A 72089-nucleotide genomic window follows, 5' to 3' on the forward strand; every position below is an offset into this window, starting at 1 on the left:
AAATTTTATTTTGTACTCTTAAGCCACTTTGTTCACGGCATGCTTTTTAAAACATCAATACCCACTTCTAAACTGAACCACCAGCACTTTGTAAAAGCATATCAATTCACATACCATCTATATTCTCAAAATTACAGTTTAAGTATCCAATTAACCCTGCCTGACATCATACATTGTGCAATTATCCGATTACCAAGTTTAACTTAATCCCTTTAAACTAATATCTGCACTGGAGAAGAGAACCCAGGTAGAATGAAATTACTGAGGACTGACATCCTACTCTAAATCACCGGTGTTTTACATACATTCCAAGACAGAAATACAAAATAGTACATTTGTTATTGTGCCCCTATGTTTATAGCTGCTTTTAAAAAGCATAAAAAACTAAATATGTAATGATACAACAAAAAGGCCAAAGTTCTTTTGTAGTTATTCTCTGTTTGTTTGTTTATTTATTTATTTATTTTGGTACTTTATGGTTTGCGGCACCATAATTAAATCTACAAGAAATGGCTTTTTAGGGATTTGCGGCTACGTGAATGTGAAGAACTTCAGAACAAGTGCACTGCTAAAGTATAATAAGATTCCAGCAAAACTGAGTCGTCAAAAAAAGAGACATCTCTGCGATATCATTAGACAAGAACTCGTATTGAAATGGCTGCAGGATATTCATGTTTGACATCCTGCATGTGAGTCACTACATGGCTCATTTTACATTTTAAAATACCCTAAAATAGCTGTTGCGCTCTTCTTTGTACCATGTGGGTGGATTCAAATTTAAGGTTGCATTGTTAAGGCAAAATCATTTAAACGATTTGAATGCCTCATTAGAACAGCTGCAAAGGAGACTGTTACACAAGCCTAATTAAAGCGACAAGATGGCTTGTGTGGTGACGTCAGGCCAGGAAATGCAGGACACGGAATGCTGAGTAAATGTGCTGGTGTGCCGGTTTATTTTATAACAAAGATTTAAACAAAACAGAAACACTGAACAAACAAAACATCACGTTGACCAAAATAAATAGACAAACAAACCATGGATGAAGCAAAACAACTTGGAGGAGAAGCAATTGTTATATTTTATATTTTAAATTCTTTCTCCTGTCTCTCCCGTTCTCCACTGCAAACGCCCAACCCCGTGTGAAATACCGACACTTTTATTCAGCTGTGCTGAGACTTGATTGCTATTCAATCATTCAATTGGCAGCAGTAATGCTGCCCTCAGCGCGAGACGCTCCAACAGTGGCGGTGACGCTGCATTCCACTGCCACATTCTCCTCACCTCTCCCCCTTCTCTGTAGCCGCCGTTCCCTTTTCTTGGGCTTCGGACTCACAATTTTCAGCATCACAACTGCTGTGGGTGGAGGTGGTCTCCCAACCTCTCCCCCCTTCTCTGTAGCTGGCGGCTCCCTTCTCTTGGGCTCTGGCCCCAGAATTTCCGGCAGCACAACTGCTGCTGCTGGATACAACAAAGCCCCGAGTGATGACAAGCATGCATCCCCAGGAGGTAGACGATGCAGACTCGGCCATCTGCTCTAGGCAATGCAGGCTTTGCAGGCTTGGGCAGGAGTTGATCCTTGGAAGGCGATGGCGGGAGCTGATACTCGAGAGGTAGCTTCAGCTCCTTTGGTGGTTGTGGCAGGAGCAACAGGTAGTCTCCCTCTGGTGGTGGAGGCTAGAGCTGCAGGTAGTCATTAGAAATAATCTTGATAGTCAGTATCTTTAATTATCATGTATCTCAGTTAATCATCGTTTAATGCAAAGTACAGTTCAAAGTATACTACACAATGCATACACATGCTAGGGTCCCACAGCTCACATAGCAGAAGCCACAGGGCTCCATAAAGTAGGGAGGAAAATAGTCTTGGGATAGATGAATAAAGTACTTGGCTTGATAGTGGGGTTGATGACCATATTATATAAACATTGTAACCTAGTAGATTTTTGCAGGCAGTTTTTTGCAGCTAGAATAATTTATTTCTTCATTATTAGTATGTATGGGACTGAGGTTAAATGTGCACAGATTATTTAAAAGTACCACACTAAAGACCCCTTTTTAAAAATTACTTTTACAGTAAATGTACAGGCTTTCATTTTTTTCGTGTACTTATATGATGCTGTGAAAGCAAGAACACAAATGACAGATCTCAAGGAGGTTTTAAATAATGTAATGCTAGGCTACCTAGAATAGAGCTAAGCCAGATTCTTAACTTTATTAGTACTGACTTGTGAAAGAAGAGTTTATTACTAGTTAAGGTCTTTAGAAATGGTCATATTCTGTAGAGTGAGCCAGAGATTTTAATTGGTCTTTGTCTTCCCTGGTGAATCAAATGTTGCTTATGGAAAGTGACCAATCTTATTACTATTGATTCCACACTGGGAGAATTGCTGAATATTACACTTCTGTGCCTCGCTAAGTAGGTTTAGATTTGCTAACAAAACTTGTAATGCTTGTAAAACAATAGGTGTTATTTAAAAAATATATAGATTTCAGATATTCACATGGACAGCCTTCTAAGCACACTTGTACATGCTGCAATGGGATCTTGTCCAGACAATAAGTTGAGAACACAAATGTTTATTGTAAGGGCACTCTAGTTAAATGTCCCTTATTTTATGCTTGCTTTAAGTACTGTAATAATAATTAAAAAAAAGCTTCTTGGGGGAATTTGGCTGGGGCACAATTTTAGGAGACCTCTGTACCATATTGCTTTGCATTGTATTGGTACAAATAGATCAACTCCACAGTATCCCCAGAAATAGTTCTTGACCACAACTGGAATCAAAATGTGCTGCACACTGATCCACTTGGTGTGGATGACTGTATGTGAAAGGATGCTCAGCAAACCATGGCGGTAGTGTTTATGAACAGCAATCCCTGCACCTTGACCTGGTATTAGAGGTAGAACATGAAAAGGTACTGCTATCACCCAGCATAGAACTTTAGTGATGATGTCAAGGCACTCAGGTGTGACTCAAAGCAAAGTAAGACGGAGGGAGAAAATGAAGAATGCTTGATTAGGTTTAAACTTTGGCAGATCGAGAAAAAAAAAAAATGTTATTTCATTTTATCCTGAAAAGGTTGCTTTTATAAACATAGCAAAGCTGTCAATACAGAACCATGAAAAATAGAGGTCTGACATTGTACCTTCAAGGTCTGGAAAACAAATGGGAACACAAAATATTTGAGACAGTTACTTTTTTATTTATTTATTTTTCTTTTCTGGGTGGTCCATCAGTTTTAACTTGCAATAACCATAAAAACTGACATAGAAAAAAAGAGTGTGTCTAACCCCAACAACATACAACTCTGAATCTGTTCAAATAGCACAAAGTGACATTTGGTTTACTCTAACGCTTTTTGTCGCATTAACAAGTTAACACTAAGAAACAAACAAACAATAAAGCATAATTTTATTTTTTATTTTCCCCACTATTTCTGATGATTCACCACGTTTGTTCTAAACCCCACCAGTTCTTAGCTCTTTGAACTTTGAGGATCACTGCTTTCCACGGAGACTGAGGAAGCATGCCTCCACATTCCACAGAGGAGACCTCACTCCAGCTTTCAGCCAGGGGAATCAAAAACTGAAACTGATAGATAGTTTGGGGTTAAAAAAAAAAAAAAAAAAATATCACCCAAAGCAATTGCAAACATGACAAAAAAAAGTAAGAGAATAATTGTAATGCCACCAATATATAATTCTTGATCATTATAAGCAGAGCTAGCATGAACTTTAATTCAGATTTAAGGAGTCAGAACACCAAAGCACTAAAATATGAGGACACAGCACCAAACATATTCCAAGAACTGGTTGTTCTGAATGCAGTTTGTTGAAATGACAGATATTTGCTAAGCAGAAGAGTATGAAGATTACATGGCAATGCTGTTATAAACTATTTGACATACTTTGTGAGAGGCATCCTAACTTTGTGGTATTACAGTGTTTTTTAAATGTAATGCAACCTTTCTCCAGCCCTCTATAGTACACAATCAAATACTCATTTCCCCTTTTCTCAGCACTTATGTTTTTTACACAGACAACCCTAAAATGTCAAACGTCATTAAGTACTGTTTTACTAGAAATGTACAGAAGAACATTAGCAACACCAAATCCCTTTAAAAATGAAATAAGGCCAGTTTCAAATTGTACAATATTTTGACTCACATTCAAAAAGCAAAGTTTGCCATGTCCTATTATTCATCTCCCACTCTGAGTTCTATACAGACACACACTGAACATGTTTTTAAAAGCGGAGTTAGCTAACTGCACAGTTTGTCTGTCTCATACTCCACATTATGGGGAAGTCTGGCAGTGAATGCCTGCAGGGAGTCTCGGATCCTCACCACCTCGTTGGCTGACAGCTTGAGTCGGTGCCGCAGCAGGCAGGAGAAGAGATCTAGGTGCTGCTTGCCAGGCGGGGAGAGCATGTTCACGCGGTCTCGGATCTCCACCAGCTGGAGAAGAGCTGAGTGCTGGGAGCCCTGTGTGTAGGGGTAGTCCAGCTGCAGGATCAGGTCCTGGATTGCCTCAGGGTCAAAGTGTGTGCTGTAGCCATAGGCTTGGACACAATTGACCTTCATGTATCCTAGGTTCCTAGAGGGATCGACAAGTTCCAGAGGCTCATAGTATGTGGTCTCGTTATCTTGAGAGTCAGTGGCCTTGATCCGGCTCCTAAGGTAGATGTGGATCGTTTCAAAGAAGCTCTTCTGCTTGTTGCCCAATGTCAAGGTCCAGTTGGTGCATTGTGGGACCCCATCAAGTGTAGTCCTTTCCCAATCTGGGAAATTGTTCTCATGAACGGGCAAGAGCCAGCTCTCCGAGTGGCTGCCCCCAAACGGGTTAATGTAGATGGAGAGGACAGGCTCCAGGGTGCTGTTCCTGGTCAGGCAGATCTGCACTGTCAGCCCCAGCAGCATGTGGATCAGGTTGGACCTGTACTTGTTGCTCTTGAGGGTGAGGAGCATGCGCTTGCGCCAGGAAGGGTCAAACCAGCTGTTGAGGCGCATGTCATTGCTGATGAAGATGGCGTGCATCTCAATGCGGCTGTCACGCTTCTGCAGAAGGTACTTCAACTCCAGGTCCTGGAAGTCAGTTTCCAGGCCCAGGTAGTGCTCCAGGGAGTCGGCCACCAATGGGCGGCAGGTGCCCTGACTCAGCACGTAACCTGCATTGCAGCTACTGCAGTGGACAGGACTGTTCTGGGCACAGGTCAGACAGTTGGTGCTGTCCCCTACCTGGCATGGGAGTGCCCGCTGGCAGGTGTCCAGCTCCATTGGGCAGGTGCAGCTATGGATTTCCTCATTGAAAGTGCCTGATAGGTTGTTTTCACTGCAGTACAGAAGGGACTGAATCTGCTTCAACCAGTAAGCTATAGGTCTGTGGAAGAAACAGAAAGGCCAAGGTCATTTTGAGGTTTTAATAAATTCATGCAACCAGTGGAGGAAATGAGAAGTTTTATATTTTTATTGGATTAGCACAAGAAATTGACCCTTAGCCTGCAAATCTAAAGGCCACCTTGCGTGCTGGTTCCCAGTCTACTTATCAGAATCAGTGACATTGAGGATGGATAAGGAAGATATAAATGAGACCTTTGATGATATGACTTGAACTTTGGTTGCATGGATTGGTTAACCTTAGATCTTGTGACATTTAGCATATTTAGAAAAACATGTAACAATAACCTCCTTCCTCCAACACCAGCACTTGTACTTCTAACCTACACAAACATTGTTCAATTGTATACAACACCACCAGTCAGACTACCATGCTGCATAAACCAATTTAAAAAGACTGGCGTTTTTTATATATATCATCTGAGGGTGGACAAGCACTGGAAGGCCCCCTGCACCAAAAACATGATAATATTAGAACTTGCAACTCATGTTCACAGATATGCTCTTAATCCCAATGAACTTCAGAAATATTCTATAACAGTTAGCTACAGTATACAGCCTTCATACAATGGAAATAACAAAGTATAGGATTTGTTTGTGTGCTTTTATCAATAAGTGTTTGCCCTGAAACAAAGGCAAAGACCAAATTAGGGATCTTCGCAATCTCCCAGACGCAGATTAATTTCTTTAGTCATACTATCAGCCAAGAAATAATAAAAACCACAGTTCTTATTTTGCTATAGTGACTTTCTCCAGTCTAAAAACAACCAGAAGAAGTCTAATTCATGCGGATTCAGGCACAGTAAGTTATTGGTGCCTTTTCAGCAAGCACAAACGTTAGGAAAAAATTCAAATCCAAAGTCATTTTGTTTTCAAAGCAATCATGGTGAGATATACTTATTCATTCCATTTCTGAAGAGTAAGGATGGAGAGGACACAACTCAAGAAGATGAAATGACCAATGCAGAACTTGAAAAAAAGACGCTTGCTGCTGCTGAAGTGTGCCTTTTCCGACTCCGCGCTGTAGGGTTCTGAAGAGTGCCTGTATTACAGTAAAATATACATATATAGCTAATTTAAATAAAATATTCATTTAAAGCTTAAAATTGTACCATAACAGAACCTGACTGAATGGGTAATAGATTTAATAACAATGACCCCTAATCATTCCATATTGTTAGAGGACAAATTGCACAAGCTATAAGGTGACCTAATCGTGTGAAAATAGATTTGTTCTACTGCTATTAGGTCATCCCATGGAAACCTGACTCTATCCCACAATAATGACAAGCTCAGAGGACACTTAAACTGTACTGCAGAGAAAACACAGAAAAATATTACAGAAACTTATTAGATAGAAATTAGACTGCAGATTGGTTTAAAACTTGAAACTACTGAGGTAAGAAAAGTCAAGTCAACAAACAACATCGATGAAGGCATTTGCCAAAACCTGTGTATAACAATTGAATGCTGTTTGTACCGGTATATGTGTAGATTTACCAGCTTAGAAGTCAATATAGAAAATAACTAAGGAGATGATAGTTAATGCTACAGCATTTGAGGTGAATTCAGAAATAAAGTAACCTCAGGGAGCTTAAACGCAAAATAAATAAATAAATAAATAAATAAATAAACAAACAAATACATTAAAGTATTGTAATACACTTGGGTAAATTAACGCATGTATTATTTATTTTTCTTAAACTCCAGCCTTATGAATATTATTGTTGTTGTTGTTGTAATAATAATAATAATAATAATAATAATAATAATAATAATAATAATAATAATAATAATAATGTATTTGTTTTGAACATGACTTTATCCAAGGCATCTAGTTGGTACATCATGTATTATACGTATTTTTTTTTTTTTTAATTTAGAGTGACCAATTACTACTTTTTATTTATTTTCCTCCAGTTTGAAATGTCCAATTATGTTTTTTCTCTTCACTGCAACAAGTCCCCATGCAGCACAGACATTCTGTGGGCGTACAATTGTCCTCCGATCTCACAAGCATAAAGCCAGAATCGCTTTTACACTGATCAATCCAGTTGAAGTGGGCAGGCTACCAATCCCGGAAGACAGAGATCAGCTCTGCCTCTTATCCACTCTGAATATGCTCGGCGTCTCGACAGTAGGGTTCGCTGTTGCGTGATGAGGAGAATACGTCCCCTGCTGGTTTCCCATCCCCCACCCTGGGAGTGACAAATCCAATGTGACGCCAACCTCGGGATCCCGAGCAAAGTTCGGCCTCTCTGCACAGCCCTAGCACCGTCCAAGCTGTGTGACTCATCCTGTGCTCCCCGTGACACCGCTTTAACTGGATTAGCCATTCGGGGATCCCTTATTATAAGTACATTATATGAACTGGAATGTGTCTGAGAGCCAGTTTACTTTCTAAACTTCCTAAACAAATATAGCAAACTGCAATGCTATATTTGAGCATTTAACCCATTTTATACATAGATTCTCCTTCATAATGCCATTCTAGTAGTTGTGACTCGTACCCACCTTTCACGGGGCAGCCTGTACTGAGGCTGCTTCTCACAGCGTTTGCTGAGGTTAAACAGTTTCTGGATCATCTTCTGGGCCTTGTCGTGGAGCTGCTTCATGCTGCCCTCTAGCTGCTCGTACAGGCGCTGCAGACTGGAGTCCTTGGACCACAGGTGGAATATGGTGGATGTGTTCAATAGATGGTCGAGTGGAAGAGTCTTCACAAAGGACTTAAACTCATCTAAAAGGACATACCATGCTTGAAATGCTAGAAATGTTTTTCTTAATCTTATCTAAGATCAGGTACGTTGTATCAGCGCTTTTGAATGTATAGACTATGGGATAACAAATAAAGTATGGACAGGTCGCTGAGCCACACAGGTGGAAGTGGAGGAGCTGGTTGGCTGATTGTCCACTGATACCCAGTTAAATGGTATCTATATGATTTATGACTTCATAAAACCAAGGTAATGCCAGACAATCTAATTCTGTTCTCTTAGTAAAATGTTGTTTCCATCATATGGTAGAATGTCCAAAAATATTATATCACACATTTGTTTATTACATACTGTAATTCAAGAATTTTACAAGATGGCCTGGACATACTTTTTGGTTGTCACTCATTTATATATATATATTTTCACATTTGTATAAAGTAAGATGAATACCGGTATGCTTAAAGAGTTGCCATGCAATGTCGCTAACTGAACTAGTCAAATATATGCAAATATACAGTACGTTATCACTGTACATGCTGTCCACAATGCTACAGAGCATTGCATTGGATGTTTTTCACACATGCACTATGAGGGCTCACCTGAATCCTGAAACTCCAGATTGTAGTTGGTCCATGCCTTAATGACATGAAGCAGCTTCTCTTCTATGGCCTGGATATCTATGGACGGGCAGTTGCATTCTGGGAAGCTGGAGGTACACTGGCACCAGCAGTCATTGTCCTTACAGATAAAATCTCCCTTTGAGTTGCAGGTGATGTATCCCAAGGCTGCTCTGACAAAGCGCTCATGCAAGTAATTTGGTAGGATAACCTGCAGACCTTTCCATAAAAAACAGACACTATATTAATACATAAAAAATCATTAATAATAATAATAATAATAATAATAATAATAATAATAATAATAGCAATCACTTGCATAAGTGTTAGGTCAGGCACATGTGTAAGACTAGATTACATCTGAACTTTGGCAACAAATCAATATATTGAAGGACATTAAAATACAGTACACTAGGGATCTGACTTATAAGCAGCATTTAAGAAGCATCAATATGACAATATGATGCAATCAGTCATTTATATTGGAGAAAGCAATTTTAAACAAGGGAATCTCAATAGCGAATTTAAACTGTGAGAAACTGTGGGGTCAATCAGTCAAATATCACTGGACAGATTTTCCAGCACTGAACCAGGAGAAAGCACAGAGGGAGGAAGGCAGACCAGCTCTTATATTCAGTGTGCTGCAAGCACAGATAAAAAAATAACATAATAGCACCTGAAAACACTATATTTGTATGGTCAATGCACAAAATAAAAGTTCACTTCCATTTGATTTTAAACCAGTTATTTTATTATATTTATTCAATGTGATTCTGCAGTCGATTACTATAAACCTTATCACAATACTTCACAGGAACAAGCAGTTTAAGAACAACTAATAGCAGGCTTTGTTTTAATAACAGAAACACTGGGACATACACTCCCAGAGTCACATGCTTGCCACTTGTACTTTTAAAATACATTGTCGCTACAATATTTGAATGTCTTTACTGCCTCTTTTACAAATGAGAGTGCGTGGTTCTTTCTGCAACTCTCATCACTGTTTCAGTGAAAACATGCTGTCAGGGTAATCTGAGACAGTGTTGTATCTTATATTTGGATAGGACTATTTTTATCTGTTCATGCTAAACATCAAGCTTTTAAAATACTGCTCTTTCACTATTTAGCTGCTAACAGGGCTTGTGTTAACGCAGAATTTTTCCAACACTCCTTTCTTGAAGTAACGAGTCTCATTTGTCCCCTTCAGAAATAGTCATTGATAGGGAAATTCTTTTTGACCTCTGCTGTATTATACTGCAGAAGAAACCATTATAAATGGCTTCCTGTAATATTGCATCTGTTTATGTTAATATCTCAATAGCTACATGAGGGCATACTGTACAGTCGGGTGTCCTACTAAAGCAAGGACTGTTTTCAGTTGTTTAGTGAAATTTCACTTAGATAGAATTTGAATGGTGGTATCTATCATATTGTGAATTTATCATAACAACACTGTTAGAGAGGGAGCAATCGTAAGGCGTTGTGAAAAAAATCCAAAAACTAAATTGCAGAAAGCACACACACACACACACACACACACACACACACACACACACACACACACACACACACACACACACACACACACACACACACACACACACACACACACACACACACACACACACACACACACACACACACACACACACACACACACACACACACACAAGCTCCGCTTCTGCAGGGCACAGAGGGTGATATGGTATATGGGCAAGACTAGGTCATGTAGACTTTATAGGTCAACAGTACAAACTTGTGCTTGATCATCAAATCAGCTCAGTGCAAGTGGCATAAGAATAGGAGCCCTTTGGCTATTATACTGGATGTGTATAGCATAGATAAAGCAGCAACGAGAGAGCAAGCCAGCAGGATTCAAATAACGCATAACAATTCATTTTAAGGTGATACAAGCATATAATAGTTTGTGCATGGTGCTATTCAGGCCTTAAATTAAAAATCCAGGCTGCTGATGACAGGTAGACCTGTTAGTGAACTGCAAAACAGCTGGGAGTACAGTATATTGCAGCACTCTGCAATTAATTTACAACTGGGATGAAAAGCAATACGACAGAGGCAGGTCGCTTGTAATGGACTGGCCCTCTAACTGGTGCATTTTGAACAGATTTTTAAGAAACACATATTTTGCAGTAAACTGTGCAAATGTTACGCATTTTTTCCAAGGAGCTCAAATTAGTCATTCTTTTTCTAACCCTAAAAACATATTACAGCATGTTGACTATCCTGTGCAGTTAAAGTTGTTACACTGAACTCACTTGAAAAATAATAACTATTACTCTACAATTGAGATATGATCATATCCCTCTGCTGTGTAATTAAGTGTGACATGCAAACATGGACAAATGTTGGAAAGAGACGTACAGTTGGTCTGTCCTCATGTACCAACGCCTCCATTGTGTTTCACTATCAATTAGGCTGAAGGCAGCAAGCTGAAGTGGCAGTAACCTGAGTAATGTTGATGAGGAAGGAAGCTTCTCCGGCAGCAGCAAGGAGAATTGCCATTTGGCATTTCAAGGCCTGCTAAGTGAGTCAGATGGGAGCAGCCACAGTGACTCGACCCGACTCAAGACAAGTTGTGAGGTATGTCACCCTAGTCTGATGAGCAGTGATGCAATAACATGAAAAGTGAGAATCTTAACTACAATGGCAGATTCAGGAGCTGTGTGTAGAGTGTTAAATCAGTTTGTATTTATTTTATTTTACAGTTTTTTTTTTTTTTTTTTTAGATTTTTTTAAAGTTAAAATACATCTAGGTAGCCCAACATACATACAATCTAATTTTCAGGTTCACAGCCTGAACCACACATTGAGTTAGAGGCTGGGTTGAAATTGAAATTTAGGGTCCCCTTACCCTACACCTAAATGATGCAGCAGAAATATTCTACAGAACAAAGCAACACAATTCCTCTGTATTTCTTTTGATGTTTTAGTTGCCTTCCAATGTCAGCTTGCATGGTGAATCTTTATTATGTGCAGAGGCGGATTATGTGACCAGAGACTGATGAGCAGCTGAGCAGTGGGAGTGATGTGTTGTGGATTGGTAGGGGTTGGGGTGGTGCTAACAAACAGTAGTGCAAGGTGACTTCTCTCCCACACATTACTTATTACTGCATCAACAGGGCTTGCCACAATAAACAAACAGGACTTTAGTGCATATTGTACAATGTTAATTTAATACAATTAGCAACCCTGTGTGTAAAGCTCAGTTTACTAAGCCTTTTACTATGCTTCAGAGCAGTTTCAAATATGGAATATTTCTATAACATATTCTATACACATCAAAAGTAAAAACTTCCTAAATGAAAACAATTGCTTACAAATAATTACTAACTTTAATACAATGTATATAATACAATGTCTATCTTTTGGAACATTTTGTAAACAGTGTTATGCAGTATTTACTCTGAGGATTTGAAAGGAACAACGTCAGTAGGAAGTTCTCCCTTCGACTACAACAAAGCTAGTGTTGTGATGATGTCTAGTGACTGAAAGTCAAGCAGGTTAAGTAATATATACAAAATCTGTGTAGGCAGAGTGCTTAATAATATTCCACGACATTCTGTAATAGCCTGGTTTGCTTTTTCTACTATGCACTGGAGCTGTACCCTGTTAAATGTGTCCTCATCCTAACTTACATATTGCATGTTCCAAATTCTAGCTGAGAACAATGATGTTTGGGCAGCGATGTAAAGCTTTTTTATTGTTTGCAATGTTCTGAATTATTAATATGTGCAAATTCAGAAAACTACACCCATTTCAACAGACATACGTCATGGTTAAATGGGTAAAGGCTGGAGCTACAGCACTTTCCTTAATGATCAGTTATGCAGGCTCAATTTCATTGCTTATAGGTACCCATCCTTTATACTTGGGTGGTTCATATATGCATATTATTTTTCCTACAGATTACAGACTGCCGCCCTTTCCTTCATCTCAAAATTTGCATCTCTTATGATTTAATCAGAGCTGGAGTTCGTCTTCTCCTCCAATGTCATTTCATCTTTTTGAATCCAATGACATGTTAAGTTCCCTTAAGTAAAATGGTTTCTTTTTGAAAAATCTGTTCCAGTTAATAATACACACCAGTCTCTATTCAGTTCTGATGACTTTTCTGCTTTATGATCAAAAATGCCCATCAATTCATATCTGTAGTCATATGCAAGACTACTATCGTAAGCAATGAAAACAACAATGAATTTCCTTTTGCTACTATAATAATATTAAAGATCACCAAGTCATACGAAGAAAACCAATTAAAACAATTGTACATATTCCATTGATGCAAATATTCCATTTTTTTCCTGATGTAAATATTACATTTCACTGTATATGCTCACAGTGTTTAAGACTGCCTTCACCACTTTTGTTGTGTTACCTTCTAGAGGTATAAAAATAGTTGGGCTTTCAAGGTGGAAGCACTGCAGAGTATTTTTTATGTTACCATGTCAGCAGAATTATTGAAAACATCCTCTTTCCCCTACCACACATCTATAAAAACTTTAAACTACATATCTCCTTCAAACCTTTGTTGTGGTGTAAGCAGAATTCCTTACAATATTAAACGTTTTAAGGAAATTAACTTCACACCAAAGGGCAAGTTGAGCCTGTGTCACCAGGAGTGGATATTTCAGTTATTCATGCTTGTAAAAGTAATAACCAAATATATGTATCCCTTACTCGTCCTCTCTGGATCAGCTGACTGCGTTTAACTCCTCTGCATGACTTTTTTCTATTGCTTTGCCTTAAGGAATGACTGTGCTCTGTATTCAGGATGAACTTGTAGGACGCAGACACTTTATCAAATGTAAGGCTTGATATAAAGTCTTAAGACTTTAATCTGAAACAGGGCTGCAAGGCAAATTACTACAGAATTTTTAAATATGCAAAGCTCAGCCGACGTTCCAGTTGTGTCACGCTCAGTAAGTAGAGACAGAAGGAAACTGAATATTATTTCATTGTTCCCTTTCAACAGTTGAAAGGGAACTCTCTTTAATGCATCCCCCTACCACCATACCTTGTAAATGGATTTTGTTTTCAGAACTTTGAACCAAAACAGAACTGACAGAGTCCAGGTTGTCGTAGTTACTGCATCCCAGAGGGCCGGTTCTGGTTTCTGTTACCTAGGAAACAGTAATGAAATTGTTACAGTCAAACATAAAAAAGCCAAATAAAAACAATTTATTTATTTATTTTTCTTCTGTGTAACACCGTGAGTGATACGTCCAATGCGTTAGCAAATACAAATCCAGACAAATCTGCATTTACAAGTTGAGTGGTTTGATAAGAGGGTCATGATAAACAAATAAACATAACAAGGCACTGCTGTGCATCAAAGGGTCACCAGCCATGCCATTTCTATTACTTATGGTGGCTATTGGGATGTTTTCTGGTAGGATAAGCTTGCAATATATACTCTCCAGCCTGAGGCAGATTTGTTTAAAATTGAAGATAGCTTGCCCCCTGGGGCAGCTCTGACACAGTGTTTTATGCAGAGCTGTGTTATAGGTGCTGATCTTTCAGATCTACGATCAAGGATGGGGATGGAACCCTGCCAAGGCCTTTAACAGCTTAAGAAAGATTGCACTAGAAACAGGTTCAGGTTGTCGCCTTTTTTCCATGCATACAAAGTACAGAACTCTTGAGATTTCAAACTAACTGTGTGATTTCTAAAGCCAGTGAGCTTCAAGAGATCAACATTCATGAAACTGATATAAAGCAGAAGGACAATGGCAGGATAAGCCCATATGTTGTGAGTATAAGGTGTGGAACTGGGTATATCATAAGGACAAGACATGAAACAAATCTATTTTAAAAAATATCCTAAATACTTTAGGAGATATATGGGAATCAGCCTACTCCAGACCATTACACATTCTGCACTAAATATAGCAATAAACATGTGTAGCTAATGTGTGGTAATTAACAGGTACTTGGAGATAGGGTAAGTTATGTAATATGGGTATTTTTCACACTATGAATTAGCACTACATAAACCTAGACAAAAAGAAAAATATGGATTATTGAACATTTACCATAATATGTAAAAACACATGGAAAAGTGAAAAAAAAAAACTTATGTGATAACAACACTACTGCTAATGAATTAATACCACTACATTGCATTTCAGTAACACACACACACACACACAAACACACACACATATATAAATATAAATAAAACATTTTAGGAGTATCATGTAAAAAAGGTGACTATGACCTATATCCAGAGCATGTAGAACAATTTTACATAACAAGTAAGCCATCATGACTCAGACGTCACAGCAGATCAAGAGCTTGTGTTACTCTCATACAACGGTGGTGTATGTATAGATGCCTCCACTTACAGCCACATCTTGGGTAAATGTCCACAAATGGATCTGCAAATGGAAAATGAATTTGGCTTTTGGAAACCAATCATAATCACCAATAATGAGAGCTGTTGAGAGAGACTCCATCCTCTTGTTTTGATAGGCTTACACAACCTCAATTGAATGTCTGAAAGCATTGGATCAGCCCAGACCAGTATCTGTAACCTCCAGGGAACCAATCATCAGAAGCCAGGCATAAAACCTCAACACAACTGAAATCTTGCAGAAAGTCCCTTTTATGAACATGCAGGTGGCACCGTTTCACAGATCTGAGAACTGGCTATTACTTTCCCAGTTGTTGTAGGGCCATACATGAAAAGAGAAGAAAATGTACAATTCAGTAATGAACCATGCATGACATGAACAAGAAAACAAACAAACAGGTTACCTGAATCAAGTTGTGATGTTTAGCAGTTCTGAAATAAGTGACTACACTAATAGGTATACCCTCACTGCATTTCCCATTGCAAATCAGTAGTGACTCAAGACTAAAATGAATATTGTAATCCTCTTGGGTAACTTACCACAAGCAGTGCACCATGCAGTTCAGAATTGTGTTGATGAAAAGGTAAGACCACAAGGCCAGCATTCAGAAAGACCCGCATTGCTATTTTCTGATCCTTGACCTCCATTGCCTTCGCAGCAGCTAATTACTTTGAGCATTTCAACTATTATGTTTTCTTCATTACCAAAGTTCTACCTTTTTAACAAGCATGTCTGTGGCTCACCTTTTTGTTTCTTACATACAACTAATTTAAAATAAATAGTTAGTATGGATAATGCTTACAAAAGCAAATAATGAACATACAACAGATAGTGCAGAATAAGCAGAAGAATGTAGTTAAAGACATGATCTGTGTGTGGTACACAATGATGCCTGCTACAGGGTTTAAAGAAGCATGCTGCTCACAAAATCCCTCATCCCACCAGAACTGACCATTAACTAACAATTATTCAAAAAAAAATCTGATTCAGATTTGCTTACTTGAGGAGAAATAGCTTTTTAATATAGATCCCTGAGTGATAATTAGTTAATTAATCTGCAGGACTAAGACACAAGCACAGAAATTTGTATCAGCATTTCACATCCCTTGCACAACTTTCCATAAATAAACCACTCATCCCCAGAGAAAATGAAAAGCAATTGCTGAGGTGATGGATTATAATTATGTAGGAATTGCAGTTGGACTCACTGGGGCAAGTATCTCTGTTATAAGCAGCAATTTTAATAGCATTATTACCAAGAGGCGTTGGCCCTATGCACCTTAATAATGCGAAGATTTATCAAAGGATGTGGATTGAAAAAGATAAATATGATATCTTCACATTTAAAGATATTTAAACATTAGGCTATACATCCAATGAGGTGCAAGGGATTAGATTATGTGACAAAACACAAGAGATTATTATTCTCTGACATAGCGAAAGATAAAACTAAATCTATGCTTGTAGTTGCTGTGTGTAAAAATGTATGGATTCAATTTTACTGTAGAATGGCTCCCATGCACACACACACACACACACGCATGCCCGCACTCACACACAGACACACACATGCACATGCACACACACACACACACACATGCCCGCACTCACACAGACACATGCACATGCACACACACACACACACACACACACACACACACACACACACACACACACACACACACGTTAAGTACGTTTGAATAGCATCATGAGTTTTGTTTTTCACTGGCACAATGCAAGCAAGCTAAGCAACTTTGCATCCAGTGCTGACAATTGTTCATCCTCCACAAGTGCCAACTTTGTTACTGCGATTAGTGAACAGAAAAAAAGAAAAAATGTTGCTAGCGCTAACAGAAAAAACTTAATGCAACCAACTCCGGACAGGCAAACCTGTGGAGGCGACAATGTAATTTGCTGTTCTCGGTGCCTGTAAAATGAGATAAAATAGGGCAGCACCAATAAGTAACACATTTACAGACAATTTCCAAGGCTGGTTCTTTACACCAAGGCTTTGCTTAGGCATGAGCAATATGTTTGCAGTGCATCAATAAATACATAACATTCTTTCAGGCTCCCCTGTTACTCCACAGTTCAAATTAGAGTACAGTACATGAATATGAAATCAAGAATCATGGATACAACTCAATGCAATATACAAGTGCACTTCACTTATAACGGATCCTCTTAGAACAGAGTTCTGTTTACAACATACTAAGGAGGCAGGTCCCTGCCTAACAACATGAGTTTGGAGTAATGGAGAATTACTCTGGTTAAAATTGACTTATTCATAATGTATATACTGTTTAATATGTACAGTTTAATACACAGTTTAAAATACAGTATAGTTTTTTTATTAGGTACAGTTAGGAAATGTTGAGGACGGACATTTTTTGGTCAAAACATGTTCGACATCGGGCAGGAAAAACAGTTGCTGTTTACTTTTATTCTATGTTTTTGTTGTCATAGCTGTTGTGCAGTTTGAAACATAAACAATTTGAATTAAATTCAGCGAAAATATAAATTTGTAAAATGGTAAAACTTATTGCATTGTACGGCCCACAGGGGCGTGTTTTGTATAAATGATAAACTCCCATTCTTTGGCAGTTAAGCTTTCTTGAATTGTTTATAGTTAAGGTACTTATGTTAACAGTTACATACAGCATTTCGAATTACGTTTACTGCGTACTTCATTTATAAAGTACTAATTTCGTTTGTCCCTTGGTGTCCGTTATAAGTCTAGTGCACCTGTACAAGGTGTATTATGAATTTCATTATGAGTTCTTAAAATGTCGTCTGCTCTTTTCAGCTCGGCTTCTCCATTAAGGTTTCACTCCTGGACAGTGTTGTGATGAGAAACAAGAAGAAGCACTGAGAAACCTGGCCTTAAATCCTGAATCTCTAAAGAAATATTCACCAGTGTGCACTGTTCTAAAAAAGCTATTCTCACTGAATTTATTATAAAGCTGCTCACAAACCAAAACATAATTGACGGTAATGGATGAGCTTTTCATGTGATAACGAGTTCATTAATTTGTCGAACACCATTCTTGCCAGAGGCTATACAGTGATGAGAGATGTACCACGGCCTATTATTCAAGTTCAATTTTCCATAAATAACCCGAAGTCACAAGGTCCCTTGGAAGCCAAAAAGCAATTGTTACTGTAATTGATTTTAATTGCAATGTTATTACAGGGGAGCCCTTTGGGACAGGTTACACTTTTATATGCCACAATTTTAATTACACTAATAACAAGCAAAATGCAGAGCATTACAGACGCCACATTTCATAACAGGAGAATAAATGATCACGGTCTGCAGTGATCTTGAAAAATAAAATATCAGCAAAAAACCAGGAAGTCTTGTCTTAACTGCCCCCCCCCCTTCTCCCCAAAACAGTTTCTAAAATGTAAGACCAAGTAAAATCTGCAGCCTATCAATATTCAGTATCAAGAACACCTACATTATCTCACCAATTTAAGTTTTGTTTCACAGCTGATGTTGTTCATTTTAGACACCTGTGTCTCTTGTGTATCAAATTACCTTTCAAGGTAACCTTGTTTGCTTGAACTGCTATCTTCATAAAATGTGTCTAGTGAGTAAAACAAAAGTAACTTGCATGAAATGGGCTACATTTTAAACAGACAATTCCTGATTCATGGGGGGAAACATGGAAGGAATCAGGAACAGTAATACTTAAGAAGAATGACCTGACTAATCCGTGTTGTGCCCGTGGTTACAGAATTGCCAGTTCAATTTATCCCAGTGGTACTTTTCAGACTTCAATCTCCCCAATGTTCAATCTCAGCAAGTAAAGCAAGCGTTTATAAAATCATGCTGTTTCATTTAGTTAAAATGCAGGGGTTCGCAAACTAAAATGGCTGCAGAAGTGCCTTAGGCAAGAGTATGGAATGCCACCTCTTTTGGGTTCAGTTCAATTCTGTGGGAGAAGGGGTTGCTGCTGTACTGATTTCAATAAGTATGCTCCATATATAAAGTTAAAACAAGAAGGATGGAGAGAGAGCTAGGTTTGCACCATTTTCTTTATAAAATGAAAAACTCACTTCAAACATTATACAACAATCAAGAAACAACTAAGGTATATGCAGGAGGTATTTTAACCAAGGGTTAACTTAGCATGGTGGTAAATGTTTGTGGGCATGGTAGCTTAATTCATTAATTTGTTTCACTCTGATAAAGGTAGAAAGAGATGGTCACAACGTTTAAGTATTTAATAACAATAACATGTAACTAAACGTCAACAAACAGGAAGTTGAATATCAATTAAAAACGTATCTACTCCATTCAAAATAAAGATGATTACAGACATGCTTATGTCTGTTGTCCCAGCACTATGAACTATATAAGGTAGAAACCTTGAAAGCGCAGTAAGTTTCTATAGACAGTGTGATTAGGAGAGTTAAAGTACCTTGATGGCAGAGGTTGCTATCTGGAGATGGTGCAGTCTTCTTAGTGTACTCTCCCTGTCAATAAAATAAGAGGCTGCCAGCTGATGCAGGGTCTCCAGAGTTGCTGCTGAACTGTTGCTGATGGCTTCTTTCACATTTCTTTTCTTACTCAGTTCCTTCTTGTTCACAAAAATGGTCAGTGATTCTTCTCCTAGGAAACAGTAAAACAGGATTACACATGTGGGGCTCCTGAGTGGCGCATCCAGTAAAGGAGCTCTGTGTGAGTGCAGGATGCGCCCTATAGCCTGGACGTTGCTGGTTCGAGTCTGGACTGTCCTCAGCTCACCACGCACCTGCGACCCCTGTAGTCTGGCCGGGCACCTGTGGGCTTGCCTGCTAGCTGCCCGGGAGCTGCGTTGTCCTCCGACGCTGTAGCTCCTGGGTGGCTGCATTGTGAATTCACAGTGTGTAAAGAAGCGGGCATCTGTTGGCACGTGCTTCGGAGGACAGCATGTGTTCGTCTTCGCCGCTCCCGAGTCAGCACAGGGGTGGTAGCAGTGAGCTGAGCCTAAATATTAATTGGGCATGTCAATAACAAAAATAATTGGCAACAACTAAATTTATAACAAAAAAAAACAGGATTACGTTGGACATTCTAGACCTCATTGTGTGCTGGAGTGTTGAAACATGCTGCTCAGGTTTGTTGAATCGCATGCTGAATTTCAATGTCAATTCAAGTGGGCTAATAGCCACTGTTGTTGCAGCCAAACCTTATTGAAGTTCATTTTTATTTTATTGTAAAAGAAATATGCATTTCAAGTTCATACATGAGAGTATTAATTTATAATCAAATTACAAAAACCCACCAGGCATGATACAATGAAAACAATTATAGTGGAGCCACCAGAGATTACATGTTTTGAAATGAGGGAAAGAAAGACCATGGGTAATAGAATTCTGCAGCAGCACTGGATTTAATTAAAATGATAGAAATTATTAAAAAGTCAATCATTTCAACATTTCATTATCATTAAGAGGTATTGGAGGTAGAAAAAAAAAATTACAAATGCATGGCACATTTTCAAAGAGTAGCAGTAATGTCACTGCCTTAAAACACTTCATGCCTTTGCAAATTGGATTTGAAACAGTGTTATTGTGATACATGTGTGTGGCACATTGGAGTCAGTCAGCAAATCAGTGGCATTGATTCAGAGTTAGTAAGCAGTTTCATTTATGCTGGACCACTTTTCAACACATTTTTATAAAAGCAGTCATGCACTTTGGCAACCAACTGGCCAGTTATCTCAACCCCCTCATGCTCTTTCTAAGCTTATGGTACAGGTAAGATAGGTACGGAACAATGCAGGGGTCCACATTTGCTTTTAAAAACAAAATTATGTTTTTTCAAGGAAACTGCATATACATATATTGATAGGGCGACATCTACAGCAGCATCTGAAAATACTATAAAAGCCGGGCTTTCTTTCGTTGTTTTCATTGGCATTTTAATTATAAAAATAGGTGTTGTAAAGCACAGACAAGCATGATACTGTAGGGTTTTGGAAATTCATGGTTCACTCTGGTAAAGATGAGTAAATGAAGACTATAGGAACAAGGCCAAATTAACATGCACATTTAGTATTTCATTCTGTATGCCAGATGAAAGTCGTGATGCATTTTAAACAAAGACAAAGCACCAGTAACATGCTGAGCTCAAATTTACAGTGTCTGGATAATATCCATTATTTTACATATTTTTTTATTGCTGCATAAAGGAAAGGATTATTAAAATGTGTGTGTGTGTGTGCTGTTACAGATCAAAACTTGTTCTGTAAAACTGGAATACAATTAAGGCTGACATGCTTGGCAGGCCATTCATAAAATGTGTTTTTCATTCTGCCTTTCAGTGTGTGCTGCCTCCAGCTCCCCTGCGGTTGAGATGGAAGCTGTTCTGGCACTGATGAAGATCCTAAACAACCTTTGCATTTTAAAAGAACATAGAAAGCTCACGCCAGACAGTGTGGAATGCAAGCACAGTCTCCAAAGCAGTAAACTCTCAGAAATGACAATGCTTGACTGAGAGGTGATGGATATTAATTTGATATATATTTATAGATACATTGTTTATGCTTTACGACTGTTGTAATGGGCAAATTGACCCTACTATTAGCAAGTTTTACTGGTGGGCTTTAGTGGTCTTGGTGGCAAAGAGGTGCCATAAAGTCTTCCACCTTTTTAATGCAAACTGGCAAAGCAGAATACTATTCAAATAACCTTAACAATAACCATGAACCATGGTCTCTATTCCAATGGCACACAGGTCAAATGAATTTCGAACTGACTGGCTTGTCTGATAACATCCCTTGGGCTTCACTTGCTGCATCAGGGTGTTGTTACACTTGTGCACCAAATATAGTCAACAAACAATGAATCAATAATGTAAACCCATTCCTCATGACGGTTCTCATAATGCAGCAAATTTCTATGCTTTAAAAAAAAAACAATTATAAAAAATGATATGTCCAATTCGTAAAACCAGGTAACAATAGCAGGCAAAAATTCTATATATTTTCTCATTATCTAACAGCTAAAATTGAAAGACTGCCAGTTAAGACTGGCAAGCTGTTCATTGGTATAAATAGAACTAGTGCCACTGTAGGTTAAACATCTGGATCTGTTGCATATTCAGTACCTTCACAACACTTCACATGATAATGACTGTGAGGATGCTGTGCTGTCATAGGATCCTAACATTCCTAAAGGGGCTCTTTGGAAACGTATATTGTTTTTTTTTTGCCAACTATCACTGTCTTTTCCCTGTAAACAGCACTTTGGGACCCTTTGGTACAGACTGTACACAATGTTGCATTGGCCCATGACATATCCCACCACTGGGGATGTCTTTGTAAAAGATGCCATTGGCAACAGTACATTTTTACATATATCTAGAGAACTACTTATCCAGTTATTATAAAACTTGCTGAGAACTTTCTTCATCTCAAACTATTGAGCTTGTATTATAATGTGAGTGATGGAGACCTACATTTTTACATATATGTAGAAAACAGCTTACCCAGTTATGATGAAACCTGTCAAATATATTCTTCAGCACAAGTTATGAAGTGTATAAAAATATAAGGTTTACACTTTAATGGGAAGCTTATACCTCCTAGTGTGGCTGCCAGTAGCAAGTGGGTCCCATACTTCTTGATGATGTTCTCTGTTATTTTCTGTAGACTCGGTCTGCGCCCCAAGACCCGTAAGCTGGTGATGAATTCAGGGGAGAGAGGCAGGGGGGAGCCGAGGAAATCTCTCCTCTCGACAGCCAGGCTGTTGACCTTCCATCGACCAAACTCCCTGAAACACAGCAAACAAAACACACATCTGAACACTGCTACAATAGATACATACCGAATTATAACTTCTGTTTAACTAGGATTTAAAAGAGTCATTTTACATTCCAAACTCAGTTGACAGTGTCGTGGCTATTAAAATGATTAGCCTTCTCTGATGGCAGCTTTCAAGCACTTAAACTTTCACTGTGGGCACTGTGGGCAGTCTTTAAAAAAAAAAGTTTCTAGGCAATCCGGCGTTATGTTCATCTCCAGGTGACTTCTTCCCGCGCCAATTCATACTCCCCCCCCCCCCCCCCCCTCCCCCCCCCGGACAGCTAGATACAACTGACATGGAAAAGTCTCAGACCGTAGTACTTTCTAATAACAAACATTTAAACATTTTATTATGTTTTTATATTTCCATATCAAGGATTTGAATGGAAAACAAAATTAGCCAAAGGCTTTGTGAAATTCGAAATCAAAGAGTCTCCAAAACATGACATGATTAGCGTTCAAGTCACAACCTTTCAAAACAGGAAACAGACAGTTATTGTTTCCCATACTCGACTATCTGTACGAAACACTTTACAGGCATTGCTACAGGCAAGGTTGTCATTTGGTGGGATTAGCAGCAGGAAGCATTAAAACACTACCTTAGATTTTAAAATAACAAAAACAGGTTTGACTTGAGAGTGTGACATAGGCAATTTATTGAAGTAATTTTCTGTTTAAGTATTTGGTAACCATATATACATTAATTACCAGTACCAGTCACTGCTGAATACGTAACAAGTCCTGTTCTTGCATCAGTACCAACATTTTAAATGATCTTAGTCCAATAGTACTTTCTTTTTTCTTTTTAGGTAACTAGTCACAACTTCTAAAACCTCTCCATTACATCCCAAAGCAAACCAATGAAAACATACAACCAAATGTACCTTTCATGAAGTACAAGCTGTTTTTGGGAGAAGTTCCTCTAGAGCAGAGATTTTCAACCCTGGTCCTCAGGGACCCCATGCGTCTTCTGGTTTTCATTCCGATTGAGGTCTTAGTTACTTAACTAAGCCCTTAATTGAACTAATCATAAGCTTAATTTGACCTTTAATTGTTCTCAGCTCCAAAAAAGTTGCAGATTTCAACTATTTAAGAGCAGAAATAAAAAACATTTAAAAGGCCTAATAAAGCTAATTACTAGTTCAATTCATGGTTTAGTTCAGTAATTGATTGCTCAGTTGGAATGGCAACCAGAAGACACAGGGCTATGTAAAAAATATATTTTCAATTTAGATTTAAAAGAATCCTGTGTTTCAATCTGCCTAATGGAAATCGGGATAGAGTTCCACAACCGAGGAGCACAACAGCAAAAAGCTGTGGTTTGTTTAAAGACAACTTTGTGGAACAATTCAAAGTTCTGCATTTTCTGATCTCAAAGAATGACTAGGAATATACACAGTTAGTAGTTCTTGGAGATAGAATGCTATCACAGCATATTTAAATTAAATTCGGTAGCTCTCTGGTAACCGATGTAAAGATAGCTGCCCATTGAGATAAATTGGCGATGACGAGACAGATAGGAAACAAACCAATCTGGAACTTTCCCAGAAAGAGGATACAGGATCAGAGCTACAGTGTTTAAGATGAACTTCAGGGCGGACACCTTTCATCCAATCATCCTTGTGATGTTTCACAATGGCATGTATAAAGGCTTGTGGAGTTATAATTCACATATCATTTTAAAGTTACCTCATAAAACTGTCAGCCTATTCTACACACTGTGGAAGATCCAATACACATCTTGAGTACTGATAATACTGCACATCAAGGGGTCAATGTAAAACTAACCGGGCAGGTTTATTTGCTCTTTCAGAGTCCTGGCAGCACAATAGCATTCAGCTGGGAATGTTACCAAAGGAAGTAGTAAAGTACATCTTAACCTTTCAAGGTGATTTTTGTTTTTGCCTGATTTAAGATTTACATTTGCCAAGAAAACCTTTTGCAAATCTTATGCAAATCTACATCAAGTTCCCTTGAAAGGAGTAATTAAAATTACTTTTAAATAGCCATATAAGAGGCTCTAATATATAATTGATTACCAATTTGCCGTCTCCCTGTAGGCACTCTTGGCAATGATGATTAATTTCTCTTCGGTTTTACACTGACTTTTTGTACAAAAAGTAAAGTTGAAGGACAAAACATCAATGTCAGATCGAAGGTGGATTTAAAAATTCTTGGAGCATTTTCTCCCAATACAGGACATTGGTGTTTTCCATGCCATTCAAACACTCTCAGAATATTCCCCAGGCCCCTAAGGCTAGCCTCAGGGAAATATACACACCTGAAGCCAGGGCACTGAAATGTCAAGTTGTCTTTTCAAGGTCATAATGATTCTTCCATATTCTAAAAAGGATGTCACAAACAACACACTGTTCTAACCTAGGACTGAACCAATCAATTTCATTTAGTTTTCTATTCACTTCAACGCATGACTAGTACTGCCAGCATTTTACATCTTTCAGGGATTTCACAGATTATCACCAGGTAGACATGACCTATTGTCAATAATTCGATGAACTCCGATGAACTCCAAGTGTCAAACAATAGCTCTTCAACCTTATTTCTGCCTAGTCTACTTTAATGATATAAGTGTCATACAAAAGTAATAGTAGTACTTATTCAACTTTATTTAACCAGAAAGAGAACCTAAGTCACCAATTTTCAGGTTTTATTTCTTTAAAGTGGATTGGAGTCTTGAATCAACATATTTTACCAATATAATGTAATGTAATAATGGATTGTCTATACCTTCTTTTTTAAAGAACATGATGTATTATAATTTATCAAAACCCCAAGTTCATAAATGCTCTGTGTCCTTTTACTTCATAAAACCCTGCATTTTAATTAATGCTAGCCTGTCCTTTCACCATCATTATATTAGGCTAATTGGCACCAGAACAAGTGGAACACGTCCTTTTTACACCCGCAAGATAAATGTGTGTAATTAAGGATTTAATTCATAATTATGACACCTACAGATATCTCAATTGGAGGTCACTGCAGTTAATATTGTTTTATACGAAGCATAGCAGAATCCAAGGCTGGATGCTTTAATATCTAGGTAAAATGTTTAAAAAATGAAACTTTGTCTACTTTGTAGTATCTTCACTGCTAAACTAACATATGTACAATATAATGCATAAAAATTGAAGTTTCTTTTCTAAGAGATAACGTATTGTAAATTAAACCTATCTGTGTCAGGCACTGAAGAACTGACACAGAAGCAGAAAGTGCAATTTCTGCATGTGCGAGATTACATATGGGGGACGTTCACTGCTGATGCAATTCAAGACCAAAATGAGACAGGCATGACATCTCTTCTTATCCAATGTAATCTGACGTTGCAGTGTATACAATAAGCAATGATGACTCGTGCAGTAACACACCATAAAAAAGTTAAGAAGCTGCAGTACCCCAGTTTTCTTTCTGTAAACGTTTGAAGCGGTACAATACACCCGCACCCCCAAAATAACTGATTCAGAATTTTCAAGCAGGCTTATAAACATTTATTGTTTTTGTAAACTTAGCTTCCTGTGAGCATAACGGAAATGGTGAAGTTGTTGCTATCGTCTTAAACTAAACCATAGCGTATATCAGACTAGCTTAGCACATGGATGACCTCAAGGAAGAGCTGGTTTAACAAAAGAAAATAGGAGTTGCTTTTGTAGTTTGGTTCAAGAAACTCTATTGCAGACAATGTTTATGCTATCTGTGAGGAGCTTCCTTTATTGTTATAAAGTTGCATTGATATGCAGGGCCTTGTTTGCAGGGCGTGTTCTGATGAATATGTTTCATTATCCACGTGTCATGATTTTCTGCTCAACACTAACAATTACACACTGTGAAAGATTGTATTATTTGGTTAAAGCCAATTTCGGTAAAATACCATACTAAATATTACTACAAACTTAGAATGTAATCATTGTTTATTAATTGAATCTACAAATTCCGAATCAGAACTCATGATTAACAGAAATTCCTGAAGGATATTAAACCTTGCTGTATATGAACTCAAGAATATTAGTACTGTGCAGACAGGAACTTTTTGGTATGCTTTATTTTGCTTGCAATATTGCACATGCCCTCCCTGATTAGATTTACTCTTTTGGCAGTTCATACTGTGTATGAGATTAAAGAGCAGGTTGATTCCATTCTGCAATATTAGATCTCTGGGATGCTCTCCTTGTTGTCAGGCTGTTTTGAGACATACCTGTTCAATTGTGCAGACACATTTTCTGTTCTAAAGTCTTTTTTTTTTACATAACGCAACACTTGTGTCAGCATTCTAAAATTCTGTACATGTACTTTCTGTAATTGGAACATTGGTTTCCCCAGACATGTACCAGATCCTAATTAGAAATATACAAAGAAAAAAAAAATTAACCAAACACAAAGAATACCAATATAATGCATTAAAACACACACAGCACACAAACCCACATTACTAGCTCTTTAAAAATAAATTTGTGATTGTAAGTGTCTGGTATCATACATCATTCTGCAAGTCTGCGGGCCTGCAGGGAGACGCTAGGATGCTTTCTAGTCATTAGTGGTGATTGCTGTTCAATAGACAGTACTTGCAGCACACAGTTTGCGATGGTAATATACACATTTTCCTTACTGTGGAGTAAATGATCATTGTGTGAATATCTGCTAGGCTCTGTGCTCCCTTGGTAGAAGAGCCCCTAAAGCAACACTACAGCAGTAGCACTGTATTGCATTATAATAAGGCTAAACTCCATTTCAACCCTTAGTCAGGGCGTTAATACACTAAACAAACATTTGTCATTGATCCACATGTACACTAATAAAACAGTTGTTTTTGCACAATCTAGCCTTATTGAAATGTGGGTTCTCTTTTTGGGTAAAATAACGTTTTATAATCTTTGTTAAATAGACATTCTGAAAAATTCAAGATTACCTGCTATAGGACTTGTCAAACTAAAGATCTGTTCACAAAGATTTTAAAATATGGCCATACCCTTGAATTTGTTGCACAGTGTAATTATTTAGATTGAATACAATGATTATTATAGTGCGTGTGTGTGTGTGTGTGTGTGTGTGTGTGTGTGTGTGTGTGAGGTGGCCTTTCCTTTGTAATCCTCAGATATATCATACCTGTATATCTTGTATCTGGTGGTGAAGCCTTGTTGGTGCCGCTCTATGAACTCAGCATACTCTTGTGAGCGGTAAAAAGGCCCCTTGTCAGACAGGAGCCAGTCCATGGGCCCAGAGGTCTCATGCTGACCTGATGTGGTGCTGACAGCTAAAACCCAGCAGTGCAGGCTCAAGACTGTCCACTCAGACAGAACCATGAGAGAAAGCCACCTAACAACAGTAGTGCCACACCAGTACCATGTCATGCTTCAGCTGTGGACTTGGAACCATCATTCTAGTAATCCCTGGGGACCTGTGAATACACCAAAACAAAGTGGAAGAGCAGTTTTTCAGTAACGAAATATAGTGATCTTGTGTTTTCCAGTTTTTCAAGCTATTTCCCAGACCAAACCAAACCTTTATAATACTGAGTGCAGCAGACACCTAGCTCCTTTCACACTGGCATGCTCTACCCGAGTCAGAACCTACCCGGGTCAGGACCTGGTGTCATGTGGGTTAGGTACGCGATTTCACACTGCTTTTGATAAAGCAGGGTTGACCTGGGTGACAGACGCAAGTGCACAATGCACGTATCAGTGCCCTGGAAGCAGCTTGTAACAGACGCTTCCATCCAAGCTTCTCTGGATTGAACCATCGCCCCAAATGTTGATTAGAGAAAATGTTTCTACATCCCTGCTGCAATCTGACTCATGCTGCATCTCAATCAATAGAAATATGGCTAAACACAATAAACAGAAATGTTCCTTGTGGTAGTGAAACCTTCACACGGGCGTGGCTGTTTGTTATGTTGTCGTCTTATGAATGGCCGTCATGTATTTTGTCTCGCTCAACCCAGGTCAAAGCGTGTTGAGCCACATCCTTAGGTGGGTTGCTGGGACCCAGGTCAACCCAGGTATGACACAGGTACGTTGTTTCACACTACGCTGAACTGTGACCCGGGTAGCCAGAACCCATGACCTGGGTAGGAGTGTCAGTGTGAAAGGGGCTCTAGCTGATAGACTGGCAAACAGTGGCACTGAAACCATTTTTAAAGTGGGGGTGCTGAAAGCCATTGAACAAAACTGTAACCCCTGTAAACAACAGAAGCCATGCAAAGCCAGGGGGTGCTACTGCACCCCCAGCACCCCTAGTTCCAGCGCCCTTGGTGGCAAACTGAATACCTCTTGTACAGTTCTGCAGTCACCAAAAGCTTTTCTGTCTTCAAGCACATTTGATTAACTCCCACCCACCTGCAAAACGTAGGTTAATTTGGTCTGTGGTGGGTACATTTCACATACTTATACGCCACAGTTTGGGGTACGCTTTTGTACACTTAACACTTTGAATGTCAGCGGCTCTGTGCCAGTGGTGCGAATTTGCACCAGACCGCTGTAGCTTTAAATAGAAGCTGTTGGCTAAAACAACAAGAAGCTTGAAAATATAGTTACCACAACTTCTGCTTTCGATTGGTCTATTATTTAATATATGTTGTCATTCAAGTTTTTTTTGTTGTTGTTTTTTTTGCAAATCACATATGAAAGTGATGTTGCTGAAAACCAAACAAAACAGAGAAGCAGGCAGTGTGAAGTGATAGGACTAGTTTTCTGTACAGTCCGTCAGCATCTCTTTCTCGTTTAAGAATTGAGGTTTCTGATATTTACCTAATTAAATGTAAAAGGATTTTTATGAACAGCGTCTTTTAATAAGATAGTATAAATATTATCGCATGTCGTATGCTCATAAATGTGGCTAGTGCATGGAAAACTGAATTTCAAACCCTGCTCCATAATTTGTTGCTATATGAAATCTGAAATGTTGTAAACAATATCATAAACCAGGCCTGCCTCTAGACTCAATTCGCCAAATGCAGTTTCTTTAGTGAGCTAGCATATGGAGTATGGCCAAGGTATTTCTAAGCCAGATATTAATCTGTTTTGTTCTGTCTGAGAGTCACACATTCAACTGAGACACCCATCAGCCTTTTTTTGTTACGTTACTGCTAACAATAAACATAAAAGGACATTCTTACCAGTTTTATAATTCTGCCTTCCAACCAGTCCCAAACAGAGCGCGCCAGGCAACACTTCCACAGACCACAGGCCTCCGTGGATTACAATAGGACCCACGACTGACTTGACACCTGAATCAAAAGAGCAATCAATAAGAAACTTTCAGAGGTGTTTTTTTTTGTTTAGAATGTGATACTGACACCAAATGAGAGTACATTTAAAACACAACACTACATTTTTAATGAAACTTGTACCCGTGCTGAGATTATCCATTAACATTTAGAAGATAGGTTTCTGGATCGGACCCTGTTGTTTTGGTTCACCTTACCTTCACGAGAAGTTACAATGGGTGATGGTTTGCACATGTGAAATGAAAAGCTTTACTGCTCTGTAATGCAAACCACAATTACACACGTCTGACAATCCTGATGATGCAAAAAGACCTTAACCTTAAAGAACAAGAAACCTTTTTTGGGGAATTTGATGAGGACATTTCAAGCAAATGAGAGGTGGGAATATTGACTTCGATACTGTAACGTCAAGACTGAAAAAAAAAAAAAATGCTGTTTACACTGGTAAAATTTAACATCTTACTAAGCCAATTTAAAAGCTTCACTCAAACTCCTTAAGAACGAAGATAATTGGATTTCCAATGGGTCATTATCACAATTAAGTGAACACAAGACAGACTGGGCAGCCAGAGATTAATGGTTTCCTTTCCTTAAGCTTGATTAGAAATTAAACAAACATTAAAATATTTATTGGTAATTGATTCCATGTATAATTCTGTATACTGTACACGTAGAACACTTGCACTGACAATGAACCACAAGGAACCAGGAGAGGCAATGGCTTCCCAGTAAGAAATATGAAAAAAAGCCATTTATTTTTAAAGGACAGAACATAATTTATGTATATATTTTTAAAAGAAAAATGTAGGCTATTTTACCAAGTAGATCCATATATTATAAATACCAATGTGTGTTCAATCAGTTAACGTTAGGAAGGGACTCTCTCCTAAGAGCCAAAGTTGACGTGTATCCGCAATAGTTTTTGATCAAATTATGTTAATCATATTCTTAGGTAGCAATTGGGTCAATTTGGTGTGGGGAGATAGGCTTTGTATAATTTGGTAAGACAAATAAAACAATCAAAGGTTCGGTTTACATACAAAAATAAAAAGAAATCTCACCCTTTTAGCACGCTATTTTGGTAGTACCTGCTAGGGCATTTAAGTTTAGGTAGTTTTTCTTTTAAGAAAAAAAAAGTCTCCTTCAAAATTTAAATGACCCAATTAATATTAATATATGGGAGGGTATATTTAAATGCTTCTGTCAGTGTTCCACTTTGGCCTCATGTAACTACTGGCGCTTTATTGAACTGGCTTTAAGTTGTGTTGAAGGACCACAATTGCAGCCGGCCTTTTACTTGGCCACCAATAAAAAAATAACATTTTAAAAAGTGAGGGAAACAAAAACAAACACCCAAATAATGCACTATCCAATGCACTACCCATGGATTATTTGCTAACCATTTTGGGCCATTTCTATATTCATATACATACATTTCTATATTCATGCATATATATAAAGGTTTCCTATAGAATGGCAACTTCAGGAATTCTGATCCTAGTCTACGAATAGAGCTAATATCCAGCACATAAGGTTAATAATATAATAATAATAATAATAATAATAATAATAATAATAATAATAATAATAAAAAATACCAGGATCTTAATTCCACAGGTCTTTCATCAGTAGAAAGCTGTTACATTTTTTGTTATTGGTGATCTATTATACCGGTAGCCAATATAAATTCAACAAATTCCTCAGCACATGCAAATCCACCAGGGCATTTTTTGTAACATTAGTGTGTAGGTTTAGCAGCAAGCATAAGTTCTACCCCATATGTGTCTTTTTGAACAAATTCGTGGATGTAACACCTCCACAAAAGTAATTTTTAATAAAAAAAAAAAAAGCAAAAAACTGCATTAAAGCAGCAGTTAGAGTTTAATCCATCTCCACAAAAGCAAGGAAATGTGGGTGTCAGGTATGACATAGAACATACAACTCTTTCTGGATGACACAAGAGACATGTATACCCATACACCAGCACTGGAAGACCATAATGTAACGTAATGTCTCTTGTGTCATCTGGAAAGAATTGCATGTTCTATGTCTTACCTAATGACGGCAGTGTGCGGTTGCTTGTGTTGTCTGGTTTCTTTGGCTGCTTGTGTTGAGGTTGGAATGGCGAGTTAGGGTTAAAAACCCCCCTAACGGGGATTTCCTTGCTTTGAAACAAAACCCTAATTATATATCTATTTGTTTATCATATATATATATATATATATATATATATATATATATATATATATATATATATATATATATATATATATATATATATTATATATTATATGCGAATTCAGCGCTTGTCTTCTTTCTATTCCTTAAGGATAATGTCTTCAAGTATTGCTCATCCTTGTTAGTCAGCTTTTTGGGTCTTCCAGTTCTGGGTTTGTCAATTACAGATGAGGTATCTCTGTACTTACTGATTACGCTTCGGATACCACACTGTGAAATCGAGTGATGCAAGCTATTTCACTCAATGTTTTAACTTCATTATGCAAGTCAAGGTTGTTATAATAGTAGAAAACACTAGTGGAGGCTTTGAGTAGATTGATTCTGAATTGTCATATATATATATATATATATATATATATATATATATATATATATATATATATATATATATATATATATATATATATAACAAAAAATATTTGGTTCAGGGAGACAGAGGGAGATGGGAAGAAGGGAAAGGAAATTAAAATTCAAAAGGACTCGGTGAGGACTTAGCAAGGTAAGAAACACATTGTATTGTAACATTTACTGCATTTGGTAATTTAACTTCAGATGACAAAAAAAAAAATCTAAATAAATAAAAGGTGGTAATAATAATAATAATAATACCACATTGCATTATTATCTAATCTGTGCCACTTTTGTCTTTCACTTGCTTTCATAGTTGGGCCAGAAATGACACCTCTATATGGATAAACATTACAAAACCCTCAATATAGCAGCATGCACGGTGTACTTCAGTGTACATTATCACAAAGTAATTGTGATATGCAAAAAAAGTTTTAAAGTTTAAATTTTGTATAATTAATTTTAATTACTGTCAGCGGCTGTATATTTATTATTAAAATGTCTTGCACACTACACAGAAAACATCCTACATCAATAACCATCTACTGTAGTTTACAACAGTAATACTATGACTGTTTTCAAAATCAACAAAATCAAGAATACACATTGTGAATAAAATTCATGTTTGCAATAACAGCATCGAACTTTTTAAAACAGCGTTTAATTTATTAATATTTAATGAATATTATAATTATATATATATATATATATATATATATATATATATATGATATATATATATAATATAATATATATATATATAATATATGAATAGAATCGGAATCGGTATAATTCCAAACAAAGGTGAAACTACCCATTAATAACAGTCGAATAAAAGTACTGCTGTTTTAGCGTTTCCCAAATTACTTTTTAGATTCTTTTAGCCTCCTCCTCCTAAACACATAAATACATCCCCCAAAATAAAAACATGTCCAATCCCTACCAGTCAATTATTTTCTACTTGTTCTTGGTATGGTATACCAATTATTATGTATATATTTGAATTACTGAATGATAAATAGGAGTGTACAGTGAACACACATACCTGTTTGCTGGATTCGCAGTCATCTATAGATTCATATGGCACTAAGAATTGCTTCCAAAATGCAGTATTCCGAGACTAGACGGTTTCAGTAGCACATCAGGATTTAGATGAAAAAATGTTCAATGCAATGTGTTTTCCGCTTCAATAGAAGTCCTCCGATGAATGTTCCTCATAAAAAGAAAAACGTCAAAAATAGCATTTTCGCTGCTAGAAAGAGGACAAAAGCTATTTTAAAGAACGTGATCTGCTTTTTTAAAATGAATCGCTTGCATTACTGCAGTATTGAAAAAATGCAAACTGCAATAAATAAATACTTTTATACTGCACGTCTGCGGTGTCTCGGTAGTTCTCATCATATACTGTAGCTATGTGGAGACCAGTTTCGAAAATATGTCAACTGCAAATCTTGCAAGATAAAAATCGAGGTAATGTCAATCTAGTGCGTCGTCTGCTGTTCAGACTTTTGGGTTAATTAGTGCTATTTTGAAAATCAGATGCGCCTACTGCTTCTCCGATTTTGCTTCAGTGTAGACTTCCACTTTTCTGACTAACTGGCTGTGACCATCGCTTCGGTCCTGTATGGATCCACCCTCCGTCCCACACGCACACCTTTTCAGTAAATCTTTCATTCCGAATAAACAGCGAATCTGGTTTTGATTCCACACCTCATAGGCTCTGATTGGATGTGTAACTTTAAAAGCATTCTAACAGAGGAGGGGACAAAAGCAGCATCCAGATAACTCTTCACTTCAGGGATGAAAGGGGTCGATAGACGATGACAGTGCCTTATTGAAAAGGAATGATCACCCGCAGCATCTTGTTGTGCTGGCATCCTGTCAGAAGCACGATCACCTAAACACAAATATTTTGTGTTACAGCTCCCCTGTCTGTCATTTTTATGTTGCCTATTAGTCTTTATTTTATGTACCGTTATTTTATTGTATTATTATTATTATTATTATTATTATTATTATTATTATTATTATTATTATTGCGAGCAAGTCAATAACATATTTGTGTATTGCATGGGTATTTTTTATTGTTGTACACCCCAAGTGACAAAGAACGCATAGGGTTACCAAGCAATCTAACAAAGCAGCTTCCTAGCCCCCAGTTTGTGCCATTTGTTTACATTCATAGCAGGTGCCAGCCAAGCTTGAAGAGCTGGAATTGAGACGGGAGAACTTGTCTGAAGTGTGTATATGAGTTCTGATATGCCTATACCCTATACCTTTGAAATGTTATATTATTGTGATGCGATAACAGGAACAATGTAACATCAAAATGTTTTATTTGGAGTTATACTGTAATACAGGTGAAAGTAGTGGACTACAGATTCATAACAACCCTTTAAGGTTACACTTACATCTTTGCTGGCTACACAAACATTCAGCACTGGTAGTGGGCTGCATATTTTACACTGATATTAGGGAGCCAGATATGTATATTCTAGAAATACTGTATATAATAATAATAATACACATGTAATAAAGAAATATGCTATTGCCTTATTTATTTTGTGCAGTCAATTTGTCATTAACAATCATTTGTATATTCTTTTCACATTACTATTTATAATTTCTGTGAAAACAGTACATAAAATGATTTGAGGACCATATAACAATAACAACCAGCCCTCGTGTCTGTGTTATGAAATATTATTATGGGATAGTAATGTTAACTTCAAAATAAGAATCCGCAACAGCACAAGATGTTCCTTGGAGGGCTTTCACATCCGAATACTGACCGGGCTAAATGCTATATTCTATCTGAGTTCCTACAATAAGTATCCAGGTTATATTGAAGGATTTTGGTTTGACCTACATAGCAAATCTTCATCAGCTTTAAATACAGATCTGCTTGAGTGGTGTATTGATGCAACATGCCCCAGGAAGCATTCAAATTACATAAAAAAAAAAAAAAAAAATCCTTTAAAAATATTCATTAATTTAGTGCTAGAAGAAGAAAAGCTGACAGTGCTAAAATCTGGAACTTTTCATCTCTACCTACTGCAAAAGGCAAGGCATGCACTGGATAACAAACATCCACGTATCCATATGCCGCTTTGTCAGTACTGTCTGAAAATGTAATCCGCCACTGGGGTTAGAACAATACTAATTCAGTCTGTAGCTTCCACTCCTTTCACATGTCAATGTTCTTCGTTGCCCACAAAGTATTAATTCAGTACTATGATGATACATATTGACCTTGTGCATATCCTGCGTCAAAACTCTCAAGTAATTCCATGTCAACACTGCCAGTGATGGATTACTGATAATGAAAAAGGAGGAGAAATAAATTTGCTTCGTACTTCTATTTTCTTCCAATGATGTGTCATTCTTTCTGAGTTTAGAGGCCTTTGTCTCAGCCTCGAATATTAAGCCGTGGCTCTCACCCGTCTGCATTAAATTAAAATTAGTACACACACACACACACACACACACACACACACACACACACACACACACACACACACACACACACTATACTATATATATATATATATATATATATATATATATATATATATATATATAATATATATATATATATATATATGCATGTCACAATAAAACCTAGACAACTATGTGTGGAGGCATGTATAGTTATTCCATTTTATTTTATTTTTTTGCTAATACAAGTAATTGTAAAATCAATAGAACATTTGACCAAAATGCTAAATAAGCCACCTGGGCAATATGTTTGAACTTCATATTTACATTGGATTTACAGTTTTTGATGGCTTTGGTGCCACTTTCAATGTGCCTGGTATTTGTATCTGTTTTGGGATAAACTGCTCTTGGAAATTGTTTTATTTACTTTAGAGAGCCAAGTTTATGGGCGTCACACAAACAAAATGAATCTGGGTTTTCAAATGAACGGGTGGATTTTGCAAATGAGCATGGGAATATCAAGTATGGAAGACAAATATGGTGAAGAAGGCTTCTATGGAGATGATTCAGCTTCAGAGGAATTAAAATAAATAAATAAAAGAATACACATGATACTTGGTTTATTAACAGTAATGAGATTCATAAAAACAACTGAAAATAAGAATAAAACCCATGTGAGCTAAAAGGAGTGGGGTAGAGTAAGTACATTTTCTAAATTCTATAGCTGGTAGGGATTTTCATAAACTAGTGGATCATAACATTCATGTCCTCCTCCTCTTTGGCTCCCACCTATCCTGGTGTACCCTTGCAAAAGCTGACGGAGAGATCAGATATAAAAGCAGTATTGAAACTGCATAAAAGTATTGTACTCTAATGCCAGTGTGAAAAATATGTTGTCTAACAAAAAAATGTGTTTTCTTTTTCTATATTAGTATTAGACATGAGAAAATATATGAGGTGACAACACAGTAATGGTCCCAAAGACTACTTGGTATGGAGCATAGTCACCCAACCATATACAATATCAGCTCCTCAACCATAAATGTAAATACTCAGTCAAAAATTCTGAATATGGCACTAGCTGACATTTTCAATATGAGATCTTCACAATGTATAGACGCTGATATAGAAATATATACTTACAACCTGTCATAGTCCCAAAGCAGTTGTGTACCTTTAATTTCCTGAGATATATTTTTAAACTTATTAATATATTTAGTTTTTGTTTTAGAGACAAACTGGTGTTTTGAGACAATGGAGAATGTGAGGAAAGTCTGCTTTCTGATGAAGTGGAGCCAGGCATGGAAAGCCTAGCTATAGAAACGGTCGTCACATTAAGTTACATTGTGTTGTAGTGGAGGGATACAATACTCAAAATGTGCTTTTAATCACTCACTGCTTGTTTAACTTGCTGTAAAGACACACAATGCTAAGTCTTTTCATATTTTATGTATTGGAATTTTACCTTTGAACCCAATATACCAGATTTTTGCCATTTGCCAACAGTAGAATATATTTCCCCACATGTATTTATTATGTGTATCAGTTTGAAACTGATAATGCCCTGTATAAGGAATGTATTGAATTGAGTCAAATCTAGGATCCACTGTAAAGGCTTTCATGGGTTGCATGAAATGATGTCATGCTTGAATGTTAAATAGTATAGTTCATATTGTCGCACAACAAAACATGCCATGAAGACATTAGATCTGGAAGAAATATCTATGTATTGCATCCAGAAAGAGGTGTACAGCTTACTTTGAAGCAATACACCTTAGGGTTGTGTTTTCGCTCTCATTTTTTATTCCATTACATTTGGAGAGGCATTACATACGCACCTTTTCTGCTAAGCAGTGACTCTGGACTCCAGAGAAACCTAAGAATGAACCCACAGCTTATTGTAATTATTAGAAAACACAGTTGGACATAACACACGTAATATATTACAGTCATCTTTATAATGCATTAGTTGGTGAAAAGCCATGTTTCGTTTGACAGTGAGGTTGCCAGTTGACCTTTCGTCCTCTTGATTGGCAAATGGGTAACATTCAAAATAGGCTTTTTAAAATTTTTTAGCAAAAAATAATGAGTGATATTATTAAAGAAAAATGTTCCTATGTGGATTTTCAAAATCCAAAGGTGGGCATGTTCCAGGTGATGAAGGCAAAGCGTACTGACCTGAAGCAAAATGGTCTTTTTTGTACCGACTGTAATCAGTTATTACAGCTGACCTTCCACCACTGCGTTCATTCAGTCTTCAGACAGACACATAAAAGACCGCTTTACAGTCCTTGTTTTCAAATGCAACAAAGGCTTCCGATTCTTTGTTTTTCTTGCATTTCTCGCACAATAAAAAGGTGGCAACCTCTTTGCCTTTGTACCCGTAGAAGAAGCCCTGGTGGAGCCCTGGAAGAGCCCTGGTTGAGCCCTGGTGGAGCTGTGAAGATAAGAAACCAAGACAGGAATGCAGGCTCACGACTGAGTCACAGAAGGTCGATTCCCTGAAGCTGCTGAACAATTTCAACTCTTGGCAAAATGTCACCTTGGACTAATGCTTTTTAAATTTTATCTCTTGAACTGTCCTGCAGAAAATAATATGTTTCCTTGAATTATTTAGTGGAAACTTTTTTTTCATGAAACTTGGGTACAACAGAGGCCAAAGGGGTACGTTAACATTTTGAGCAGCTACTTTACCAATATGTTTGCTTTTTTTTTTTTTTAATAATAAATATTAAATAAATTCTGCATTAAAGCGATCACTGAAATCAGAGAAGTGTCTCCTCTTTGCTTCTTCATTCAGCCTGAAGGAGAGTTCCCAGCTATAATAAAAGGTGACTTTGTCCAGGACCTCTGCTTGAACTGCTTAAAACTGTCCAGTACAGAGGTACACTGACAGGTAGCCTGAACATAAAGCAAGCTTATAGTTAATTGTAACTATTAAAATTGGATTTTGAACTGGAAGGGATACATTTTGGCTGTGAGCCTATACTAATGGGCAATGCTGCTTTATATACTAGCATATACACTGTTAGTATACAGTGTACACAGAACTTCCAGCTCAGAGCACTTATTGAAAGAAACATACATGCTTCTGCAGACTAGAACAAACTTAAAACTTTTTTTTTTTTTTTAAGTTAATTCAACTGAAATCATCTGGAAAGGGGACTGGTCGTACCAAAGCTCATCAATAGAAGTAAGTGGCTTTTAAATTGTTAGTAAGTTTGGTACTCCTTTGAGTGCAGTGATGTGCACCCCACAGGGATTATCATTGATTCCAATCAGTTATTTCCTCAGCTCCAGCACACAGCTGCCATGTTCAACCTGTCGTGCTTTTCCCAGAGGTCAGCTTTTCACACCAGCTGCAGTGATTCCCAGGCAGGATGGGGTGATGCTGTGATATGGTGCTACAGCCCATTTAATGGGACTAAATTGGATTCTAGTAATGTACAGACTTACTGTAAACAACATTAATACCAAATGGGTTTATGATTGGAAATCACAGTTTTTGTAAATAGTCTGATTAAATACAAGTTTGTGTTATATTTAAAACAAGTGCTTATTATTATTATTATTATTATTATTATTATTATTATTATTATTAGTTTATTTAGCAGAAACCTTTATCCAAGGTGACTTACAGAAACTAGGGTGTGTGAACTGTACATCAGTTGCAGAGACAATTACAGCAACGTCTCACCTGAAAGGCCAGCACAAGGAGGTTAAGTGACTTGCTCAGGGTCACACAATGAGTCAGTGGGTGAGCTGGGATTTGAAAGGACAATGTACACTGTCCAATGTACAGTAAATGTTAATCTTCAATTTAAGACTGAGAAAGACACTAAGACACAACTTTTACCACTGAGTGAACTATTAATCGCAAAGCTTTTTTTACATGTAAAGTTGATGTTGGTGTTAATTGTCACCAAGCTCAGTCACTTCCTTTGAAGTTATATGAAAATAGCTTGACTCTATTTAAATTCCCCCTTTCTTTAAAGTCTCAGAATTGCTTGCTTTTCAGATAGGTGGCTGAGGTAAATAATGAAAGACCTCCCTACCACACGCATATCTCAATCAGAAATCTTGAAAGCACTTGCTTTCTACAGCACCCATTATGCATCAGAATGAGGAAACAAGCCCTTCCTGCGTGAAAGCTGGCACATGGGGCATGCTTGGAAGCTTTTTGATATACTGAATATTTTGACAAATTCCAAAGATTGTCAGCACTGGTTGTTCAACTGCTAATGCTGGTTCAAATAATGCTGTTAAAGAATCCCACAAATTCTTTTCACAGTCAATTCAATGTTGCAACCACGCAATTTACTGTTAAATGAATCCAGCTCAAGTCACCAGAAGTACTGGAATTTCCGATAGGGCACCAGGTGGTTTATGTATTCCTGTCTGCTTTTCTCTCTTTGTGTCATATTTAATTGACCTGCATGTGAAAGATTTGAGACTTTCACTGTATTTTTTATGTTTTCAGATCAAGGCTACCTAGTCCCACATGAAAGAACCAATTAAGTCAAGTTTTGAAATAATCATCATTAGTGGATGTGTGTATATGAAGCTTCATGGACTGTTAAGACACAGACTATTAGTAACAGCAATAGCATTTACACTGGTAACGAAGCTCTGGACTTGTGAAGATTGATTGGGTATACAATCTGTTTGGCAAAATATAACACAGCTGCTTTTTTTTTTTTTTTGCTAATTAGCTAATGTCTTTTTTTTTCTTTTTTTGCATAATGCTTTTTTGGTATAGTTATAAAATATAAATGTACCACTTACAAATACTTATTTTACTCCGCTGGGAATGCATATCTATACATGGGAGTTAAGAAGAGCTAAAGGGGGTGGATAGCTGAAGCAGGGAGACCAGCAAGGAGAGAGTTACGTTAGTCCAATCTAGAGAGTAAAAGAGAAAAGAGCTTGGACCTGGAGTTAGTGAGAAAAGGACGGATTCGATAGATGTTGCTATGTAAGAAATGGCAAGTGCATGTCAGGGAAGAGATGTGTTGAGAGAAGGGGGGGGGGGGCAAGAATAACACCTGGAGAAAGTAATAAAAATCAGGGATGCTGAGATAGAGTGGTCAGAGGAGGGAGAGGAAGTTTAGATTTAGAGAGGTTGCATTTGAGGTGGTGAGAATGCATCCGAGCTGAGATAGCCGAGAGGCATTTTGAGATGCAGGAGGAGATGTGGGAGTCAAAGGAGGGAAAGGAGTGCAGATCTGGGCATCATCGGCATAAGGTGGTAGAAGAAGCCAAAAGAGAAGACTAGAGTGCCTAGCAAGTGGGTGTAGAGGGAGAAGAGGAGGGGTCCCAGGAACCTTGAGGTACACCTGTAGAGAGGGGGCGAGGAGAAGAGAGAGAGCCACAGTTAGAGAGATAGGAGGAAAACCAGGCAAGAGCAGTGCCTGAGATCCACAGGTCAGAGAGAGAGGAGAGGAGACTAGCATAATCAACAGTCAAAGGTAGAGGAGAGGTCAAGGAGAATTAGAATATAGGAGAGGGAGGCAGCCCGAGCAGAGAGGAGAGAGTCAGTTGCAGAGAGAGAATGTTCGGTTTCCGTGGATGAACAGTATGGAACCTGAAATGTGTTGAGGTGGGGTTGGCGGTGAACGGGGTGGGTAGAAGATGGTCTGGAGAATGCCCTCTATTTTGGACCAGGAGGAGGCAAAGTCATCCGCTGTAAAGCATGAGGATTGGGGAGGGGGTGTGGGTTTGAAGAGGGAGGAAAAGGTGAAGAAAAGTCAGCTGGGTTGTTAGAGGAGGACATGATGACAGATTGATAGTAAGAGTGTTTGGCAGAGGTGAGTGCTGTTGAGAAGGAGGAGAAGAGGGAGCAGTAGTTTCTACTGTAATTACAGTAATTTATAAGTATAAAAAAAGATAATTAAAATCTTAAGATACACACCTGTACCCATGATATTTAATTATCAGGGCAATATATTATTAGATACGGTTGGCAACATTTTCCCTGCAAAATTGCTGAACTAATTGAAATACTAATTAACATTAACAAGCGCAACTTACTGTTTATCTTTATTTACATATTCAGTTTTATTAATTACATTTAATAATTTGTAATTAGCAGATAATTTCATGTCAATTAATACAAGCTTTGATCGTACACTGAAACATAATAGGCCATTTTTCTTTAATAGTCACTACAATTATGCCCCTCATCCCCCCACCACTTACAAACTTTCAGATGTTGCAAATGCCCTAATAGGTAAATTGCTCTCCTTCCAGGGGAAGTGAACTTGACAGTGATTGATGAGGGAGTCTTCTTTGTTAGTGAGGAAGAAAATTGACAAAGTCAGAATGGATGTTCAACCCAATATGAGGTGCCTCTTCTTTAAAATCATATTGCTCCTGGGGTTTCACAGTCAGGCTTTGTTTTATTAAGCTAAAAACCCCATTCAATCTTTTTATATATGGATGCACTGATTATTATCTTTCCTTTTGGAGTTTTCATCTCCAAGAATGTTATTTCAGGCAAATGTAATGCTTCTTAACCCTACCAATTAAAGCCTAGTTTTTATCCATGGTCCTGGTCTAGTACAGATAGACACTGTGCAAGCTATCTTGACCTTGGTCTGATAGAGCCCTTGGCAATGTTGCAAAGCTAATCATTTACCAGAATAGTAAATGACAGTTTTCTTTTAGCAAAGGACGTATGTGTTATTTTTCAACATATACAACTTACAATGAATGCCAGTTTAACAAATCATAACTTCAAAGACTGTCAAAGTGCTTACAACAACTTTTATAGACAATTCAAACCACCATCAGAGAAGAGTCGTTATTAAAGATGACTTTAAGAATGACAAAGGGTTGCCTGTTTTAGCAGAAAATTGTTTCTAGAAATACTAACTTAGGCTGTCAATAGAGGCTCTGTGTAAAAAGTACTTTTCAGACATATAACTGAATATGAACTGACAGTACTACATATTCAAATTGAGGAATACAGATTATTCTGACAAGGATTTATTTAGAAAACTTTTTTTAAAAAAATGAAAGGGAAATTTGTGCTGCTTGATTTCTATGTTTTCTAAATATGTAAATTGAAAGAGTGCCTATCATACATGAATGTACTAATATTTAATCAGCTAATTGCTTTAATGGAATTAGATTTAATATTAGAACCAATTTCTACATTATAATATACACCTTGACATTTATGAGGTATGATAATGCATTGAATTAACTTGCAAACCATATGAACATTTTTAGAAACAATAACTCAGTTTGGATTAGCATAAACATGTGACATATAAATGACATATTTTATAAATAACATTTCTTTTTTGTGACATAAGCTAAATATGTATTTCTTTCTTTAATACGTTTTTTTTTTGTGTGCGTGTAACCTTATGTGCAACATACTTTATCATAACGCTCCCTCTCTCCTTGACGCTTGCTAGGCTTGCTTGGACAACTTCTCTTGGGAACAAAAATGGAGGTGAAAGGCTCCATATCCCATTGCAAACATGCTGAGCCATCCAGCATATGGTTTACTCAAAAAATATTTAGCCTTTAATAACTGCATTCCTTTCTGAAGTGTAGCGTATTCTTTATATGTAATATACAGTGACTATCTAACAGTGTAGCTAACAGAAACATTTATACCCTATTTCATTAGCCCTGTTTATACAAATGTCTGAACAGTCTGCAGCTTGTTCCAGTCAAGGCTTAAGGCAAGCCTGGAGGACTGAAATAAATGAATAAATGATGGCAAGAACACACACACACACGCACACACACACACACACACACACACACACACACACACACACACACACACACACACACACACACACATATAATTATTATATATATATATATAAGATATATATATAGAAATACAAACACACACCACCACACATATAGATACACTCACACACAACCACAGGTATATATGTGATTATATGTAACCATGGTATACATATACCATATATATATAATATATATATATATATATAGATATATATATATGCATAGATATACCTTACTTATATATTAGGAACATTGTCAACAGTTTGTTTGAAAGAAACACTTGGTCTCCCTGTGGTCCGAGGACACCGAGATAACGACTCTACCTGAGAGGACTCAAGTTCATGTCCGATTACTCTCAGACGGACTATGAGGAACGAATCACCCAGGGGTCCCCATGGTGTGTGACCCTTGAGTCAGGCAGGGTCCGTCCCAGAAGTCGTCTTGACGACAACTATACTCTACTTATATATATATATATATATATATATATATATATATATATATATATATATATATATATATATATATATATATATATATATATGCTCTGAGCACACTCTTAAACTCAGGGAGACATTAAAGGAGAACACAGAGATGTATTGGACCCCTGTAACTGGATTGTTCATGCACTTAACTTGCAGTGTACCAAGACAACTTTAACATAATCAAGAAAATCACACAGACTGATTTAATTTTAAGTTTTAATGAATCAGAGTAGTATTAGCACCCTTCAGTTTATTAAATGCTTAATAATGGATCAAGTAGTTTACAGCCCACTTCGGATCCCAGCTAATAGACAGCCTGGGCACTCTAGTGTATTCACAGGCTCAACAGCATTGACACAATATATTTATGGTTGTAACATGTTTTGCCCTAAGGCCACGCATATAAAAAGCTATAAAAGCCACCACTAAATCCTAGAAAATACAATATATCACTCTCTAAAGCTAAAACATAATTTCTATACATTATAGCAATGCAGACTGGTGATATGTTGTTGTATATAATGTAAAGACAGGACTTCAAATGCAGAGACTTCTGAATACGACCGAACAGCAACCAACTTTTTCAAAGATCTACAGAGCATGGACCACACAACTTGTAGTTAGCAAGTCGAGTGATGTCTTGCCTCAGCTTTTATAGAATTTTTTTCTCCACTTCATATGTCAGAAGACCCAATTAAACCTAACTATTTGATTTGTTTTGCAACCCTTATCTTTTAAGTGAATAATATATTTAAAAAGTGCCAGTAACTGCTTTAAAATTAATTGGATATGATCTCATGTTCGCCCCTTCCTCATTTTCAAAATATGTGAGGTGAACTTTTGAACTGATGTTATTTTTTTCTCAGTACCATGGAGTTTCTTTATACAGCATACAAGTGAGAGAGAGAGAGAGAGAGAGAGAGAGAGAGAGAGAGAGAGAGAGAGAGAGAGAGAGAGAGAGAGAGAGAACACCTACTCTGTTTAATTATTACAACCTGGGTTTAAAATATATTTCCATCTTAACATCAAAAGACATTCTTTTCAATAGACTGGCTTAATTCATGTATAGATGTGTTTTAACAAAATAATACTGGATAAAGTCTGTTAAAAGGTTCATGGCAAACTTTTAAGTCTATAATTACAGATTCAATTATTTCCATTTAAATCCAGGCTATAGAAAACAATTAAATGTAACAGTCTTATATTGGCTTTTTCAATTCTTAAATTGGACGTTTGACCTATCTCTCTCTGTTTCTAAAAATACCCTATGCAAGCAGTTTTCAAACAGCCTGTTTACCTGCCAAGGCTAGTTTTTAATTAATTTGAAATTCTACTGTAAGCATTTTTCCATGCTTTGACCAGATTCAAGAGAAGGTTCGGACTGCTATCTCTACAAAAGAGATCCACTTCTCTCAATTTCAACCAACTACCAAGCTCTCATTAATTTTATAATATAATGAGGTAATGAACACGTTAACTTTGCTTTTCTTGTACTTCTCATTAGTTAATTTTTTAAAAATCACTCTGACTGCAAACTGCTGACGACCAGTGAGTCTCGTTTTGGTTGCCAAGACTAATTTTCTCTTAGCCACACCTGGCACCGTTTTGTTAAAACCAGGCAAAAGCAAGGTTACCAATTAAATTATATTCTTTCAGTAAATCTACTGTATATTAAAGTTATTAAATACAGTCTGCACTATATTGACTTATTTTAATACTTAACAGTTCTTCTGTTATAATACAACATTTACACTTATATTCTGTTTGGATTATTCTAGAATACCTGTGTTTAGCTTTAAGACTACTTTCAGATCAAGCTTACTTCTTTTCTAAATAAGAAACTTAACTATGAACACATTCTTGAGCCAGTTAAACTAGATGCTCATTTTCTGCCATTTCAACTTCGTGTAAAAACTTTTCTCACACATATTGGCTTTTTTCATATAATTTGTTATTCTTATAGAGGTTCTGTGTTTAGTTTAAAACCAGTTTTTTTTTTTTTTCTGTTAGTGTCCAGTTGCCTCGGTCATGCAATACTTTTTGTTAGTATAACAGTTTATACATAGGGTCTAAATGGGAAACGCAACTGACCAACAGACCAGGTTTAATTGACCCAATATTGCTTCACTCACGCAAGCATAGTCGAGGAGTACCTTGCAGCTTACAAAAAGCTTGTAGCTTTAGGCATGTGCCCAAGTTAATAAATAGCTTTGTACTAAATAGCTTTGTATTAAATTGTTTCACTTTTAAACTTAACAGTTTCCCTGTAATAAATACTTCTGTTTTCTATCACAGTAAAACTTAAATAAATGCAACACTTCTTTTTAGTTTTAAATGTAATGCTGTAAAACAGTTGTTTTTTCTTTTATAATATAACATCATCCCAATTAAAGCTGCTACCTTCCTGATAAGAACTTACACTGTAAACAACTTTTCTGGCACTGGTAGCTCTCAGTTAATGAGTTTAGCTCATTTCACAGGTATTTCACCCAGCTCCTTCTTTACTCAGACTTACAATGATTTTGAGAATAATAACTTCTACTGTTATACTAGAATAAACAGGAATACAGAGTCCTACAATATTCTCATCGACCAATGGAGCGCACATTATAACATGTTTTCTGAATACTGTGTAATAATAATTAATTTAGTATTTCTGCTTACTTTATATTCTTTAAAACATTACAATTATTACAACATTTTAATCTGTTGCAGTTTCACAAATGTTCAATTTGTACTCCAAAGATCAGCCTGCCTCCAGCAGCAGTGACAGTCTTGGGTCAGTTTCTGCTCTCAGTGAGTCTGTCAAAGCCACCACAGGTGTGGGTGACAGTCCTTAAAAGCTTGATTCTTTCTAGCTGGGCTCCCATCTTTACATTCCCATTCCCATCACCAGTGTCCTTCATAACTTTGAATGAAACTTGCTAAATAATGTTAGTTAACATATTGAATTATATACCGCTTTGTAATTTTCCATGTCCTTAACAAAAACAAAACAAAAAAATTGAAATATATAATTACAAAATCTAACATGAAGTACTGATCTTCCATTACGGCTTCTGGTAGATTTTTGTAATACAGTTGGAGGTGCCTAATCGGAATACTGATAATCGGGATTTCTGCTTAAATGGGATACAACTCTGGGGGATGGCTCTACCCAATGTTATTTACTTTGTTTAATTGTGACATCACTACATTTAATTGGGATACAGTATTTTCAAATGACTAATGAAGATCGTTTTTCAGAGCAAGACAGGTTCGCGTAGCACAGCGAGTACGTTATTGTGCCGTGACTTGCATAAATTCCGTAAACCACTTTGAACTCTTGAAGGAGCTGGAGACTCCTGTGGTGTTGGTTTCTCAGGCTGCTGTTGCAAAGAAAGCTGGCGTGTCAACATCTAGGGTGCCTCGTCTTGTGATAAGGTATTTTTTCATTATTTTTCATTTCATGTAGAAATGAAAAACAGTGATATTTTAAATTCTGTATTTAACATGTAATCATAATGTGATGATTGAATGTGAATGTGAATTTAGAAACAAAAAAGTGTGACTACGGGCATCTCAAATGCCTTTAGTTTAATTGGGACAACTGTTTATTCAGGATATTTTTACTTCTCCTGAGGCGTCCTGATAAAGCGGCGCCAACTGTATAATTTTGTAGTTTCTTTGATTATCTGATGCAAAATAAAATATCTCCATTATGTTCTTATAGGTTTTTTTTATTATTATGTCTCAATCCTAAAATTCTAGGTGATGCAAAACCTCTGGCCATAGCTGCATATCGTTAGCATGTCACTTGCTGACTGTGATATCTCAGGTCTAAAAGGGTTCTGACTTGAAATAATATCTTCAAATACAATCAATCCTCACCACAGGTGCAAAACCTATTGTAAATCAGTCAGAAATCTTTGACCCGTATTCTTCATAGGATGTTTAATCATAAGAAACAGGGATAAATCTCTTTCACTATGCTAGAAATCTTTTGCTGTCATAATTACAAGTGCGGTGAAGTGCTCAACTCCATTTCAATGGCCATTGAGCTGTAAAAACAGCCATAAAACTGTGAACTTTCCTGATTCGCATTCTCCAATCTCACTCTGCAACATCAGACATCTGGTTGCAGAGATAATGGCTGAGGTAATTACATACATCACAGGTTGGAATGGATAGATGGTGGCATGTGCTGGTCCTAAATTTAATGTTTTCATCCTGCTATGTACCAGGATAGAAAGCCTAATAATGTGTGCAATATTTCACTGTGGAACAATACCCCCCCCCCCCCCGTAAAGTATAACTGTAAAGTATAACTATGCTAGTTACCTTGTGTAGGGAGAATGTGTTTGATATTAGAGTTCACTCCTTTTAAACTCTTACTGAAGCATGAGGAAGCAGAAAACTGGGGATCTATTTATTGAGGAACAGGGTTCCACATCACAGTCTGATGCTCCTCTCAAATACCTGTCAAGCTTCATTCTTTCCTTCCTATAAGTCACTTGGATCCCAGAATAAGTCAATTCTTAATTAAGTACCTTATATCCGACCTGTCGAGAATTTACTAGCTGCTGTCAAATTGAAACACCATTACATTTTCGCCCAATAATTGATTGCAGGGACGTGATCTATAAAATTGCCCCTAATAGCTCGTTAAACAGGCTTAAAGTGTTCTGTAGTGGCTCCTGTCACTTCACATTACAGCACAACACTGGGGTTTGTATAAAAGCCTGGACCTAAGGGTCAGGGAGACACCCAGTTTTTGTCTGGACAGCTGGAGTTCCTGTTTTTTGGTCATATTTAAGAAATCAAACTGCTCTCAGAGGAAACAAGCTGCACCCAACAATTCGCTGGAGGAATTCAAATAATTAATTCCAGAAGTGTGTACAAAATGTAATTACACTGTAAATGCACAAATTACAAAACACATACATACTAACTTCCTAAAGCTTTCATTTGGAATTGCATTGTAACACACTACCATCTGTGTAATTATAGAGACACTTAAAGTGTAACAAAAGTTGAAAAACTTAGCAAATAAACAGTGCTAGCAGAAACATTTTTACGGGACTATAGATTGGTTGGTGCAATTCATGACTGCTCTGTATGTGATGCATTTTCAACTAACATTGTTGAGAAAAATGCGCTGCTCTTATTCCACATGGAAACCTACAGAATTAAAAACAACTCATTAAAACTGGACAACAAAATGTCACCGTTGTTGCCTGCTAACCTTTGGTCTTCTTAAATGTAAGCAAATTCATTAGTGCATGCTGGGTGCATGACAGCCTAAGGCTGGATAAAGAAACATCACATTTGAGTGACGTGAGGTCTCATTCCTCTCAAGTCATAGGTAGGGAACATGTCTTACAACTTGCTGTGTAATTTAGAGCCTGCAGAGCAAAGGTTTTTAATTAATAAGAAACAGGGACTATTGAACCAGTGTGCCTAGATACAAAAAAAAGAAAAGTTAGTTTCTTCGTCAGCAGATTTTCAAGCGATCAATTGAGTGTGTGGGGACCTTGTTTGAATTTCTAGCATTGGACAGCACCGATGTCACACAGGTTAGGTCAACTGATTTGTCAATGACTGCTGCAGAAAATAGATTTGAAACAGGATTTCTCATTTAATTGTGCTTCTTGTCTAAATACCTGAAAATGATATGACTTGGTACCGTCCTGCCAAGCTACTTCTATACAACTACAGTACTATCAAAGCCAGTAGTCACAGACTTAATAATACCAAGTTAATCACAGTAAGAAGATTACTGTAAGAACTACCCTTTAGTCCATGTGGTTCTTAACAGTCTTAAAGCAATTAGTAAATTAAGTATTTCACAGGGTGCATGTGGCAAATACTGTTTTTTACAGTAGAAAAGGTCATTGTCATCCATATAATTGAACAAATAAGAAGTCAACAATTAATTTAGAAAATGTGTTGATAGACTACAAATATTTTTAGGCCCCAAGGTTTATATATTCACTGGTTTATATCCAGGCACGTTGAAAAAAGCATGCAATTTCTCTCTCTTCAGGACTGCTAAAGATAAGCTGCAAGGGATTTTAAAGGAAAGCGATCTGGCAAAAAAAAAAAAAGAAAAAAAAAGTTTCATTTCAAACGGTGAAGCCACGAATGAACCTCTGTTTTATCAGCATTCTCCTTACAGCAGAATTCACAAGAGCAAGTATTCCATTCAACTAAATTATTAATTGGAGCAAGTTGTACTTCTTTTATTTTGTCATGACTGCTCAGTCCTTTTCCAGTTGCCTTCAAATCCTAATCTCCCTAGCTGAGTGGATTGTTAGAATGGACCCAGGAACAGTACAGATGTGCTCGAGTCAGAAGGCAGTCACTAACCTGGTCCACGTTTTTTTTTTTTCTTTCCTAAATTCTGAATGATGTCATTTGTAAGTGAGAAAACCTTATATCATTAACCTTCAAAAAGGCTATATTTGCAAACCACAAAATACTTTTGTATTCAGCTGGCAATGTAGTAAGAGCTGCCTAAGTTTTATTCACGGTGATCAGTTTTACATCCTCAATAAGGGTGCCAGAGCAAATTTCTTGTCAACCATACGCAATTTGTACTTATTTATTAACTATACATAACATCATGAAGCGCTTACTATACTGTAAAGCATTATTCCCACAGAGTACATTGTTAGATTGCAGAAAGATTAAAAAAAAAAAACATAACCTAACAGGAGACACAAACACACACAGGATGCTTCATAAATTATGGGATAGTGCACCTCCATGATGTCTACCGATGAAGACAAATGAAGCAATAAATCGAGAAAAAAAAGTCCTTCTATCTGAAACATTATGAATACAATTTTGCGGGCTGTTTAATTTACGTGATAGCCTTCAAGTACATCTGCCCACTGGGCCCAATTTTAGTGCTGGCACATTCTTGTCTTGTTGTTTCCACATGAAGGGCTTTTGGTTAAATTTCTGATATCCCCTATTTGTTTGCAAGACCTCAAGGCTTTGTTCTGTAACTTTCCGAATTCCTGACATTTTAAAATTGAAGAATGCAGCTCAGTGAACCATTTAAACAACTGTAAAAAGGAAAAAGGTTATTCTACACTGAAAACCTGGGAGACAAAATAGGCAAGCAGTACATTTTATTAACAGGCCTGTTCTTGAATAATAATCAATACTGATGTTCCCATTAAAAGTTATGACTGGTGCTGTTTGTAATGCGTTTAATGGTATATTTCACTTGTCAGTTTATGTAATTATTAAAATAGAACTATTATCAGGACATGATTTTAATTTGCACTTGAATGTCTAAAGCCAACACACACATATATATATATGAAAGCAATAAGGCACGACAGGGTGTGGGATATACTCTAATATCCGTACGCCCTTGGTGCATTATAAGGCTAAAAAAAAGGAGATAGCAATATTTTTTTTACAGTTCAAAGCATGTACTCCCACCATACAATGGAAAAAACACCATTATTATTATTATTATTATTATTATTATTATTATTATTATTATTATTATTATTATTAGTAGTAGTAGTAGTAGTAGTAGTGGTAGTAGTAGTAGTATTATAGGTGACATTATAAGTTGGGCCTCCACTAATATACTTCCTTCGTTTGGGGGATATGATTGCGGCTACATCTGCTTCTTTCATTTCCCTCTCAGTTGTTATTTTACACATAGCAAGCATGACTGGAAGGCAGGTTAGGTTATTTTCTGTTGCACATCTGACATTTACTTTGAGCTCACTTAGAGATGACTCTTGATCCACTTCACACTATGGATGAAAGGGCTGTCATGATACAGTGGGTTGTATACAAATGCATTCCATAATCTGAGCAAAGCACGACTGAGAATGTGTGTGTGACATTAAAGAAGAGGTTTTGATGCTATAAAGGCTCTGACATTTAGGCTTATCAGTGGCTAAACAAAATAAAATTAAAAAACAGACGCTCAGAGAAGACCTCAAGAATTCAGCTTGATTGAGAATTATGTGGACCATGTGTGTAAAGCTCAAATTGAATACGCATGAGACACAGACATGGGGGACAGATCATGTTCCCCAGGCTTAGTAGACCGATCACAAACCAGTTCATGCAGGTCTACCAACAGCCTTCAGAGGGCAACTGTGTTTGATCACAATATATCTGGGCTAGAATTTAACTTACTGCTCAAAGGAGAAAAGCTTCAAATCCCTCTGCCAATTCCAGAGCCAATCTTCAGAGCTGGGTGGGTCTATGGATTGCAATTGGGAATTGAAGAATTTCTCCTTCAGGCTGCAAGTTGGATTCTAGCCCAAGTGTACTGTGATCAAATGTTCTTACCAGGTGCAAGCCTTTGGTAGGTCTTCTTGAAATGAGTTCTCTGCCCAGTGGCAATATGTGGTTCATATATATATATATATATATATAATATATATATATATATATATATATATATGATATATATATATATAGATACATGTGGTGTCACAGTAAATTTTTCACGTATACTATATATCTATACATATAGGTATATATATATATATATATATATATATATATATATATATATATATGTCTATATATTATATATAATATATATATGGTTTCGCTATATATATATGTGCCAAATGCCAAAGTAACTGCAAATCTGAAATACTATAATATTTTTGAATATTTGGAAAATAATATCCATTTAACACACAGATGCAGTATACCACACAGAGAAATGACTAAATCCAATCAATATGTTTTCAGACAGAGAATTGCACATTTATCTACCGTGATTCCTCCACTACCATTACTTTGTTGCTCCCCAGCTTTTATGGCAGCAGTGGTTTTGCTGTATGGTTGATTGAACAGGCTAGTTTGAGTATTTACTGGATTTTGGCTTATTGTGCCTGTAAATATTAGCTCAGTTGAAAGGATTAGGATGGAACTTGGAATTACCGTAGAGGCTGCTCAAGCTGATCTCAAAAAGAGTCATGCAGCAGAGAAAGCAGAGCATTTTATGTAATCTTCACCTATATAGCTATGGCCAAAAGTTTTGCATCACTTAGAATTATAGTATTGAGACATAATGAAAAATAATTTTATAATATATTAATTTACCATTGTGTCAGAGGCTGAAAGGCAGAACTTTGTAGCACAGTAACAAAATACCAACACTATAAGGAAAACCATCCTCATATCATACTTGGCAGAGATCAGTGAACTGCGACTGGTAAAAACGATCCCTCACAAAACAACGAAGATAGTGAATAAGAAAATAATGATAACGACACAGTCCCTGTTGCAGCGCCACCCAAAGGCCATTCACACGAAACGCTACAGCCTCCAGAGCATTTCTGGGCATAACTACATTTTTTACAACTCAAGAGTCGGCATGAAATTTAATTAATCTGATGTTAACCAAAAGAAAAGGCCATGATGCTAACTGGCAGCTTCTAATTGTTATTTAAAAATAAATAAATAAATAAATAAAAATGTTTGTGATTTTGAGTAAAGAAAATATTTGTTTAATTGTATGTGTGTGTCTTTCATTTTTTTCTTGTTTTGTGCTGGTATTATACAAAATAAAATACAAGCTACTGTACAGAGGTAATCAGACAGTGAATCAGACATCTCAAGAGGAATCGACGGTTTGTGATGTCACAGAACTCCGAGGTGGCGTTTTACTATCTGATTATGTACAATAATAGCTTGTGCTTTATTCTGTGTGTGTGTGTGTGTGTGTGTGTGTGTATATATATATATATATATATATAAATATATATATGCCTTTAATTTACTTGCAAACATATTTTCATACCCCGTAAAAATCATCCCCATAATTGAAGCCACAAACTACTTTTTAGGTGAAAGCTTTTGGTAGGCCTGCATGAAATGAATTATCTATCCAGTGCCAATATGTGGTTACCTACAAAAAACTGTGACTACAGGTTGCAGTTTTTTAAAACCATTTTATACAATAGACAGGTAGATCTTTTTAAGTGTGCATGCTGCAGTTTTTCAAAGAAACAAAATAATTTAACAGGAATTACATAGGATTAATATGTATGTCAGACTCTTATTTTGTTTACAGTACAACAAACATGTTTTTGTGTCAGGATATGCCAAATCACTGTCTGCCAGAGCTACTCATCAGCATGGCTTTGAGAGCTGCCTATTTAAACACTGCAGAAACAGTAAACTGACTGACAACAGCCAGGATATTCTGCTGAAATCATGATCAGGCCAGGGAAGCTTTCAGACAAAAGAGATTCACAGCTGTAATAAAAAAAAAAATCAGCTTTAGCAGCAGAGTCTTCTAATGCTGTCATAAAATCTAGCTATACATCCAACGTTAGAATCACAGTATAATCATATATTATTGACACATATTAATATACTGTATATATAACGTGAATCCAATCTTCAAAAAATCTGTTCATCTTATTAATGCAAATTGTTATCTTCAAATTGAAATATAGAACAGTTTTTTTTGGGGGGGGGTTGTTTTTCTAGACTCAGTTATCATTTATACCTTTGCAATCTCAACATGTCGTATTTATTTATTGTTGAACCATATTTTTGTACTTTATTTCTTCTCAAGGGTTTTCAGTACAATCTTGTATTTTTGTATGTCATTATTTTAAAATGCTGTTCCCATGCTGTTTAGAGCAATCCAGTTCAAACTACAGACCTCAAGTAGGCCTGACTGACAGTTACAGTGACACGTTAGGAATACTTTTATTTCTTTCACTAACTGGAAAAAAGGCAATGGTGACTGATGAGCCTGCTAGCAAAGCCTGAAGAAACAGCACTGCAGATTTAATCCACTTCATGTTGAACATGGACTGTAGAGGTTCAAGACACATTCTGCTTGCTGCACAGGTACTAATTTGCTGCAACAGTTAATGTTTTTCATTTGGTTAACTATTTCTTTACCTTTGTTTCCACAACTTCCAGTATACAGTGTACACTGCACTTAAGCCATGTCACTGTCAAGCAGAGACTGCAAGCTTCTTTTTTTAAATGTAGAAGTCGCCAATTAGTTGTTTTATTTTCTCCTCAATTTAGTAGTGTCCAATTATTTTGTTTAGCTCAGCTCACCTCTACCACCCCTGTGCTGACTTGGGAGGGGTGAAGATGAACACACGTTGTCCTCTGAAGTGTGTGCCGTTAGCCGCCCTCTTTTTTACACAATGCAGACTCACCATGCAGCCACCCAGAGCTACAGCGTCAGAGGACAACTCAGCCCTGGGCAGCTTACAAGCAAGCCCACAGGCGCCCGGACAGACCACAAGGGTCGCTCGGCCAATTGTGTGCCGCCGCCTGGGAGCTCCCATCCTCGGTCAGCAAAGGAATAGCCTGGACTCAAACCTGCGACATCCAGACTATAGGGTGCATCCTGCACTCCACACGGAGGGCCTTGACCGGATCCACCTCTCGGGAACCCGAGATTGCAAGCCTTTAATACGGTACTCAAGTTTTATTAAAGGATTTAAGTACTAGTTATAATAATTTAATGTATAATATGCACAGCAAGTTAGGAATGTGTAGCTACACACATCCTTATAATTACTGTATAATGTACATATTATAACATAATGGATTAATAATGTATTAATGGTAGGAAATGAGCAAATTAAACCACTATAAACAATATACTCAAGAAACATGAACAATATAACACCAAGAGAAGAACTGTTATACCCAGCAAAGGAATAATGAGAACAACCTTTTTGATAATTGTGTAGAATTTCCCTGGTAATGCACTGAAACCCTGCATTACAGGGGTCCTCAGATTCAGGTTTTCAGAACTTTGACTTTTTGTGTTCAAGCAAGCAAACTGGTGATGCATACAGTGCTTGAAAACCTGTAGATATGTGTCATTCTGTCAATTCAGTAAAATATATATGCCATTGTCCAGTAGTTCGATGTGACCAACAAAAGACGTGCCCCTGAAATGAACCCCGCACTAAAGTAATCAGACGTTCATTTACCTGCTTTAGGACTTTTGCAAAGGAAAACTATTTTCAAAGCTAATGATTGTCATCATTTCTTTAGTTTTTTGATCCAAAATTCTGACAGAAGTGTGAATTTGGTGGTCCTTAAGGCAGCAACTATCACATATAAAAATGTACAAGGTTAAAAAATATTGTACAATATGCCAGGATACAAGAATAAATATAGTGCAATTTTGCTTTAAAACAGAAGGAATAACCTTTGTATTCAGTTTATTTAATCATTATAACATTGTTGTGCCTTTCCTGTTATAAATCCTGTAAACAAATCACTGCCACTGTTGATATTTTTCAATATATATATTGTGACAGAGGCTTGCCATGGGTTCAGAGGGAAGAAAGAGACACTGCAACAAGAGATTTCTTTGGCGCTTGCAAGTACCATTTATTGCACTAGCCGTGGGCTAGGGCTGGCACTTAAAAGTGACGTTGATTTGAAATGCAAGTAATAAAATGAATTGTAAAAGACAGCTTTACTCGCTGCCACTTTCTCACACACACTCTCCAAACAGCACGCAGGCTGTACCTTATATAGGAGTCAGCAGGTGGGAAAGAGCGGATCTGGTTGGAACCAGACTGCAGCAGCTACACAGACCGACCAACACACAGCATAAAATTGAACACAGCATACAACTATTAACAACATAAACCCCAGTCCCCCAAGCTGTTCAATGCAGCACCAGGAAGTGCCACTCCGCAGTCCTGCGGGACCCAACGCTACAATATATACAGTCAACGGGCTATAAAAACAGGCTTTATAGTGAGGAACAAAAACAAACAAACAAAAAAAAAAACACACACACACAACCTCCTATGTTTGCAATAAATTCAAACGTTTTCATTCTTTAGTTATATAATTACAGTATCTCCAGTCAATTTTAACAAAACATTTATTTAAATGTATTTTAAAAACTACAGCACAACAGTATAGTGGTGTTTTATCATCTTTTTCCATCTGTATGAAACACATAGATGGTTACTTTTGAGGAACAGTATATATTTTAAATACATAAATAAATAAAACATTTAGTTTCAAGTCACCCAAACAACAATGCCATAAATACAAAAAAGCGTACTTTTTATTTTATTTTTTTTACCTGTCTTTTGAACTTTACTGTTTGTGGCACGACTGTAAGCCTGCTGAATCCCTCATTGAACGATGCCATCTATTTCACAAAGCAATTTAAGCTTAACAGCATTCTTTTTTAAGCAGTTTAAAAAAAAAAAAACACTGTTGAATATGTACAGGCAAACACATTTTGTAAACGAAAAGTGAAACAGAAAACTATTCTGCTGTTTACAAATCTGATGCTTTAGTTTTAGTCAGCCTTCATTTGTGCAAAATTTCCACATAAACAAAAAAGAGAGATAATGTATATATCAATCTCTTTCCTACTTTCAGCTGAAGAAGAGACCTTTGAGGTCTTGAAAGCTTGTGAATAATTATTATTTAGTTAGTCCAATAAAAGGAATCACTTCTCCTTCTCTTTGTCTATCATCTCTGGACTAATACAGCTACCATTTCATTTATCAATGACTATGTTAGATTTTGAAATGTCACATTTTTCAATTTCTATCAGTTCTTCATTAAGAATATGGACAAAGTGGTATGTAATTCAATATGTTAATGTAACATTATTCAGCAGGCTTCATTCAACTTTATGAAGCGAAATGTGTTAATTCTGTAGGGTGATGCAAGACTTGTGGCCATAGCTGTAGATCCATCCATGCTGCAAAACCACTGTAGCTATTTATGCCTGCAGCACAATATTTTGATTCACATTAAGAAGTCATGGTAGTTTGATGCAGTTGCTATTGCCCTTAATTTACACTCTTTCAAATCTAGAGGAGGGAGAAGCAGTGGGTTGTGGAGTGGGTATGATATCAGCACTTTGGGCCAGCTACAGGAGTGTAATACATCACTGTCAGCAGTGCCTAATAAAGACTCCCCAAGTCCCTGCAGTGTTTCTTCATCCCCTATTTATCGAAATACAAACACACAACCAGCTGTGGGCTGTCCATTTTATTTTTTTTTACAAAAAACAGCTGTCAGGTCTCATCATTTAGGGTCCCACAGTACATTCAATACCCTTTCTGAGCAAATTAACTTAATTTATAGCTTTTCGTTGGGACCTGTTACAGCAGTCTTGTCCCTTTGTGCTCACTCTTACACGCTCACATCTAACTAATAAGTCCCAAGTGGACCTATATGTTGCAAGTGATACTGCCCTGCCATGATATATAACACAGTCAGGTCAGCAGAGCCTAGGAAGGTAGTTGGGTATCATAGTACAGGCTAAGGGCTAACAGTGTCAGAAAAGCAAGACTGGACAAGAACTGCAGAGAGCTCCAGGACATGGACAGCATTGCTTCTGTAGTGCTTGAAGTAGGCATGTAGTCACCAGTGCTGGCACTTCATTCCAATCTGTGCAGATTTATGGTATAGCATACTCATTGAAAGAAATATTCTAAACTACAGCAAGTTGAAAGGTGATAATAAGCCCATTCTCCTATTAGGAAAATGGAGCAAAATACATTTTAAATGTGCATGGCCTCTGTCACTGAGGACTCTAAACTATTAACACTATTAACTATGAACACACTATTTGTATACAACCAAGCAAATATGTGAGAAAAAAAAAAACAACCACAATGATAACTATCCTGAGTCAGCAACACAAGAGAGCAGAGACAAAGCCTGTTGACATGCTTATCATGTTAACAGGATTTTAATGATAATTTTTCCTCCTCATGTCAGTCCCCACTTAATGCTTTAGAGAACATGACATTCTCACTTCTAACTAACGCTGCCTCCCATGTACTTCATATTTGTGTCAAAATGCTTTGGGCCAAAAATCTATCCAATTGAAATTGAGTTTAAAATATAATGTTTTAACTGTGTACTGCGTATGTAAAAGCAAGCACTACTCATAGGAAGACAAAACTGTAAAAAGGACAAATGCAGATTGCAAACAGGACAAAAAAAAATTGAAATAAATGTGCTTCTTGCTCTTTGATTTGAAAACTGAAATCTAAATATTAAGGAGTTTTGATTAAGATACTATATATCAAACCTCACCTCTGGCCCCACCATCATTTTATCAGGAACAGACTAACATTTTTATCTTTATCTTTAGCAAGATTAGATTGTTATGAGGCATTTAAGAGGGTGAATGTTTAATGGGATTAACTGCAATTAGATCACACCTTGACATTCATACAAAGTGCATAGGGCCTGGTGCTCTAAGCTTCTGTGACAAAACAACACTTGCCTTACTTAACATGAATGTTTCAAAACTAAGATTAAATAACTCTGGAGGCATGGTACAAGATAAATATTTAAGTTTTAATCAGTTACTTCAGTCATCCATAATACTTCAAACAGTCATCATAAACTATGTGGTGCATGTATATTAATGCCATTATTTGTCTACTTGCTGCCTTCTTTACTTTAAAATATGGCCAATATCTTACATTAGGAATCCATACAGGTAATGTATATGCCACAACTTTTTTTTTTCTTTACCTGTAAGTGGTGTTTATGCAATTATTGTTGTTTGGTTGCAAAATTAAAAAAATATATATATATATATATATATATATATATATATATATATATAATATATATATATATAAGAAGAAGAAAGATTGGAATATCATCATACTACAGTATTTCAGTATTATGACGGTTTAGCAGGGAGACTAGCTTTTTTTATATATGTGGCAGTGAAATTGGCAAAAGTATTGTATTTGAACAGTAAAAGAACAGGTGTTGTATCCATAGCTAACTTGCAGTTTACAGTGCATCAAGTTTGTCAGCTTAACAAGTATTTATCAAAATGGGATGTGCTTTCACTGTAGCTGAAGTCCATATACACCTACTATTTTATTTCTGATGCTGCTATTATACTATTGGAAGATTCACAATCTACTTAGTTTTCAATAGAAAGTTGTTGACTTTGCTGTAGTTAATTATTTCTACTTGATCCAGGTGCATTGTTCTGACTCCCACATGACCGATCTTATATATGTTATTTCTAACCAATGCAGTCTGTGTCATCTTGTTTTTATTTACTTGCTAATATATAACAGTTCTTATAGCATGATTGTATCCAAACAGGCTTCATGCTCATTCCACTTTAACAGCAGGGGCTAAGACACGTTTTAATACGGTCTTGGGATCTTTGATGTCTTCTGCTTTTGAAGCAGATAGGGGCTCACACCACAGAACACTCCAACATGCTGGAGTGTTGGTAGATGGCTTAGATCTGCATTATCCCCAGGAAGAAGAATGTACAGCAAATTAACATGCCATCTGGAACTCACCTTTACCTTTTTTGCAAAATAAATATAACTGAGTATTCTTAAAAAAGGAGAGTGTAAACATGCCTAAAATGATAGTTGTGGGGGCTCGCGGAATCAAAGAGGAACAGGCGTTCCAATAGTGGGGTGACACCAGAACAGCGCCCCTAATGGCGCAGGGGACCACTGGGGGAGGGGCCTACAAGGTGATAAAAGGGGGCTCCGCATCGTGGCGGGGGTAGCAATTGGACAAGAGTAGAAAGAAATAACACAACAAAAATAAACAAACATTAAAAGACCATTAAATGGGGAAAGTAACCTAAGGTTGCAAGTGGTAATGGACAGAGAGGGAAGAACAGTCGGGACGTGACTGGCAGATAAGAGTGAGGTGGACAATAAGACCACTGCCGGAGTACACCAGAGAGGCAAAGAGGGGAGAACCCCAGGGCTAGAGAGGAATCAGAGTAGACTGAGAGGAACCAGCCTCAGTCTTGTGTGTGTGTGTGTGTGTGTGTGTGTTCTCCAATCTCCCTTATCTGACCACTTTAATGTCACTTTATTACTTCTGAATAAATATGGGTCTTGACCTGCCCCGAAAATTGATTATCGTCCCTTCGCTTGATTCCACCATTTCGCTAGGACCGAAAACGCTACAGTATTATTAATTTTAACAAATTAAAATTTGATACAGGTTATAATGTTTAAAAAATGACTACAACAGCTCTGTGGGAAATAAGTATCAGTAGAACTTTAATTTAGCTTTCACACAGCTGCAGCTTTATAATGTAACCATTGTCGGATTTAGAGAAAACTAATCTTTGGGGAGCACGGGCAATGGGAATTTGAACTCTGAGCAAAGTGAACAGTGGAACCTGACAGATGACTACAATTGTTTTATTTTCAAAAGCTTGTTTACTTTTAGTTGATTTTTGTAAAGCTGGGAAGGCATTTTGATTGGTTTTCCAAGCTTTCAATTCTGCAGAGATGAAGGGCACTATTTGATTCATCCTTAAACAGGAACTAAATAACAGTGTTCCCTGCTCCTGTGTATTTTGTGTTATATGTTACATGTGATGTGTTTATTTGTGTGTGTGTGTGTGTGTGTGTGTGTGTGTGTGTGTGTGTGTGTGTGTGTGTGTGTATATATATATATATATGTGTGTGTGTGTGTGTGTATGTGTGTGCACAGGATATAATTGGGTCTGTGTAGCACAAGTAATTTAAAATATATAGTTGTATTTAGGCACAATCACTTCACGTGCATATAAAATATGTAATAGTATGTGAGCATGGGGGTTGCATAAATTAGTTCACATGCTGGGACTCAAGGGAATAATTAATTAGTAATTGAATCCCGGCACAATGTATATATAGAGGCATGAAGCACTCACTCAGGGTCGAGTGTTCAGTGTGGAGAGAACGGGAGAGAAAGTCAGAAGTAATCTTTAAGAGAATAATAATTACAATTGCTAGATGTGCTGAATTAAATCACGACGATACTTGTTTGTTAGTGTCTGTTTTGTTTCGTCTGTTCATGTTGTTTGTCTGTTTTGGTTACTGTGGTTTGGTTCTGGATTTTGTCGTGTTCAATCTTTTATTTTCTGTTTATTGAATAAAAGCGCAAGCAGCGCGTTTCATACCACAGTGCTGTCTGAGTGCCTGTATCTTCCAGGCCTTTTGATGTCATGCACCAGACATCTTTGTGACACACGCATACACAGTGACTTCAAATTTGCCAGCACAAGAGAATGCAAACATAATGGGTGAAACTCACATATTAGGATCTGGAGGATTATTTCTTTGAGTGTAGAATAATCCTAGATCCTAATAAAAAATAGTTTTGATCACCTTTATTACCCAAGACCTATCGTTAATAAATAGACTACTTTTATGAAAAAAAATAAACGTGTTTAGCATAATAATAATAATAATAATAATAATAATAATAATAATAATAATAATAATAATAATAATAATAATAATTTTCCAAATAAAACTTTATATTTTTATTCCAGTAATCTATATTAAAAAAAAAAAAAAAAAACACAAACATTGCAGAAAGATAAGAGCAAAGACCTGAGTAATACTTTGTTCAGGAGAGTGCGCTGGGAAGAAAACAGTATCAGTACTGTATCAGACTGGAATGAATGGAGATCAAGTGCATTTATAAAGCATTAAGTATCAGATTTCAGCCAACCATGGACAATTACATCTTTCTACCTGATAACAGCTATTATTATTTCAACTCATAACTAGAGGTGTTCAACTTGAGTTTGGGGGGCAGATATTTGGGATTCAATTTGATTGTTTTTTTTTTTTTTTTTTTTTTATTGGAAAAATTCAACTTCAATCTTCTCATTTTAATGCAGCCAGTGAGTTGTCTGTCATGCATTCATAACTCGAAATCTGAGAAAAAGGGGTCAACATCTCCAAAGTTCAGGTAATTATAATGTCAGGAAGGCATTTGTGATGAGGTCTATCAATTTGATGCAGGCTTGGATTCCTATTATTAACCCATTTCTCTGTCCAGAGTCCAGACAGAGCATGTACTGTTTGAGTGGACTCTGGCAAATACATTTTGCTGTCACTACACTGTGTAACAAAAGATTTAGAAGCGAGTAGTTTTTCGAGATTTACAATTATACTGTAAATACAGTATAATTGTAAATCTCGAAAAACTACTCGCTTCTAAATCTTTTGTAGTCATCTTTGTATTACTTTAGTATAAATACATGTTAATTTGGATTCATATGTTGTTTTTTTCTGACTTTATGTGAACGAAAAGACACACATTTGCCCATTTTCCCCCATTGGAAATAGTGATATTTTGAAATATCACTGTCCTGGTCACAAAAGCAAAGTTTGTGGGGAATAATAGCCATTTCTATACTTTTGAGGCATAAGCAATTAGGAAATAACACTTACTACCCAGGAACAAAAATTGTGTTACATAGTGCTATTAGTAATCCACAGGAGGTTTTGCAGCTTCAAATGTAAATTGCAAATATGAAGTGCTAACTGATGTAATTAAATTGTGAAGGTGGCTTACTGCTGCTTTGAGACAAATATAGTAAATGTCAAAAGGTTTCAACAGGTCCTATTTACATTTTACAATTCCCCTTGATTGCAATCTGTCACAAAGCTTCAAATGAACGCCTACTTCAGCTGAATGTGTGTGTGTGTGAGCTTTTATAACCCTGCTAAAGTTCCTGACCAGCCCCTATCTGTATTTATCCTCCTCATCTGAAAATGTGATGGGATGTTTAAATTATTCTCTTTGAAAGTCAGTCATAATGTTAATTTAATGTTAAACTAGCTTCCATAGGTTTTCTTCTAAATAACAATACCAAGCATTCCTGCAATTGTCTGGATAAAAATACAGGTCATTTGACACTACATGTACTACGCAACTAATAACAGTACATTGTGTAATTTCCTGGATAATTAATGTGCAAATTTACTACCACTTAAAATAAACTGTTACCGGACATTTTCTAACAATATGACTTTTCCGGACAATATGACTTTTCATAAAAATCTTCAATGGCATGTTGCAAATGGCATGCATAAAATCATGTTCTCTCCCATTACATCAAACTTGCTTCAAACATCCACGCAAGTAGTGTAAAAATGCTTGAATGACAAATATATAAATAAATTAAAGGCAGCTCAATAAACAGCAAAACACTATGACAAATATGACTGTACACCTAGAGTGTTTTTAAAGTTAATTTATAGACTTACTTTTTTAGAAAGACGTTTTTATGATTTTTATGATTGTTTTAACTCCTTGTGTTTCTTTTATGCATAATCTGTTTATTTATTGCAGTACTATTAATTGTGAAGCGCTCTGAGATGACTGCTTTTAAGGGAGCTATACAAAATAAAGTTTATTATTAATAATTAATAATAATAATAATAATAATAATAATAATAATAATAATAATAATAATAATAATAATAATAAAGAGAAGGTACTGTGTTATAGTAAAGCTTTTTTGAGTAACATTACAAAACTGGCAAAATATTAAAGTGCATTCCAAGTTTTAAATAATTCTACTGGCCATTACAGAAACACATTTTCCAGGGTCGGGTGGTAAAGTAAAAAATGAAAAGGAACTAGATAACAATTTCATATATCTAGTAAAGAGTGCATGTCCAATAAATAACTTGACATTTAAACCCAGAGGGCACAGTTGGGAAGGCAAAACAATATGATTTTAGGTGAGAGTTATGGTGTCATTTATTAACATTTGAATCTAAAGAGAATTTCACATGACACTAATATTTCTGAAGCACAAAAGAATTGTCACACCCTCACTAGCATCTAAAAATACAAGAAAAGAGGAGAGTGTCAATATATAACCATCTAAAAGCATGACAAAAAAAGTTAAAATAATTGAATAATTTAGCCTCTGCTGTCCTGTAAGTGAGGACATTATTTGAACCGGCTGCTGTGCTGGCAGAGGGAGTCAGCATCTTAATCAAGAATGCTGTGGAGTTGTCGTGTACATCTAATATAACACATTGATTAGTCTTTTTAAAATAGGCAGAATGATTTAGGGGTTTTCAGAAAAAACGGGATTGAAAGATGTAATGTAGCATGCTTTTTACATTAGAGGTGATCCATCACTTGTCACTGTACTGCTAGTAAATGACAAACTCAATGAAAACAAAGCCGGAGACAAGGCATTGCATCTGCCTAACCTTAACTCTCTAATGTGCACATTAAATATTGAGACAGGTGTCCTGCTCTCAAATAAACCACAGAGGTACTGATCCCTTTAATTAAAACTGACCCAACAGAAGCGGCAGAAAGATACATGATTCATAATAGCAAAAAAATATTTGGGGATCCCAGCGGTTCAAGAACGTGAATATTGATAAGTGCTTAAGCACATGCATACTTTAGTAATTCATAATAGCAATAGAATAATGTCAATAAAAAAAAAAGAAAAAAGAAACTATAAAATTGCTTTCATGATCACACATGATGATAGTAAAGTGAGTTGGGTAATATTATCTGGAATAGAGAAAGCTCTAACACCAAAAACCTTGTAAACGTGATTGTGAATGAAGTAAATGAAAATAACATATGTTGATCATGTATTATATTGGTAGTGTAGAATTGGGTAGAGTATTAAGGGTTGAACGACTTGCTAGTTTGACGGATTTGAATAGTTGAGGTAAAAGTCGCCGAATATTTTGATATATTAAGAAATCATGTATTTGATAATGTCGGGTGCTTTGTGAATGTATTGTTTCACATGTTTTAACACTTTGCTGATTGCTCACTATATTTTAAAACTGATTGGAATTTTTTTAAACCTTGTATTAATATTCTTTTTAATTTATTTAACCGCAACTGTACTTTACAATCACCTGACATGCAATTAGTCGACTATACATTTCTGAGGTTGACTGTCACACTTCTATTTAACTAATTCATTAGTCAACTGTTTGGTCCTACCTCTATAGAGTATTCATGGTATTTGAGCATGAAATTCATTAGATGAATGATTTGGAAGTGGGGAGGGGGGACTCCAAATGAAGATACACCTCTCTATGATTCTGATGATGGTTACAAAGTGACTGGGTGGGAAAAAAAGAAGTGGGATTTTAAATTGCTTCACACATGGGACACATTATTAAAGATGGGCACTATCAAAATTAATATAGAAAGAAACATTTTAATGAAATGTAAAGGTAGGATCAATGCAGGCCTAGTAAGTGGATGGTTTATGATAAAGGTCTTGTTACTTAGTAGAAATATAAAAGGCGAGTTCCTCACTGGTTCTGTATTAATCTGTATTATATTAATAATAACAAAAGGGCATATTCACTGATTTGCCTTGTATATTTTATAAATTTGTCCCAGAGCCAGCAGATTATTATTATATCACAAGATTAGAACATCTGTTGAACTAGTGTAGACCTGTCCCAGAATCTATTGACTTATAAAAATAAAAAGAAAGTAGCAAGCATTTGGCAGAGCACATTAAGTCAGCACTGTCCGGTCTGAAGGGCATGCCATGTATTACTGTTGTCTTAGACCTTAATCATTGTGAAGCCTCCTAAAAAAAGAATGGAAGTTTACTGAGCCAAAAAGCTGACAAGATCACAGGAATACATCCGTCAAAAAATAAAAGTGTGATTTAACAAGGAAGCCCCCCTTTTAGACAATCTGTCCTGGTCCTTCCTTCTACCAGTCTTTAGCTATATATCTCCTGGCCCTTTCTGCAAATAGATATCAATATCAAGCGAGATAAGAACCTGCAATGATTGTATGTTCTTCCTCAAAGCTCACCCACTCCATCACAGAATGTCCTCAATGTTGAGGAAGCTCATTTGTGCAGTAAGAGACTGTTGTTCTAAATAGTCATTTTGATGAATGAGGTGCCTCATGCATTGGGCCAAGGTTTAGCTCTTGCCAACCTCTCCTTCTCTATTTGTGTTACCTCCTATTGGTTGATTAATGGAGTAACAATGCTGCTTAGGCCAGGGTCACTTTGTCTTTGCTGGGCTTGTTTATGCTGGAACAGCCAGCAGCAGAAACAATGAGGAAACAAAGCTTATTTATATTATTATGTATTAATGTTAATGTACAACAGTTAAAAATATAGTTTGCGTCATTTGTTTCAGAGAGGCTAGAGCTGGTTGTAAATATTTGGGAGTTACCACTATTAATGTTAAGACGAATTTTTGCTCTTGTGGACTGCTGTAAGGAACATTGGAGATGGAATGGGTTATATAAACAATATAGACAGCTCAGAAAGACAACATAAAAGGAGAAATAAATACATTTTGGAGTGGGTAGTGGCTCTTTACTCGTGCTAGACAAGTTGTTGCTTGTTGTTGAATTTCCTTTTTTTTCATTTTTACATGGTAATCCTATGCATCTAAAGTCTACAGGGAAATCTACCTTGACCTGCAGAATATGTGGGATTTCACAGTCTATTAAGGTACTCTAATAAGGTATTTTATATTCACGTTGAAACTATACATGCTTGTATGGTCAAGAGGCTGCGGCCTTGACTTTCAAAGTCCCGGCACTTCTCTGTTCGGTTGTTAATGAAGTATTTTGTTTTCAGATTAAAACTTGTTTAGGGTTAGGGTTAGGGTTAGCATTAGGGTTAAACTGGAAGCTTTGTCTTTTCTAATGGAGGTAGATGATGCCTTAATGTCATTTAATCTAAAGGAAACCATTAAAAAAAAAAAGTATGGGAAGAGCAGCGTGGTACCCATAGTAACTTTGTTTTACATGTATTTAGTAACAAAAATATAATTAATATTTTTTTTAAAAAAAAATAGATTACTTTCCAAAGCACAGCAAGAAACAAGCCTTTGTATTCTACTGCTGAAAAATCAGACATGCCAAGCATTTCATTTTATAGATAACATTTTGGCTGTAGTTTTTACTGCGAGGTGCTGAGCTTGCATAAAAAAGTCCCACAAAATGTATTATGCAGTTCTGCAAGAGATTATTCACAATGTGCAAGTAGAGAAAGTGCCAAAGACACAGATAACTTGGTGTAGTTCATTATCACAGCAAAGGTACACATTTGTTTCCCGCTTACCCACCCACCTAACCTTCCTATATTCTGTTCCCGAAGCCAATTACTTTCACCATAGCAATGGAAATGCTAAAGTCTTGTCATCTCCCACCTCCTTACACCCATCGCATTTTGTTTCTCATTCAGTGTGTGCAGATGCATCAAATACAATGGGAAACAGCTGTTTATATTGTTGTTTTCAAGGTACATAGCCCCTTTTTAGCACTTTCGTGACGTTTTTATTAATTTAACAGAACAAAAAAAATCAAAACGAAAACCTAACTCCCACAAGGAGCACTAATTGAACTTACTCCATCCTAACTACACACTGGACAGCTAAGCTGTTTACCAGTAAAACATAAATATTTTCACACACACACCCCCCCCCTTGGACTTTTCCACATTTTATTGTGTTACAATATGAAATCAAAATGGATTTAAATAGGAATTTTTGCCACTGATCAACACAAAAAAGTCCATAATGTCAAAGTGAAAAATAAAATCTATAAATTGTTCTAAATTAATTGCAAATACAAAACAGAAAATAATTGATTGCATAGGTATTCACCTCCTAAAGTCAATATTTGGTAGAGGCACCTTTGGCAGCAATTACAGCCATGAGTCTATTTGGATAAGTCTCTACCAGCTTTGCACATCTGGACACTGCAATTTTTGTCCATTCTTCTTTGCAAAATTGCTCAATCTCCATCAAGTTGGATGGGGACCTTTGGTGAACAGCAATTTTCAACTCTTCCCACATATTCTCAATTGGATTGAGGTCCGAGCTTTGACGGGGCAACTGCAGGACATTAACCTTTTTGTTTTTAAGCTACTCCAGTGTGGCTTTGGCTGTATGTTTGGGGTCATTGTCCTGCTGGAAGATGAATCTTCTCCCAAGTCCCAGGTCTCTTGCAGACTTCAGCAGGTTTTCCTCCAGGATTTCTCTGTACTTTGCTGCATCCATTTTGCCCGCTATCTTCACAAGCTTTCCAGGCCCTGATGCTGCCATCACCATGCTTCAACGATAAACACCAAAATTAGCACTTAGCGTTGAGGCCAAAGAGATCTATTTTGGTCTCATCAGACCATAGAATCTTCTTCCACTTGGTTTCAGAGTCTTCCACATACCTTCTGGCAAACTCTAGCCGAGATTTAATGTGAGTTTTTTTCAGCAATGGCTTTCTTTTTGTCACTCTCCCATAAAGGCCAGTTTTTTGAAGCACCCAGGCTATTGTTACCGTATGCACAGTGTCTCCCAGCTCAGCCGTGGAAGACTTTAGAGTTGCCATAGGCCTCTTGGTGGCCTCCCTGACTAGTGCCCTTCTGGCCCGGATACTCTGTTTTTGAGGACGGCCTGTTCTATACAGATTCACAGTTGTGCCATATTCTCTCCATTTTTTAATAATGGACTTTACTGTGCTCCGGGGGATATTCAATGCCTTGGAAATGTTCTTATATCCTACCCCTGATTGGTACTTTTGAAGAACCTTATTCCGGATTTGCTTTGAATGTTCCTTCATCTTCATGATGTAGTTTTTGTTAGGAAATGTATTAACCAACTGTGGGACCTCCCAGAGAAACGTGTATTTAACCTGTAATACCTTAATTGCACACAGGTGGACTCCATTCAACTAATTATGTGACTTCTAAAGACAGTTGGTTGCACCAGAGCTTATTTAGGTGTGTCATAGCAAAGGGGGTGAATACTTATGCAATCAATTATTTTCTGTTTTATATTTGTAATTAATGTAGAACAATTTTGTAGATTTTATTTTTCACTTTGACATTATGGACTTTTATTGTGTTGATCAGTGGCAAAAACTCCTAATTAAATCCATTTGGATTCCATGTTGTAACACAATAAAATGTGAAAAAGTCCAAGGGAGGTGAATACTTTTGAGAGCCACTATATATATATATATATATATATATATATATATATATATATATATATATATATATATATATATATATATATATATATATATATATATATATATATATAGACCTGGACTGATAGCGACCTGATAGTACATGCTTTTACATTACATTACTAATTACAGTTGAACTGTCATAGGCTATGTTACCGTATTTAACAAAAGCAAGTCACTGATTTTTTTATTTTTTTTTACTTTTGATTTGCTCATGCCAGTTTGTTTAGCAATACAGCAGTTACAACCAGTGCAGTATATAATTTGTGATTTTTACTGTTTACCCTGCAGTCACTAAATCTGTAAAGCAATAATTAAGTGCATTAAATGCATATTACAGTTACATTAGTCGTCAGCTTATTTTTTCAATGTGCGTCCAAATCTATCACTGCCCTCGTTATACAGTGGATTTATATTGGACACTGACACCTGCGATAAACCAAGGGGGTTGTGTGTATCTGTATATTCTGGAAGAAGAGTGAATGCCATTGTTTTACTAACTGCGTTCTGTGTTGTACAGTTTCAGTCATTTAAAGCAACCATTAAACACTGGACAAGTGTTTTCTGAAACAGATCCTAGGGTTACTAAACAAAAAATATTGCTGTAGATATATAATATATATATATATAATATATAGATATATATATAATAATTTCTCATATTTAATATCAATATATATATATATATTATATATATATATATATATATATATATATATTATATATGATATATCATTTAATTGTGTAAATAAGACTTGGAGTAAAATTCACACAAATTAATTGTGTTTAGTACTTTTTAAGTGGATCAATGACTCACGCCTAGCAGGTTTAGTATACAGTAGAGTAGTGGTATTTAAGCTTACCTTTACTGAGACTATTAACATAGACTGCACTCTTTCTGTCTGGGTTATCTGAATAATTGTGCTGTTTCCCCAAACAATAACTTTTTGTAACGGTTCTTTACAGATCATCAGATACATTTGCATTTACGTGAGCCAACGGCTACGGTTAGACAGAGAAACCCAGAGGGTTTGCTTTATTTACCACATGCTTAAAGAGAATAAATCAGAAAAAAAAAGCTTTTAAACAAAACGGAGTAATTAAAATGGAACCTATTAAGACTGCAACAGCATATCCTGGATTTATTAGACCTTTGAGAAATATAATTAATGGAATAATGAGCTGTGGGTCACTTATTGAGATGTGAAAAAACTGAAACTCAATGAAATAGTAGTGCACCATCTATGCATATTAATATCCATACAGGTGGTCATGGCGATTTTAACACAATGCCATGTCTGTCTCTATCATTCTACCAGGAGGCACCATTTTTGCTGCTTTGAATGCAGTGCTTGCTTTTTGTATTAGAATTCTATAGTTGTTTTCATCTGTTTATTGTATATTACTGTAGGTTTATGTTGCATTATTTGGGTATTCATTTATTTATTAACACTGACGTGACCTATATTTAATGTAATTTTGGATATTTTGAAAGAATGTTTACTGTCAAATAAAAAACGTGGTGTTCCTACAGAAAAAACAAACAAACAAACAAACAAAAAACAGCACTGTCAAACTATGTAAACCATTGTGCGTTGTTTTGGTTTATATTATGAATTCAGTCATTTGGCACCAGTAAAAAAATCTTTAGCAAATGTTTGAGACATATCACAATAAATAGGTGCACTACACATGGGAAGCATCAGGTGCATCACAGGAATTATATTTAACAAACAATAACATGGGAAAATAACATTACTGAAAAGAGTTTTGTTTGCCTATCCCCACTCTGGGGTGCTAACTTTGCTGAGTGTTTGGGTTCAGAAAATGTATGACTTCCCAGATTGTCTTTTCCACATCATTTAATGCAGTGCATTGTGACATTTCAGCATATTAGCGACGATATT

At 36.6% G+C, this 72089-nt stretch overlaps 1 protein-coding gene across 1 annotated transcript; it reads right to left on the reverse strand.

Annotated features, from left to right (window-relative positions):
- Window positions 1-3182: 3182 nt before the first annotated feature.
- On the reverse strand, window positions 3183-34367 carry LOC121330493 (BMP/retinoic acid-inducible neural-specific protein 3-like). Its single transcript, XM_041277043.1, has 9 exons — window positions 33768-34367; window positions 30026-30136; window positions 28018-28309; window positions 22677-22867; window positions 19531-19721; window positions 13765-13870; window positions 8712-8948; window positions 7913-8135; window positions 3183-5381 (listed from the first exon to the last, which is right to left on the reverse strand). The coding sequence occupies exons 3-9, from the start codon at window positions 28260-28262 to the stop codon at window positions 4265-4267; spliced, it is 2310 nt and encodes a 769-aa protein (XP_041132977.1). The 5' UTR covers window positions 28263-28309; window positions 30026-30136; window positions 33768-34367; the 3' UTR covers window positions 3183-4264.
- Between the last annotated feature and the right edge of the window lie 37722 nt (window positions 34368-72089).

This window comes from Polyodon spathula, chromosome 18 (genome assembly GCF_017654505.1).
Source record: "Polyodon spathula isolate WHYD16114869_AA chromosome 18, ASM1765450v1, whole genome shotgun sequence".
Lineage (NCBI taxonomy): Eukaryota > Metazoa > Chordata > Actinopteri > Acipenseriformes > Polyodontidae > Polyodon > Polyodon spathula.

Excerpts from the sequence above, each read along its gene's own strand:
- LOC121330493 (XM_041277043.1), bottom strand. The coding sequence starts at position 28,262 with ATGACATGGTACTGGTGTGGCACTACTGTTGTTAGGTGGCTTTCTCTC. Across the intron at positions 19,722-22,676 it reads ACTGGCAGCCACACTAGGAG|GAGAAGAATCACTGACCATT; the intron begins GTATAAGCTTCC and ends ACTGTTTCCTAG. Across the intron at positions 5,382-7,912 it reads TACAGGCTGCCCCGTGAAAG|ACCTATAGCTTACTGGTTGA; the intron begins GTGGGTACGAGT and ends TTTCTTCCACAG.